The 67,986-nt window shown below is 45.2% G+C and overlaps 1 protein-coding gene across 1 annotated transcript; it reads right to left on the minus strand.

Moving 5' to 3' along the window:
• Positions 1-13,694: 13,694 nt before the first annotated feature.
• LIN7B (lin-7 homolog B, crumbs cell polarity complex component) lies at positions 13,695-53,736 on the minus strand. Its single transcript, XM_068242896.1, has 6 exons — positions 53,594-53,736; positions 38,867-38,985; positions 35,120-35,191; positions 29,470-29,679; positions 23,461-23,624; positions 13,695-14,558 (listed from the first exon to the last, which is right to left on the minus strand). Exons 1-6 carry the CDS (start codon positions 53,628-53,630, stop codon positions 14,537-14,539), a joined length of 624 nt encoding a protein of 207 aa, XP_068098997.1. The 5' UTR covers positions 53,631-53,736; the 3' UTR covers positions 13,695-14,536.
• Positions 53,737-67,986: the final 14,250 nt, after the last annotated feature.

Consider the following 67,986-nt stretch of genomic DNA (forward strand, 5'->3'; position numbering starts at 1 on the left):
TACAGGAAAGCAAAGCCGGGGAGAACTTACAGCTCCCCAGCCCTGAGAAAGCTGTCTAACTTTTATGATGCAGAAAGACAAGATGGCCACCGCTATGAAGACAGGGAAGCTTCTTCCCACACTCCTTCTCCGCAGGCTTACAGGAACAGATTTGCCCCCCTACAGACCCCATATGCCAGGGGACATCAGGCCATCTATGAGGATGACAGCGATGAGGAGGACTTCCAGCGGCAACAAGCGGCGAAAAAATCGCGGGAGCGGAGCCCTCTGAAGCCGGGACCCACAGTTCGCCCTCAGGCCGACCAGGAGAACCAGAGAGCCGGGGTAGGTGAACGCGTACATTCCCCTGCCCCACGCGTACAAAAAGACGCATCAACTGACTGGACACGCGTACATCCCCCGCCGCAACGCGTACAAACGGCCGCATCTGATGATGACTGGCAAGGCGTACAACACCCGCAACAAGGCGTACAATCGGCCGCAAGAGGAGGCGAAAATATACAACACACAGGCATACAAGGCGTACCCCAACGCGTATTTTCAGTACCACAATCCTCATATGCCACTAATGTGCCTGACCCTTTAGAGTCATTCCCTGTCACAGATCAACCCACAACTCAAGAATTCCTCAAGGAATGTATGCTCTCCTTCAGAGGAGTAATACAGAATGACATAGGGGCTGTCAGGAATGATCTGCATACACTGGCGGGACATGTGACACAATATGCGGGAGAAACCGATGCCAGGATCCAACACCTGGAGAGACGGATTGATGAGATGACCATAACTCACAACCACCTGCTCCATGCCCACAAAGAACTCTTGGACCAGAACAGGTGGATGAAGGGTAAAATCACCGATAATGAAGATAGGAACCGCAGGAACAATGTAAAAATCAGGGGGGTTCCAGAATCGGTGGGCAATGACGATCTGAAAGACTATGTCCAGGATGTGCTCAAAACCACCTACCCAGATCTGACGGAGAACGACTTGATCATTGACAGAGCCCACCGACTGCCAAAACCCACCCATCTCCCCAAACATCTGCCGAGGGATGTCATCACCCGCATCCATTTTTTCCACTCAAAGGAGATGTTACTGTCCGCCACCAGAGGAGGGAAAAAACTCCCCCAACCCTATCAAGACCTGGCTCTCTATCAAGACCTGTCACAAGAAACACTTCGGGCCAGAAGGCAATATTCTCAAGTGACCACCACCTTGAGACATAAGAAAATTCCCTACTCCTGGGGATTCCCAACAAAGCTCCTGATCACAGACAATGGAACTACATATGTTGCCAAAAGTCCAAAAGAGGCCCATGACCTCCTGGCCAAATGGAGAATCCCGATTTTCATACCAAGGGACCCAAAAAAGGACAAACCTATCTACCAGGTTACTCTTTCAAAGCAACTCTCATCACCGAGACAACAACCACCACCCAAGAAAGTTTCATCACCACCACAGATGGACACTACTCCACCTCTAACACAAGGTGATGGAAATAATTCCGCAGGAGCTACCTCTTCCTCTTAAGCTGGGTACTTGGCCACAGACTTTATACCCCCAAAGAACTTTTTTCCTTAGGGTACAAACTCTCTTTTCCCTAGGAGAACTGTTTTGATCCGGTACACTTAGTAGGAAATTTGAGGTTTCAGTGCCTCACTAACCACAACTTTCCCCTCCACTGAACACTTCTCTTCAAGAGAACTCTTGATTAAGAGATTTGTCCCCATTTAGTCCACGGCTGTGGACCACATTCTGCTCAGACCTACCCTAATCTGGTCATTGTTTGACCAGTGACACATATGTGGTGTCACCTGTGGTTATACCGTTTTATATGTTCTTAGTGTTATTGTTATTATTATTGTTTTCCACACTAATTACTTCTAATTTCAGAGCTTGGAACTTTGGACTATTTTTTCCTTTCAGGTCGGTTACAGATGCTTGCGGTATGGTAATTATCGACAGAATTGTCAAAATGTTATATGGAAATGGTTTAAGCAATTTGTTTGTTATAGATGTCACGTGAATTAAAAATTATATCTCTAAACGTGAGGGGCTTAAACTCCCATAGGAAAAGATTTTTGCTACAAAAATTTATCAAAGATAAAAATGCTGATGTAGTGTGTCTTCAGGAGACGCATCTAAACAAGGAAGGAGCGTCTAATTTCAAACTCTTCAGGTTCTCTAATATACAACATTCCACATTGAAGAAAAAGAAGAAATATGGTGTGTGTGTGGCAGTAAGGGATACTTCTGGTTTTGAAATCACTGATACATACAGCAGCAGTGATGGTAGACTGGTAATCATATCAGGGACAATTGACTCTCAAATTATTACCATAGCAAGTGTTTATGCACCAAACAAAAATCAAATCAGATTTCTAAACAAGAAACTAAAGAAAATCCACAGCTTAGCAAAAGGTCATCTCATAATTGTTGGTGATTTTAATGCTGTAGCTGACCCCACCACTGACTGCTCAACTACCAGGAGATCCCCCCCTGCCTCAATACAACCAATTTTAGTCAATAATGAGCTCTATGACTCCTGGAGATGCCTCCATCCTGGAGAGATTGATTACACCTTTTATTCCCCCCTGCACAAGTCATATACTAGAATTGATCACTGTTTAGTAAACAAATTTACTTTACCGTATTTATCTGAAGTTTCGATCAACACCAGAACATGGTCAGATCATACCCCTCTAACAATAAAATTTCTGATTAAAGATTCTCCCCGCACAACCTACCCATGGAAACTAAATAAAATAGTATTAAATTCAGAACAAACATCCCCGGTTATCAAACAAAAATTAGAAGACTATTTTATCATCAATGACACCCCTGATATTTCAAGATCAACCCTCTGGAATGCCCATAAGGCATATATCAGAGGCATTTTTATCCAACAAGGTTCTATATTACAGAAGAAAAGAAGAGAAAAAATTGATATTCTTTTAAAAGATATTAAGGCCCAAGAACAGGTAATATATAAAGATAAAAACAAACACCCAGAGTTGATCCCCAAACTAGAAGAGACCAGACAGGAACTGAAAGAAATTTTATACCACCAGTATGATAGGTGGCAGACTATCACCAAAGAGGCTTGGTACTCGGATAGAAACAAAGCTGGGAAATCAATGGCCCAAAAAATTAAGGGCAGAAGAATTGCCCAGAGAATTATAAAATTGAAACACCCAATTTTAGACATAATTACCCATCACCCCACTGAAATTGTTAATGCCCTGGCCAAATATTATGAAAATTTATATAATTTATCCCAACAGCCAAATACCCATATACCTACCCAAAATGAAATTGATAAATACCTCAAAGATGTAGACCTTCCCTCATTGACCCAGTTTGAGCAAAAACAACTAAATATCCCCTTCCAAAAACAAAAGATAGAGATAGCCATAAAAGCCCTTAAGAAGAACAAGGCCCCAGGAATAGATGGTTTTTCTAACGATTACTATGTTAAATTTATGCCCATGCTTACAAAACACCTATTAAATATGTTCAATGAGGTAGCAACAAATGGCAAATTCCCTAGAGAATCCCTCTCAGCAATAATAACTACCATCCCAAAGGAAGGGAAAGATCCAGCGGACCCAGCTAGCTACAGGCCTATCTCTCTCTTGAACACCGACTTAAAAATTTATGCTAAGATTCTTGCAACTAGATTGGCTCCACTCATTCCTCAGTTAATACATCCTGACCAGGTGGGATTTGTGAAAGGCAGATCCACCTGCGACGGCACTAGGAAGGTATTGGCTTTGCTACACAGGGTTGGCCTATGTCGGACGCCTTCTCTGTTTGTCTCTTTGGACGCGGAGAAGGCGTTCGACAGGGTCAACTGGACATATATTTCGAGCGTCCTTCATAAGTTTGGTTGTATGGGACATATCCATAGGGCAATCATGGCCCTATACTCTCATCCTTCTGCTGTTGTATCTTCTCTGGGTTCAATCTCATCCCCCTTTAACATATCAAATGGAACCCGCCAGGGATGCCCACTCTCCCCCTTAATTTTCATACTCTCATTAGAACCGTTGGCTCAAACTATTAGAAATAACCTTGACATACATGGCATCAAATTTGACAAAACAGAAGCTAAACTCGGCCTCTACGCAGATGATATACTTCTATACCTGCAAGACCCAGAGATATCACTTCCAACTTTAAAAGCTGAACTAATCAAATTTACTAATATATCATTTTATAAATTAAATGAGACAAAAACAGTAATTTTACCCTGCAACATAGATCCCAACACAATTAATTCATTAAAAAATATCTGCTCTTACTCTTGGTCAGAGAAATCTATAAAGTATCTCGGTATTAACATTACCCCTACCATTTCCCAGCTCTATAAGGCAAATTACGAACCTTGGCTCACTAAATTAAAAACCAAGCTAGATGCTCTTTCCAAGCTAGAATTTTCCTGGCTGGGAAGAGTGTCAGCATTCAAAATGATGTTACTCCCCCAATTATTATATTTATACAGAAATCTCCCCATCAGAGTTCCCATGACCTTTTTTAATTCCCTACAAAAACAAACTAATAAATTCGTGTTAATGAACAAACACGCTAGATTTTCTACAAAAATTTTGACACTTCAGTCCAGTAATTTAGGATTTGGCGTACCAGATCTTGAAGCATACTATAGATCAGCAGTCCTAGAGCAGTCAAGAGCAATATGGACAGAAGATATGAGCAAACAGTGGGTAGCATTGGAACAAACTCAAACTAAATTCAACTCATATAAAAGCTTACTAGAAACAAAACTCACTTGGCAAAAACAGAGAATAGCAAACAACCCAATATGCTCTAACACCATTAAAGTATGGACACATCTGATCAAGCTATGTTCTAAACACCCACTAGCCTCCCCCAAACAAGTTCCATTGGATTGTCTTGCTAACGTGATCAAAAATACAGACTTCAGTAGTTGGACTGCATCAGGACTGAATACTATCAATAAACTAATCACCGACACAGATAATTCATTAGTACCGTTTGAAGACTTAGTTCAACAGTACTTCATTCCACCCTCAGACAAACCTAAATATGTAAAAATACAAAAATTCTTCCAAAAGAACTACCCTACTCCAATATTATTGACACCTGCATTAAAGAAAATAATTGTCCCTGACTCTGACCAAGAAGGAGGGATATCCAAATTCTATAAAAACATCCTTTCTGTCAAAACAGACTCACCTACATGGCAACTAACAAAATGGCAGGAATATTTTCAATCTGATCTCTCGCAAGAAGATTGGGAACTAGCCATTAATTCCTTAAAAAAATCCTCCCATTGTGTCTCACATTATGAAAATGTATTAAAGATCCTATGGAGATGGTATCTCACTCCAGACAAAGTTGCCAAATTCGATGCCAATACACCCCCAGTATGTTGGAGAGAATGTGGACAAACTGGTACCTTGGAACACATTTTTTGGGACTGTCCAAAAATCCAAAAACTTTGGAAGGAAGTGGAGATCCTTCTGAAAAAATTACCAATGAATCTGGCCTTTCTCCCCCCTCAAATGGCTTTATTGCATATAGGAACAGCAGACTTGCCGACCAAAGAAAGACTGATATATAATCATATGATCCTGTCCACTAGAATGATTATCTCTGAGAATTGGAAATCCAAATTTATCCCACCCATTGAAATTTTTTTAAAAACGGTTGAATTTAATTTACAAGCAGAGAAAACATGGGCTATCAAATCAGGGAATGTAAAGTCATTCTTGGTCAGAGCAAGTCTTTGGTCCATCTTATTACCAGAAACTAAACTATTTGACTACATATAGCTTCTCACAGAGAGAGATATATACCTTGAACCATACATTGAATATTGAAGATAAAACATACGACAGGTACTGTAGTAACCATCTCTAACTCACAGCCCAGGAAAAATAATAATTGATAATTGATACATAAGTGTGGTATGTGTTAGTGTAGTTTAGTTTAGCCTAGTCTAGTTTGTTCAGTTTTGTGTTAGTCCAGTCTGGGTTAAGATATCCAGCTGACTATATAAATACATGGTTAATAAAGTTTTTTCTTTATCAAGTTAGCTCTAATATCAATATGCTCTGCAATACTGATTGTGACATCTCAAATCACAGGATGCGTCTCCTGGGAACTTTGTAGGAGGGTTAAGACCCCCAGTTACCCAGAAGTACTGCTCCAACGGATAATGACAATCCCATTTATGTCACAACACTCAGTAACAATTAGGCACGAAATTATTGTACCACCCATCAACAGCCTACTTTCACTGTATCCGGTTTATAATGTCTATATTACTCTTGTATATGTTTATCTTATTTCTGTATTAACAATGTACATTTTACTGATATCACTGTTCTATGGCCATTTAGGCCTTGTTGTAAAACTAAGAAAAACTTCTCAATAAAAAAACATTGAAACATAATTATATATATATATATATATATATATATATATATATATATATATATATATATATATATATTCCTTAAAGGACCATTATCGCCAAAACTTGTAAAATACATGAAAACACATAAATAGTACATTTCTCCCAGAGTAAAATGAGACATTTTCTCCTATGTTGCTGTCACTTACAGTAGGTAGTAGAAATCTGACAGAACTGGCAGGTTCTGGACTAGCCCACCTCCTCATGGGGGATTCTCAGGGTTTTCTTTATTTTTAAAAGCACTTAGAGAATGGCAGTTGCTCAGTCCAACTGCCAGAATAGTGTGCAAACAGGTATTGGGGTCAACTTGCATCTTTGTGTAGATCAATTCCAGGGAGTCAGGAGATTTCAGAGATCTTCAAATGACCAGCCATACTCCATTACCCACAATAATACTTTATTTTGGACAAATTGACATTATGATGATATAAATAGGACAATATGATAGTCACATCATTTAAATCATTCAGGTAGAATTTTTAGAGAGGTTATACGTTTTACTTCAACAAGTATTAGCACACAGTATAATGGTTCCAGAATGACATCACAAAGTTCAAAGTTCATTGTCATTCCAGATCTCGGAGGAACAGAATGTTGGTCTTTGGCCTGCACTTAAGAGTTGCCACCTGCCTGTTATGTACTGGTCTGGCTAGTGGACATGGAAATTGTGCAATGTTGGTTTTACTACAGGATCCATCTGAAAATGGCGCCTGCGAATAATGGTGCACGGTGTTGCCGCTTATCGCTATTTAACGTTAACACACAGAACCCTCTCTGTACCTATCCCTAAACCCCCCCTAGCGGTGCCTAACCCTAACCACCCCCCTGGTGGTGCCTAACCCTAAGACCCCCCTGGTGGTGCCTAACCCTAAGACCCCCCTGGTGGTGCCTAACCCTAACCACCCCCCTGGTGGTGCCTAATCCTAACCACCCCCCTGGTGGTGCCTAACCCTAAGACCCCCCTAAAGGTGCCTAACTCTAAGACCCCCCTGGTGGTGCCTAACTCTAAGACCCCCCTGGTCTTGCCTAACCCTAACCACCCCCCTGGTGGTGCCTAACCCTAAGACCCCCCTGGTGGTGCCTAATCCTAACCACCCCCCTGGTGGTGCCTAACCCTAACCACCCTCCTGGTGGTGCCTAACCTTAACCACCCTCCTGGTGGTGCCTAACCCTAAGACCCCCCTGATGATGCTTAACCCTAAGACCCGCCTGATGGTGCCTAACCCTAAGACCCCCCCAGTGGTGCCTAACCCTAACCTTGACAGTGTTACATTAAATCCATTCACCGTTTTGCAGTTAAATAACGTCTGCAATTTGGCTTATGTAGGGCGCTATTGATAAATAACGTTACTGTGGGCAATAACGTGTGCTGTTTGGCAAATGAACGGCACTATTGATAAATAACGTTAGTGTGTGCCACTATTGATAAATAACATTAGTATGTGCCGTTTTTCTTCTTTTTCCCTGTGCGCCATTATTATGCAGTACTAACGATAAATAGCGATAAGCGTATCTTTTTAATGCTGCGCCATTTTTATGCATAGGCGCTGTGCGCCATTTTTCACTGATCCACCCTTGACAAGGGCTTCATTGTTTAGACAGCAGGGAGAGGTGACAGCGCTTCCCAAAGCAGGCTGCATCTGAATGACTAACAGCATATGTGTGCAGAGCCTAATTCTAGGCAGGGTACACATCTTGCATTCAAAACAGATGCATCAAATTAGCATTAATGGAGGATGTTAGCTTCCAAAACAGTTTGCATGCAGAGTGTTCCGTACTGGACCCTTCCACCGCGATGATGCCATACTTATGGAAGGGGTCCTAACCTCTAACTATTTACTAAACAAGCATAGTGTGAACCAGGGAGCAGCTGGTCATAAAATGGTTCACACATTTTTATTAGACAACGGGAGAAATAGGAGTGCATCCTAAGACCAGGCCGCCTCTGAATGACTACGAACAAAGGCGTACAGAGCCCCCTAGAGGCAACATGCACACCTTACAACATACACAAGGTGGGTATGTTGCCTCTAGGGGGCTCTGCACAGCTCTGTTGGTAGTCATTCAGATACGGCCTGGTCTTAGGATGTGTTGCCATTTCTCCCCTGAAGGGCTTCATAGACAGTGTCTCCATGTGCAGTGTCTGTTTCATGTCACTTGTTTCAAGCTCAGTCCAAAGATGGCTGTAAGACACCTGCTGACCGAAGCAGATAGGTAGGATTGAGTTGTATGAATCATCTGTTATTAGGTTAGAATGGTTCCTCATCAGTTCAGGCCATATATAGCTTAGCCGAATTCTCAGTATGCTTCCCAGCTCACAGCAACCCTGAACTAAACTACTTGTGCCCATCATTTTATTATTGCAAAGCATCATCTCCCCATGCTGGCCATGGAGGCTGCCATCTTGCTTGTTAGAAATCTTGAAATGAACTTACTCGCAGAGCTGATGTTTCTGGGTAATATTTGACAGCTGCTCTAGACACTAAAGGGATACCTGTGCCTCTGATCTCTCCTGACTGGAGGATCAACTGTCAGCCCAACTCAACAATGAAAAAGTATTTTCTGGAAAATACTTTCCAATGCGTAAAAAAAAAAAGTATGTAAGTAATTATCTTCTTAAAGCGGACCCAAACCAAACATTTTTTTAATTCAAAATATTTAGTTGCACCACTCTGACACATACAAAGAAAAATAAACACTCCTTCAAACCTATGATCAATTTCAGTGCATGCTTTTCACCCTTCTCTTTTCATAGCTAGGGTTATACTGGGGGCAGCCATTAGCAATTCCTCCATTGCCGGACACCATGTACTCCACCAGTTTGCCGGAAAAATGCCGGCATTTTGAAAGAAAGGGAGGGGTTCCTCCAATAAATGTAAAATATTTTATATTTGTCATCATGCAGCTGAAAAAGGGCTGCTATTTATTATTATAATTTAGAAAATAGATTTTATTTCTGAAATCTTGTATTTTTAATTTGGGTCCACTTTAAAGGACAACTGTAGTGAGAGTTGTGTAGAGGCTGTCATATTTATTTCCTTTTAGGCAATACCATTTGCCTGACAGTGCTGCTGATCCTCTGCCTCTAATACAATTAGTCATAGGCACTGAACAAGCATGCAGCAGATCAGATGTTTCTGACATTACTGTCAGATCTGACAAGATTAGCTGCATGCTTGTTTCTGGTGTTATTCAGACACTACGGCATCCAAATATATGAGCAGGGCTGCCAGGCAACTGGTATTGTCTAAAAAGAAATAAATATGGCACCCTCCACATACCATTCGCTACAGTTGTCCTTTAACCCCCTTGCCGTTCCAATTCTGACGGCAAGGGGGCGTCGCAGCACTTTATTTTTATTTTTTTTAAATCATGTAGCGAGCCCAGGGCTTGCTACATGATAACCGCTGACAAGCGGCATCCCCTACCTAGTTCGATCGCCGCCGGCGATCTTTGCAAGCAGGAAATCCCGTTCAGAACGGGATTTCCTGCAGGGCTTCCCCCGTCGCCATGGCGTCGGGGCGGGATGACGTCATAGACGTCAGAGGGAATCCCGATCCACCCCTAAGCGTTGCCTGGCACTGATTGGCCAGGCTGCGCAAGGGGTCTGGAGGGGGGGGGGGTGGCGCGGCGGGAAGCGGCGAATCGGCGGCGATCGGGATATGCATGCAGCTAGCAAAGTGCTAGATGCATGCGGTAAAAAAAAAATTTAAAAATCGGCCCAGCGGGGCTGGAGAAATCCTTCTGCACAGGTTACCCCGAGCTGAGCTCGGGATAACTGGCAAGAAGGTTAAGTGAAAGTCACATACTCACCCATAGGTCTTGTTTGCAAAAACGGTTTTCAGTTCAGGTACACTTTTACACTAGCAGGGTAAACCTTGATTGCGTTATCATATTTTGCTGAAAGGGGCTGTAAAAGCCAAACTTGTTTTATGACCATTGTGAGATGGGCTGCAAGGCTGTGAGGGTCACCAAGGGGAGGCAAGGGAAGGGATGTGGATATTGGGAGGCCCATTAAAGTTTCACTGGAGGGACCCATGAATTGTAGTTACGCCACTGGTGGAATCTATTGAAAATCTTGGAAGGAGTAGATCCCTCTCTGATCATATCTCGATATAGGAGGGGCCATCTATCTATGTGTGGTTACATTAAAGGTGGCCATACACTCCTTAGATTAGCAGCAGATAGATCATCAGTAGATTTCTGATCTATCTGATGTGTTTAGGAACATTTTTTACTAGGAACAGATTTCCAATAGATTTCAGTTTGAAATCTATTGAAAATCGATCTGATGGCATTTTGTTGCCATCAGATTTCCATTAGGTCCAATGCAAAATGATAAGCCATCTCAAGAGATAAGCCTACATTTTCCAACGTCAGATCGATTGAAATCGATCAAAATTGATCGAAATTGGTCAATCGATTTGCGATCGATCAATTTCGATCGATCGGCCGAAAATCGGCTGAGTGTATGGGCCCCTTAAGGCTCACTCTGCTTGCCATCTGATCCTTTTGGTATAAAAAGAAATTGGGAGGATGGTCAGAGGAGGTAGCAATCAGCCCCTTGGACACCCACCAAGCCCTAGGCATTTGCCTAACGTAGCCTTGACGATAACATGTCTCTGCCATAAATGCTTATTTCTCCAACATTTGCCCTTCCTATGGACAAGCTACTGCAGACATGCATGCTTTTCCAAAGGGTTACATGGAGTGTGCAATCCACAGAGGGAATCCACAGAGGGAAGCATTATTATTTGTCATTTTATCTCTTGTGGCATTGTACAAAGCAAATAAATATAGGAAGATCAACTCACAGCAGGGTCCTGGGAGTCATGGAGACAGCAATACAAGGGCACAGACCGCAATAAAGACCTGACAGGGGTTCTAAATCCTGATACAACATTTGGTGCCCTTAAGACATGCAAAGCACTATTACAAAACATATGCATATAATCGTGCATGATCAGATATACTGCACTCTCTAGCAGGGTCAGTTGTAAAGGGGGAGATTTTGGATGTAACCAGACTACACTGATGTAGTAAGGAATGTTCACAGACCTAAAACAGCCCAGCAGGGAGATGCAGTCTATTGGCTGACGCCTGACTGCAATAGATGTGTTTTCTCCAGCACAGTTATGAGCAATGGCCACAATACTAGTGCTAATAAGACAAGTAACAACTTATCAGCACACATCAACAAGTATTTTAAGTGTTAATTCACTAAGTAGCTTGCCCTATTAACGTGTAGTGATAAGTTTTGATAGTGGAGACTAGTGTTGTCTTATCACTCCAGTCCTTTAGTTATCACCTCTGTAATTATATCCCATGCAGTATATAGGGAGGGGAGGAGCACACACAGGCAGGATGTAGCTCCACCCCTCCTGCTGCCAGGATGACATGTGATAATTCCTCACACACTTTACAGTTGTTATCACTTGCATTCATCTCTGTGAATTAACCCCATCTTTAAAGGGAAGGTTCAGGGAGTGTGGAGAAGAAATAAAAATCAATTTCCACTTACCTGGGGCTTCCTCCAGCCCGTGGTAGGCAGGAGGTGCCCTCGCCGCCGCTCCGCAGGCTCCCGGTGGTCTCCGGTGGCCGACCCGACCTGGCCAGGCCGGCTGCCAGGTCGGGCTCTTCTGCGCTCCAAGTCCTGGCCCTTCTGCGTCCCATGCCGGCACGCTGACGTCATCGGACGTCCGCCGGGCTGTACTGCGCAGGCGCAGAACTACTGCGCCTGCGCAGAACTACTGCGCCTGCGCAGTACAGCCCGGAGGACGTCCGATGACGTCAGCGCGCCCGCGTGGGACGCAGAAGTGCCAGGACTTGGAGCGCAGAAGAGCCCGACCTGGCAGTCGGCCTGGCCAGGTCGGGTCGGCCACCGGAGACCACCAGGAGCCTGCGGAGCGGCGGCGAGGGCACCTCCTGCCTGCCACGGGCTGGAGGAAGCCCCAGGTAAGTGGAAATTGATTTTTATTTTTTCTCCACCCTCCCTGAACCTTCCCTTTAACCTTAGAATTCTGTTGTTATGTTGAGGATTGAAACCTTAAATGTACAAATCACTCCTTAACTTAAGGATAGGATCCTTATTTTAAGGTTTGCCTGGGGTAAATTGCTTAGTGAATACTACATGCTTTATCACCATGGTGATAACAGTAAAAACAGCCCTGAATTGTTATTAAAGACAGGAGATGAGCTGAACTGTGGCCATCTACAAATGCCATCACAATATGCTGGCTGCTTTCTTTACATCCTTTTAGTTCTGCTTTAATAGGCCAGAAGGATACATAGGCAGCTATATCATGTGTCTGCATCCCCAGCACTAGGCATAGTACAATAAGAAAAAATATAAAAATAAATACAACAAAAAAGATATATCATTTATCTGTTTTTACCACTCTCCCACTTAAACCAGCAAACAACAAAATTCACCACTTAAAACAGGAATAGCAAAACTGACATGTTCACAGTAAAATATATAATATTATAATATATGATATACAGTATAATAAGAGAAAAGGCACAACACTCAGACTGCTGACATGGAAGACAGGCATCACTTCCTGTTACATTTGGATTTGGTTCGGTAGGATTGAATACCGACTGCCAAACTCTTCCCCTTCGGGCCAGACACGCACTTCTACAGTAGTGCAATTGCCCAATTCTTGTTGTTTGGAATGGTTTAGATGTGTCAGTGAATTATGACCGCAAATGGACAAAATAAATTAGATTGCTTTTTGAACATGACTGTGCAGTGGATTAAAGAGAACCCGAGGTGTGTTTAAAGAATGTTATCTGCATACAGAGGCTGGATCTGCCTATACAGCCCAGCCTCTGTTGCTATCCCAAACCCCACTAAGGTCCCCCTGCACTCTGCAATCCCTCATAAATCACAGCCGTGCTGTGAGGCTGTATTTACATCTGTAGTGTCAGTCTCAGCTGCTCCCCCGCCTCCTGCATAGCTCCAGTCCCTGCCCCTGTCCCTTCCCTCCAATCAGCAGGGAGGGAAGGGATGCAGGCGGGGACTGGAGTTCTGCAGGAGGCGGGGAGAGCAGCAGACTGACACTATAGAGATAAACACAGCCAGCTCTGACAAGCTGTTTGTCAGCAGCGTGGCTGTGATTTATGCGGGATTGCAGCGTGCAGGGGGACCTTAGGGGGGGTTTGGGATAGCAACAGAGGCTGGGCTGTATAGGCAGATCCAGCCTCTGTATGCAGATAATATTCTTCAAACCCACCTCGGGTTCTCTTTAAGGGTTAAAGGACAACTATGATAAAAATCTTCAAAATATAAAGTACTTGTGTACATACAAATGTAAAAATAAGCAGTAAAACTAAGCTATGTTAATAAAAGAAAAAAAAAAAGAAAAGGGCAGAAGTGATGCCACTTTTGGCCTCACAGAGAAACAATAAAAATGGAAGACAGCAGAAATATTATTTTCTTTTTCATAGAACATTGCTCTTAAATCTGACAGTGAACACAAAAAACAACAGGATAGGTAAGCTACATAAATAATTTCTTATTGGATGATTTATTTTAATTTTTTTCAGTTAACATGGAGTTTTATCCCACTTTAAACATCACTCACACCAATGAGTCCTATATTAACACTGCCGCCTATAGGTTATAAGAAGGAACTACACCCCAAAAATTATATTTAAATGTTCCTCTAGGCCTAGTCTACAAGAATCATGTGTTTGTCATAGATAGGTTGCTTCAGCTTCCATCAACTGCAGTAGGATATTACATATAATGAGCAGCAGAACTGGCTAACTGAACAATACAGTCCAATAAGAAGTTCTTGTCTGTCAGTCCTGGAATGAATCAATTATCAAGCACACTAATAGGAATGGGTTCCATGTACGCAGCAAGGCCAACATAAAGAATCCACAGGACAGACACACTCCCAGATTTCCATGCCTGTGCAGCTTTGGGAGCCATTAGTGTTCACAAACTAGCAGCACATGCCCCACGACTCTCCAATAGACACATAACTGAATAAATACTGTACAAAGATCTGAGATGAGAGTGAAAGGTCCAGGGCTTAGGAGTCAGAGTAGATGACATGCTGGTTACCCTCGCGACTCAAGAGACCTGCAAGACAAGAGCAGAAGTTAGCAGAACACTACAATGAACACTACTTTATATTTAGAGCAACGAATGCTGGGACAAAAAAAACAAATAATAATAAAAAAAAAAATAGGTAAAAGGTAGAAAACAGCTCAACTCCCAGTGAAGGACAGTGCAGGAACCTGGAGACTGGATTCCAAAAGCAAATGAAGAAAAGAAGTAGTCCGCGCTTGTCCAAACTGGTTCAAGCTTAGTTAGCTATGATTATTAAGGACCAATCTGGTCCGAAACATGTCAGCTTTTATGTGATGCTGGATACATCCTGAATAAAGCTTGAACCAGTTTGGACAAGTGCAGACTACTTCTTGTCTTCATTAAAAAATATAGTTAGATACCTATGTAGAGGGAATGCTCTGGATCCCATAGAGCCTCCTGTCCTCCCTCCATGCCCTTGGCCCACCACTGTCCCCCTCATAGAAGCTATTTGACCAACTGGTGGAATATGGGCCTTTGGGACTCCTCATGAAGGTTTCAGAAGAACTCTCATCCCCGAGTTCTTCTGAAGACGAGCGGACCCGTACTGCACATATGCCAGTCCCATCTCTACGGATGCCGCTTTCTTCAGAAGCAGTAGGGGACGTGATTGCTTCCAAAGCCTTCCGAGGTCTCCTGAAGGCGTGAAATTTCAAAGGGAGACAGCAGATGACTGAGGGCACAGAGAGAGGACCAGGAAAGGACATTGCCAGTGCTGTTTTCCCGCTTTACTGCAGAATAGCTATTGAAATCAATGGGTATGCAGAAGAGCTTGTGTCTTGCATTGTTCTTTGCCCTTGGTAGTGGTCATTTCACACTGGTTATTTGTCCCAGGTGATTGTCAACCTGTCTATCTGGGGGACTTGGCAGCTATCTTGATGTTTAGCTTACAAGCGGTATTCCTGTCAACTACCAAGATGAGACAGATTCCTAAGACAATAAGTATACTGTACATGTTTGTGATATTTTTTACTGTGTTTTTAAGCTGTGTCTATGTCGCAAAGAAATGGAGAGCACAGCTGGTGGTGTGCACCCAGGTCCAAATTCCACATCGAGGCACAGAGGTTTGTAGCCACGCTTCTGCCACAGCACAAATCTCCAGAGCTGCAGTATTTTCAGGATGAAGATTATATTTTTGGGTGTGTGCCAGGCATGCATGGAAAAATAGCACAGGGAAATTTGGGCGCAGGGTGAAGCTGACAGACAGTTCACCCTGCTCTAGTGTGAGAGATCGCAGAAAAGCCGCCGCATGTACTGGCAGTAAGGCGGCTGTTTCCGCGTCCAACGCGGCGGTTTGCACGTGGCGGCGTGCGTCTGTTGTGGCTGGGTCTGTTAGTTCACACAGAGGGATGGAGAGCTACGCGCGCGCCCGCCAGAAGTCAGGACCTTTATACCAGCAGCAGAGGTATCAGCTGATCCGGACGATCAGCTGATTCCTGCTGGACTCCTGATTGGCTGAGTGGCTCGGGCGGGGCGGCAGAGTCCTGCAACTATATATACAGCTTGCTTGTCAGTTGCTGGTTGTCTGCCATTGCGAACACTACGTGGAAGCACTCAGACCTTAGTCAGATCCAACAGTGTGTTTGAACCAGGTGGACCTGGGAATTCACACTGAGCCAGATTACTTGTACTGTTATTCTGTTTATGCTTAGACTAGTTCCAGGGTGTAGAGACCACGGACCTCACACCCAGACTAGGGAACTTGTGTTATCTATCTGTTATACTTCAGACTAGTTCCAGGGTGTAGAGACCACGGACGTCACACCCAGACTAGGGAACTTGTGTTATCTATCTGTTATACTTCAGACTAGTTCCAGGGTGTATAGACCACGGACCTCACACCCAGACTAGGGAACTTGTGTTATCTATCTGTTATACTTCAGACTAGTTCCAGGGTGTAGAGACCACGGACCTCACACCCAGACTAGGGAACTTGTGTTATCCATCTGTTATACTTCAGACTAGTTCCAGGGTGTAGAGACCACGGACCTCACACCCAGACTAGGGAACTTGCGTTATCTATCTGTTATTCATCAGACTAGTTCCAGGGTGTAGTGACCAAGGACCTCACACCCAGACTAGGCAATGTTGATTTCTGTTATGACTTACTGCTTTCCTGACTATCCCTTTGATCTCTGATTCGGTACCTCGCATATCTGATATTCCGTTGCCAGACCCTGCTTGCCTTGGATACCAAATCAGCCTTCTGTCTTTGTACTTTATCTGTCCGTGTGTTGCCGACCAGGCGTGCCCGACCTCGAGAGCTATCTCTCCTCTTAAGAGATAGGGCCTGATTCACAAAGCGGTGCAAAGTGTTTGCACGCCTGTGAAAAGCCCTTTATCACGCCTAAACTCAGTTTAGGCGTGATAAAATGAAACTCGCGCTAAATTCACGCGCACAAAGTTTTGCGCGCGCGGTGCAGTGCGTGCGATGCGCCTATTAAACCCATGGGCGCTGCGCGCGGAGTTGCGCGATTGCGCGCGCAAAGCTTTGTGCGCGGGACTTTGCGCGCGATAAAGAGCACAAAACGGTGCTAACTCAGCAGTGCAAAGGTTATCACGCCTAAAGTCTTTTAGGCGTGATAACTGAGTTATCACCGCTTTGTGAATCAGGCCCATAGTCTCCAGATCAGATAGTGACATCCACCTTCAGGTGTCACTCACTCTCTGGTCCTTCCTATCTCCAGCCTGACTCCACCCTTTGGAGAGTCTCAGGCTGCTGGAAGGTTCCTGTGCCCTCAAGAGCAGTATTCCTTTACTGCCTATGATCACCTGCTCAGCAGGTGCATTACTCAAAGTACTACTGTTACACCAAACACTCACATACCTATAGGTGTCCAGAGATTAGCAATATATCTGTATTATCATTTGTGTTATTCTCCAGACCTGCTTGTGACGCCCATCTTCCAGGGGTCACTAGCCACCGGGTCTTCTTGCTATTCAGCCTGGGACTCCGCCCCCTTGGATGTCTCAGGCTGCTGCAAGATCTCTGCACTTCCAAAGGAAGGTATTTCTCATACTGCCAAGGACCACCTGCTCCTCGGGTGGTCCTCACTCAAAGTTATTACTATTGCACAAAACACTCACACTATTTAGTCGTCCAGAGGTTAGCATTATATCTGTATTATCGGTGATTCTGCAGATCATCAATAATCAGGTATATATCTGCATTCTTGGTGATACTGCAGTTCACCAATAATCAGATTCTCTCTGCGTGCTGACACCAATGGTTACAGAATAGCAGACCCAAACCAAATGGACGCACTGTATAGGCATGTTGAAGTCCTGACTACCACGGTAAACAATCTTTCCGGGGTAACTTTGAACCAACAGACCCAGATCAGCCAGCTATTTGGGGCTATTCAGGAACTTCAATCAGCTATAAACTCAGTGCGATCTCCTCCCAGCACAGACATACGTATGCCTGTACCCGAAAGGTTTTCTGGTCACAGATCTGACTTTCAGAACTTTAGGAATAGAGTGTTATCATACTTTGAGTTGAGGCCCAATTCATCTGGAACCGTGGCACAGAGAATTACGTTTATTAAGACTCTGTTGTCAGGGGATTCCCAGACCTGGGCATATAATCTCCAGCCAGGAGATGGGGCTTTGGCCTCGGTTGAGGCATTTTTTAAAGCCATGGCTATAATTTACGATGATCCGGACATTGCCTCTACCGCTGAGCGGAAGCTCAAGACGTTGCAGCAAGGCAAGGATCCGGTTGAAAATTACGCAGCGGAGTTCAGGAAGTGGGCAGTTTCTGCGAGATGGGGCTCATTTGCACTGTTGGACTGTTTTTTGGCAGGGTTGTCGGATGCAGTTTATGATGTGATGATTGGACATCCTGAGCCCAAATCTGTAGACGAGGCAATTTCGTTGGCCGTACAGATAGATCGCCGTTTGCGCTACCAGAGACAGGTTCGTGGTAGGAATGCTAGAAGGTCTGTCTTACACGACTCTTCTCGATCTCCATCACCCGCAGATGAACCGATGCAAATCGGGTATTCAGGGTTGAGTCAGGTGAAAAAGAGTCACAGAGGGCCAAGAAAACGCAATCTATATGGTGCTAAGGGGCCAGGAGAATGCTGCTGTCTGGGGTTGGTCAACACCATAGGCGAGCAGTCGTTTCCTTTAAACAATGATCGTCTGCTCCTTCCCTGCTCTATTACATGGGAGGGTCAGACTAGTTCCGCAGAAGCCATTGTGGACTCCGGTTCTGCGGCAAAACTCATTGATTACGTTTTTGTTAAAAAATTAGGGATACCTTTGTCCCCACTTGACCGACAGATTCTGGTCACTGCAGTGGATGACTCTCCGTTGCAGAGTAGTCAATCTCTTCTTCAAACCCCTTTGTTGTCATGCTGTTTAGGGGCGTTGCATGAAGAGAGATTACAGTTCCTGGTTATGCCCATGACAACCTCCACCGTTGTTCTTGGTATGCCTTGGTTGCAACTCCACTCCCCACAGATTGACTGGGCTTCAGGTCACTTACTGGATTGGTCAGCCTATTGCCATCAGAATTGCTTGGAGAGAGTGGCAGTTTGTGCTACCAAGATACAGGTGGGAGGGGTGGCAGAGCAGGTCAAAGCAGAAACTTTAGTTAAAAGTTCCGAGCCTGAGACCGGCCTACCTCGAAAGGTGGTCAGGGCACCTGCGGAGACGGTGAAGGACTGGATGCCTAATCTGGGCCCTTGCCAGCGAGACATTCTAGAGGGTAAAACTTCTCGTCAGACCTCACCGGGTACATTGCAACATTTACCAGGGCCAGGTAAACCCCGGACTCAGAAAGGTCAAACTAGTAGGAGGAAGTCTGTAGAGTGGGAGTTTTCCCCAGGGGACATGGTGTACGTATCCTCTCGGCATGGGGTCCTGAAGCGATGGTCAACCAAACTGGGTCCTACATTCATAGGACCATTCCCAGTGACCAGGAGAGATAATTTTGTCACCTATGCTGTCGATCTCTCAGCCAGTATGAGAGGTGTAAGATCACTCCATGTGTCTCTATTGAAGCCGTCAGTACACATGGATTCCCCTCCCTCACTCCCTGTGATGGTAAAAGATCAATCGGAATGTGAGACCAAGAAGATTCTAGACCCACATTCGGGGAACCCGGTTGGGAAGTGTCCGGAGTCCACTCCTCAGGGGGGGTACTGTGAGAGATCGCGGAAAAGCCGCCGCATGTACTGGCAGTAAGGCGGCTTTTTCCGCGTCCAACGCGGCGGTTTGCACGCGGCGGTGTGCGTCTGGTGTGGCTGGGTCTGTTAGTTCACACAGAGGGGTGGAGAGCGCGCGCGCGCGCCAGAAGTCCGGACCTTTATACCAGCAGCAGAGGTATCAGCTGATCCGGACGATCAGCTGATTCCTGCTGGACTCCTGATTGGCTGAGTGGCTCGGGCGGGGCGGCAGAGTCCTGCAACTATATATACAGCTTGCTTGTCAGTTGCTGGTTGTCTGCCATTGCGAACACTACGTGGAAGCACTCAGACCTTAGTCAGATCCAACAGTGTGTTTGAACCAGGTGGACCTGGGAATTCACACTGAGCCAGATTACTTGTACTGTTATTTCGTTTATGCTTAGACTAGTTCCAGGGTGTAGAGACCACGGCCCTCACACCCAGACTAGGGAACTTGTGTTATCTATCTGTTATACTTCAGACTAGTTCCACGGTGTAGAGACCACGGACCTCACACCCAGACTAGGGAACTTGTGTTATCTATCTGTTATACTTCAGACTAGTTCCAGGGTGTAGAGACCACGGACCTCACACCCAGACTAGGGAACTTGCGTTATCTATCTGTTATTCATCAGACTAGTTCCAGGGTGTAGAGACCAAGGACCTCACACCCAGACTAGGGAACTTGCGTTATCTATCTGTTATTCATCAGACTAGTTCCAGGGTGTAGAGACCAAGGACCTCACACCCAGACTAGGCATTGTTGATTTCTGTTATGACTTACTGCTTTCCAGACTATCCCTTTGATCTCTGATTCGGTACCTCGCATATCTGATATTCCGTTGCCAGATCCTGCTTGCCTTGGATACCGAATCAGCCTTCTGTCTTTGTACTTTATCTGTCCGTGTGTTGCCGACCAGGCGTGCCCGACCTCGAGAGCTATCTCTCCTCTTAAGAGATAGTCTCCAGATCAGATAGTGACATCCACCTTCAGTTGTCACTCACTCTCTGGTCCTTCCTATCTCCAACATGACTCCACCCTTTGGAGAGTGTCAGGCTGCTGGAAGGTTCCTGTGTCCTCAAGAGCAGTATTCCTTTACTGCCTATGATCACCTGCTCAGCAGGTGCATTACTCAAAGTACTACTGTTACACCAAACACTCACATACCTATAGGTGTCCAGAGGTTAGCAATATATCTGTATTATCAGTGATTCTGCAGATCATCAATAATCAGGTATATATCTGCATTCTTGGTGACACTGCAGATCACCAATAATCAGATTCTCTCTGCGTGCTGACACCAATCGTTACATCTAGCTTATCTTTTTTTTCTAAACTATTCCCCTACTGGCTGCCTACATTTTTTGTTCCCCGCGTAATTCAGGCTCCAGCCATTTTTCTTGTAATTTAGGCTCAGGCTATTGCCGCCACCCAAATTACTTGGTGAGCGCCACTGTAGCCATAATTCTCATTAAGGCCTGTGGCAGCACCCAATTTACCTGTCTTGCTGTGCCAGACCCTCCTGTACTACAAATAGCAGCAGAAGACCTGCTCACAGTGCATCTATTGGGGTGCCGGTATGGCATATGCCATGGGCGCCTCTTACTGGGGGCAGTGCTCTGTAGCATCCTTGGTGTTCTCCGTACAGATTCTAATTTTTATCTTCCTTTGGGGGACAAGTTCTTTGTTATTTGGGTAATATGAATAGGCTGACCTATTGTGATACTCCATTCTTATAAGCCATGCTTCACTTAAACTTGAACACAACCTGTTCAACCGTGACTACACATTAAAATGTTTGGAGGGCCCCACCCTCTTCTCTGGGGGAGAATTTCAATGTTTGCCATAGGCGCTGTTTTCCCTAGATACGCCTTTGCCTTCTATAACCCTCTACAACAGGTTACTTTAGGTGACATGACAATAGCCCTAGAAGAACAAGATTTTAAGTTCTTTTTCTCTCCTCCTAAGGTATTACTATCTTTCTCACCTTAACAAAATGATTTACTGCATATACTCGTGTATAAGACGACCCGAGTATAAGCCAACCCCCCAACTTTTACCTTAAAAAACTGGAAAAAATGTTTGACCTGAGTATAAGCCGGGGGTGGCAAAAGCCACAACCAAAACACCACTCACTGCCATAGCTGGCCACAACCATATATTAGAAAAGCAGCATAAATTCAGCAGGTTGCAATAATAAGCCAGAACATAGGCCTACAATGGAGATGGACATGCAAAGAACTCCTGTTGCAAAGTTTAAGCTGGCATAAAGATAAAGCAAGGAATGCAGAGCCACATAGTCATGTATCTAAAACTTGATATAGGAATGCAAGGATTCTCACCACTCAGTAGACACTGTCCCTGTATGCCTTCCAAGGCTACAACTCGAGATGAGATTAGCTGGGACCTCCAATGATAATGTCAAGTGTGTGGTCTCCCTCAGCTGATGCACCACTGTGCTGTGCATATATAGTGGGGGCACTGTGGTGGCTACTCAAAGAGTAGAGACTCGAGTATAAGCCGAGACCCACACTTTTGGGCCACTTTTTTGGTCCAAAAATTAAGCTTATACTCGAGTATATACAGTATAGTGATTTTATTTTAATAAATAAATGAATTAATCTTTTAGCTCACTTTTGATAAATCCAATGTAACATTTTTGCAAATAGTCCTGGATCTGCCCCCAGTTCAAATATCTGTTTTGGGTAAAAATGACTCTTCCGTAAACCAAGAATGAGCTACAGAAATGTTACAGGGAAAACATATCTCTCTCTCATTCTGAATGCTTCCAAATATGCCCAGGAGTAATTGTGCAGACAGGAAGGTTAATGGTGGGGAATGGGAATATTTTTAGCAGAAGGTGCCGTATTCTTTAGCTTGACAATCTCCTAGATGGGGTGCTGCGACGGTAATAGATAATACGCAGGGAACGATGAGGAAGAGGATACAGAACTGAGCAGCTACAATGGTGGATTTCGGGATGCAACTCACAACAATAGCAGAGCTAACCGAGCAGGAAGAATCATTTCAGAGTGTGTGAACAGGGGAAGTAATGTAGCAAGGCAATTGCATTAGTGTAATGCTGGCAGATTCCCCAGCCATGGGAGATAAGTAATAATTGTGTGCTAATGATCAGGAGGGCTATGTATTCTTTAGCAATGGACATCAGATGGATGGAGCTAATGATGCGTTGACAAAGCCTCTGGCTAAGTTGTTAGAGGGAGGAGTGTGTTTTGCTGCAATGCCAGGATTTGCTAATTGATGAAGAAGACCTGCTTCTCACCTGCCAGGAGGTGGCGCTGTGATTTAATGGACTATACTTTTTATTACTTAAAGTGAACCTGAAGCAAAAAAAAACTTATAAGATAAGGAATTGTATGTGTAGTGCAGCTAAGAAATAGAACAAAGAAAAGAGTCATATTGTTTTCCAGTACAGGAAAAGTTAAAAAAAAAAAACACTTTTGGTTGAATTCAGTCCTGTTTTCTGAAGCACTTAAGAGATAAGGTTTTACTGAAAGGTTTTACATTTACTAAAGCCTGAGATAAGCCGAAAGGCGGCTCATCCTGCGCCTGCTGAAAGTCCTGCATCCCTGAACTTCATCCCTCATCCTAGTGATACATTCAGAGAGTGGAAAGTGACTGTTATGTTCTGCTGGAAGAAGCAACACACAGGCGGCAGAGAGTTCAGTCCAGCCCCCTATGCCCACCATATACTCACGTGTAGCTGTTTTGCTGCTGTCTGCGCCGGGCTGTTCTCATTTTCTCAAACCTGGCCTCCATCTCCTCCAGCACTTTTGGGGTGTAGCGCACAACCAACTTCACTGTCCCCTGCGCTGCCTTCAGAAGCTCCACCGCCTTCTCATGCTGCTCCCCTTCCACACTCTGTAGAGGAACAAGCGTCAGAATCAGGATTGGTGTTATCAGGTATGAAGGGGTGAAAGGGTAAACCCAACCGTTAATACAACATACAAGTAGCAAGAAAAAGTATGTGAACCCTTCTGGAATTATATGGATGCTGAACTGAAACAGTTCTGTACGAGGAATGGTCAAGAATTACTCCTGACCGTCATGTACGTCTGGTCTGCAACTGCAGGAAGCATTTGGTAGAAGTTATTGCTGCGAAAGGAGGTTCAACCAATTATTAACCAGCCTGGCGGTATGGACAAGCTCAGCTCGGCCATTGCCGCCGGAGGCTGCCGCTCAGGCCCTGCTGGGCCGATTTTAATCAAATAAAAAGGAGCACACGCAGCCGGCACTTTGCCAGCCGCGTGTGCTACCTGATCGCCGGCGCAGCGCGGCGATTCGCCGTGTGCAGCGGCGAAAGAGGGTCCCCCAGCCGCCCGAGCCCAGCGCAGCCGGACCAAACAGTTCCGCCCAGCGGTAAGGGCTGGATCGGAGGCGGCTGACGTCCATGACGTCACTCCACTCGTCGCCATGGCGACGAGGAAAGCATAACAAGAAGGGCCGCTCATCGCGGCCTTTCTTGTTACTTCTGATCCCCGGAGGCGATCAGAAGTACGCATTAGGAGCGCCCTCTAGTGGGCTTTCATGCAGCCAACTTTCAGTTGGCTGCATGCAATAGTTTTTTTTTTTATTAAAAAAAAAAGTCCGGTCGCCAGCCTGGCGATCTTAATAGAACGCCAAGCTGGTTAAATCCAAGGGTTCACATACCTTTTCCACCTGCACTGTGAATTTTTACATGGTGTGTTCAATAAAAAATATGGAAACATTTAATTATTTGTGTGGTATTCGTTTAAGCAGACTGTGCTTGTCTATTGTTGTGACTTAGATGAAGATCAGATTACATTTTATGACCAATTTGTGCAGAAATCCATAGAATTCCAAAGCGTTCATATACTTTTTCTTGCTACTGTGTATGACAAACTACTGCATTTTGCAATGTAAAGTTAGCTATTACCTTTGAGATAGTAGTTTTAGGTAGCCTTTGTCTCTCCCCCAGATATTAGTATTGTCTCTTCCCAGATATTAATATTAGATAGCCTTTGTCTCTCCCCAGATATTAGTATTGTCTCTCCCCAGATATTAGTATTAGGTGGCCTTTGTCTCTCCCCAGATATTAGTATTAGGTGGCCTTTGTCTCTCCCCAGATATTAGTAGTATTCGATAGCCTTTGTCTTTCCCCCAGATATTAGTATTAGCCTTTGTCTCTCCCCAGATATTAGTATTAGGTAGCCTTTGTTTCTACCCAGATATTAGTATTAGGTAGCCTTTGTTTCTACCCAGATAGTAGTATTAGATAGCCTTTGTCTCTACCCAGATATTAGTATTAGATAGCCTTTGTCTCTACCCAGATATTAGTATTAGGAAGCCTTTGTCTCTACCCAGATATTAGTATTAGGTAGCCTTTGTTTCTACTCAGATAGTAGTATTAGGTAGCCTTTGTCTCTACCCAGATATTAGTATTAGGAAGCCTTTGTCTCTACCCAGATATTAGTATTAGGTAGCCTTTGTTTCTACTCAGATAGTAGTATTAGGTAGCCTTTGTTTCTACCCAGATATTAGTATTAGATAGCCTTTGTCTCTACCCAGATATTAGTATTAGGTAACCTTTGTCTCTACCCAGATATTAGTATTAGATAGCCTTTGTCTCTACCCAGATATTAGTATTAGGTAGCCTTTGTCTCTCCCCAGATATTAGTATTGGGTAGCCTTTGTCTCTACCCAGATATTAGTATTAGGTAGCCTTTGTTTCTACTCAGATATTAGTATTAGGTAGCCTTTGTTTCTACCCAGATATTAGTATTAGGTAGCCTTTGTCTCTACCCAGATATTAGTATTAGGTAGCCTTTGTTTCTACCCAGATAGTAGTATTAGATAGATTTTGTCTCTACCCAGATATTAGTATTAGGTAGCCTTTGTTTCTACCCAGATATTAGTATTAGATAGCCTTTGTCTCTCCCAGATATTAGTATTAGGTAGCCTTTGTCTCTACCCAGATATTAGTATTAGGTAACCTTTGTCTCTACCCAGATATTAGTATTAGATAGCCTTTGTCTCTCCCAGATATTAGTATTAGGTAGCCTTTGTCTCTCCCCCAGATATTAGTATTGGGTAGCCTTTGTCTCTCCCCCAGATATTAGTATTAGATAGCCTTTGTCTCTCCCCCAGATATTAGTATTAGGTAGCCTTTGTCTCTACCCAGATATTAGTATTAGGTAAAATGTGTCTCTACCCAGATATTAGTATTAGATAGCCTTTGTCTCTACCCAGATATTAGTATCAGATAGCCTTTGTCTCTACCCAGATATTAGTATTAGATAGCCTTTGTCTCTACCCAAATATTAGTATTAGATAGCCTTTATCTCTACCCAGATATTAGTATTAGGTAACCTTTGTCTCTACCCAGATATTAGTATTAGGTAACCTTTGTCTCTACACAGATATTAGTATTAGATAGCCTTTATCTCTACCCAGATATTAGTATTAGGTAACCTTTGTCTCTACCCAGATATTAGTATTAGGTAACCTTTGTTTCTACCCAGATATTAGTATTAGGTAGCCTTTGTCTCTACCCAGATATTAGTATTAGGTAGCCTTTGTTTCTACCCAGATAGTAGTATTAGATAGATTTTGTCTCTACCCAGATATTAGTATTAGGTAGCCTTTGTTTCTACCCAGATATTAGTATTAGATAGCCTTTGTCTCTCCCAGATATTAGTATTAGGTAGCCTTTGTCTCTACCCAGATATTAGTATTAGGTAACCTTTGTCTCTACCCAGATATTAGTATTAGATAGCCTTTGTCTCTCCCAGATATTAGTATTAGGTAGCCTTTGTCTCTCCCCCATATATTAGTATTGGGTAGCCTTTGTCTCTCCCCCAGATATTAGTATTAGATAGCCTTTGTCTCTACCCAGATATTAGTATTAGGAAGCCTTTGTCTCTACCCAGATATTAGTATTAGGTAGCCTTTGTTTCTACTCAGATAGTAGTATTAGGTAGCCTTTGTCTCTACCCAGATATTAGTATTAGGAAGCCTTTGTCTCTACCCAGATATTAGTATTAGGTAGCCTTTGTTTCTACTCAGATAGTAGTATTAGGTAGCCTTTGTTTCTACCCAGATATTAGTATTAGATAGCCTTTGTCTCTACCCAGATATTAGTATTAGGTAACCTTTGTCTCTACCCAGATATTAGTATTAGATAGCCTTTGTCTCTACCCAGATATTAGTATTAGGTAGCCTTTGTCTCTCCCCAGATATTAGTATTGGGTAGCCTTTGTCTCTACCCAGATATTAGTATTAGGTAGCCTTTGTTTCTACTCAGATATTAGTATTAGGTAGCCTTTGTTTCTACCCAGATATTAGTATTAGGTAGCCTTTGTCTCTACCCAGATATTAGTATTAGGTAGCCTTTGTTTCTACCCAGATAGTAGTATTAGATAGATTTTGTCTCTACCCAGATATTAGTATTAGGTAGCCTTTGTTTCTACCCAGATATTAGTATTAGATAGCCTTTGTCTCTCCCAGATATTAGTATTAGGTAGCCTTTGTCTCTACCCAGATATTAGTATTAGGTAACCTTTGTCTCTACCCAGATATTAGTATTAGATAGCCTTTGTCTCTCCCAGATATTAGTATTAGGTAGCCTTTGTTTCTACTCAGATAGTAGTATTAGGTAGCCTTTGTTTCTACCCAGATATTAGTATTAGATAGCCTTTGTCTCTACCCAGATATTAGTATTAGGTAACCTTTGTCTCTACCCAGATATTAGTATTAGATAGCCTTTGTCTCTACCCAGATATTAGTATTAGGTAGCCTTTGTCTCTCCCCAGATATTAGTATTGGGTAGCCTTTGTCTCTACCCAGATATTAGTATTAGGTAGCCTTTGTTTCTACTCAGATATTAGTATTAGGTAGCCTTTGTTTCTACCCAGATATTAGTATTAGGTAGCCTTTGTCTCTACCCAGATATTAGTATTAGGTAGCCTTTGTTTCTACCCAGATAGTAGTATTAGATAGATTTTGTCTCTACCCAGATATTAGTATTAGGTAGCCTTTGTTTCTACCCAGATATTAGTATTAGATAGCCTTTGTCTCTCCCAGATATTAGTATTAGGTAGCCTTTGTCTCTACCCAGATATTAGTATTAGGTAACCTTTGTCTCTACCCAGATATTAGTATTAGATAGCCTTTGTCTCTCCCAGATATTAGTATTAGGTAGCCTTTGTCTCTCCCCCAGATATTAGTATTGGGTAGCCTTTGTCTCTCCCCCAGATATTAGTATTAGATAGCCTTTGTCTCTCCCCCAGATATTAGTATTAGGTAGCCTTTGTCTCTACCCAGATATTAGTATTAGGTAAAATGTGTCTCTACCCAGATATTAGTATTAGATAGCCTTTGTCTCTACCCAGATATTAGTATCAGATAGCTTTGTCTCTACCCAGATATTAGTATTAGATAGCCTTTGTCTCTACCCAAATATTAGTATTAGATAGCCTTTATCTCTACCCAGATATTAGTATTAGGTAACCTTTGTCTCTACCCAGATATTAGTATTAGGTAACCTTTGTCTCTACACAGATATTAGTATTAGATAGCCTTTATCTCTACCCAGATATTAGTATTAGGTAACCTTTGTCTCTACCCAGATATTAGTATTAGGTAACCTTTGTTTCTACCCAGATATTAGTATTAGGTAGCCTTTGTCTCTACCCAGATATTAGTATTAGGTAGCCTTTGTTTCTACCCAGATAGTAGTATTAGATAGATTTTGTCTCTACCCAGATATTAGTATTAGGTAGCCATTGTTTCTACCCAGATATTAGTATTAGATAGCCTTTGTCTCTCCCAGATATTAGTATTAGGTAGCCTTTGTCTCTACCCAGATATTAGTATTAGGTAACCTTTGTCTCTACCCAGATATTAGTATTAGATAGCCTTTGTCTCTCCCAGATATTAGTATTAGGTAGCCTTTGTCTCTCCCCCAGATATTAGTATTGGGTAGCCTTTGTCTCTACCCAGATATTAGTATTAGGTAGCCTTTGTTTCTACCCAGATATTAGTATTAGGTAGCCTTTGTCTCTACCCAGATATTAGTATTAGGTAGCCTTTGTTTCTACTCAGATATTAGTATTAGGTAGCCTTTGTCTCTACCCAGATATTAGTATTAGGTAGCCTTTGTTTCTACCCAGATATTAGTATTAGGTAGCCTTTGTCTCTACCCAAATATTAGTATTAGATAGCCTTTATCTCTACCCAGATATTAGTATTAGGTAACCTTTGTCTCTACCCAGATATTAGTATTAGATAGCCTTTGTCTCTCCCCAGAGAGGCAGCCGTTCTAGCATCAGTTTCCCCGGGTGTACAGTCTGTTGGCAGACTGATAAGGCTGGTTTTGACCGATCTGCTGAGCGGATCAGTCAAAACCAGCCTTATAAGCCTGCCGACAGACTGTACACACGGGAAAACTGTCGCTAGAACGGCCGCCCCGCGGGCAGGTCTGACGACCCGTCGTTTGCAGAGATCAGGCATGTGTATGCGCCTTTTGTCTCTACCCAGATATTAGTATTATATTGCAACTAATATATATGCAGAGGATATACAGTATGCAGTTTTGTCGCTTTCTCTTTGCAGACTTGGAAAGGAAATCTGGTGTGCAAAGTGAATATTTAAATGAACTTGAATTATCTTTCTATGTACAGTATTTATTTCTGCATGCTGGTTACTGGCAAGTCAGAACTTTGTGTAGATAGTGAGGCTGACTCACCACACCATTTACTGACAGAAGCTGATCTCCGCGCTTCAGTCCTCCATGACGGTCAGCAACTCCACCAGGAATGATGCGCGAGATGTAAATTGGGGAGTTCTGCTCTTTACCACCCATAATGTTGAACCCCAGGCCCTCATCAGTCTTTGGAAGCTCAACCACACGTGGATGGGCGTGGCCCTCACTGGCTGCAAAGGCTGCAACAGTCGCCTGGAAGGGAAAGAAAAAGTTGGTGAATGCAGCAAATATTTGTTGAGCATCTTTCATGCGTTGCTGCATTGTTTACATTCTGAAAAAATGTATTATGGGGGGGAAGAGGAGACATCTTTAGTCCCGTCAGGTGCATCGCCATGGAATGTTTGTTTCTGAGAATTCCGAAACCAGTGAAAATAATGCCTGGTCTCCCAGAATACTGTGGGAGGAGAATTGCGCATAGCTAAACAGCCTAGGCTAAGCATCACTAGGAGGGTTGGGCTACATACCAATACACAGTAAATAGATGTAGAAAGTGTTTCTGATTCTGAACTGATCCGGTGCTACTATAGAGGCAAATAGAGCCTGTAGGGGCCTCCAAGGTATCTTCCCCTCCCCAACTTAACTGTTGTTCCCCGGGGGCCCCTGCAGAGTCTTCAGCAGAGGAGCAGCAAACCTGCCCCAGTGGGTGCACTGTTCTTACAGTCTGTGGCTCCACGCACTCCAGTCTTCATCCACCTGCATCTTCTCTATGACCTGCAGCATGTGCTGGGACACAGAGGAGAAGCACAGTTGCGAGGATGAAGTCGGAGAGTGCACAGAGCCACAGACTGACAGAGGAGGGCGCCCATCTGCACGTGCCAGACGCTACTCTGCCAAAGACTCTACAGGGGCCCCAGGGAGCACAGTTAACCACTTTAGGGCGAGAGCAATTTTCACATACCATGTTTCCCCTAAAGTAAGTCATCCCCTGAGAATAAGCCCTAGCAGGAATTCCTAGCATGCTTGCAATATAAGACATCACCCAAATATAAGCCCCAGCAGCAGCCCACATGACACCAGCCAAGACAAGTGACGCTCAATACAAAGCCTGGATACAGGAGAGCAGCAGTATAATGTGAGTTCTACAGTCCTGTATATGTGTGTCAGGCAATTTGACTTTTTGTTGGGCCCAGCCCTCCTGATCTGTCGTGATAAGCAGCAGCAGCAGCACTTCACCTCTTCCCAGGACACAGAGCTTATCCTGTCATAGCTCTCGGGAACCTGACAGAGTTCTCTGCCTGCTAGAAATAGACTCTTACCCACATGATCAGCAGAATCAATTTCTTGTAAGCGAGAGCCAATATCTGCAGACCACAAGCTCTGTGCTTGTGTTTCAGCATGGCATGCAGTATATACATTTTGTATAGGAAAACTACCAGTGTTTCCCCCAAAATAAGACATCCTCTGAAAATAAGCCCTAGCACATCTTTTAGAGCAAAAATTTATATAAGTCTTATTTTCGGGGAAACACGGTATCAGCACTGCGCCCATTCATTCGCCAATAACTTTATTACTACTAATCACACCTAAATTATCTATATATTGTTTTTTCAGGACAAATTAGGCTATTTGTGTGTGAAAATTTTGTTTAGTAATTACCTTATTCTCTATGCATTTTAAAAGGGAAATTAAGGTAAAAAATAGAAAAACACACTAGTTCTCCATTAACATCCAATATAGCTTTACAATAAACAGTGCTAAGAATAAGTTAAGCCCACACATTTGATTTGCTCATCCATACTGGTTATTACAACATTTAGGTTATGTTCCTAGCACAATGTATGATGACAATATTGTATTTGGAAATAAAGGTGTGCTTTTTGCTTGCTCATTGTACACTATCGATGATAATGAGACCTTATTTGCAAAATAATAGTAATATACCCTCATGGCATACGTATATAAAAAGCAAAGTTCCTGAGGTAATATTACTTTTTTTTCTCTCTTATATTCTGTCACTTTGTTTTCATTTTACAAGTCTTTTATTTTGGTACCGAATATCCAAAATGTTATTGCTTTTGATTCAGTTTTTGACTAAAACTAATACACAACACACAAGGCCTCAACTATAACACTCTCTAAACTCCATTCTACAACTTATCAGGGTTAAAATGTTACCACATATGTCTCTTGTAGTTTTGCTAAAACTTTCCAAAGTTTGATCATAGTTTTGAAAATTACTTTTTTATGTTGGACTGAGTTTGTCCCTTCCCATTTTTTATGTGACGTGCGCCTAAGCTCTAAGACACATTAAAATGTATTCTACAAGTCTTCACAGTTGAAATGATACCACATATGCCTCATTTAGTAACAAACTGGTGGTGCAGTTTCCACAACTACACTGGACAAATATATTCATGTAGTTAGGCTTAAGTGGTTAAGTTAGGGGGTGATTTGGATGTCAGCACCCGGCTCAAGGGCCCTGAAATTTGGATGTAACAAAGGGCCCTACTGCTGCCTTTTGGCTGGGGGGTGTCTGTTGGGGGCCCCCAGGTTGATTTTGCCCAGGAGCCCTATGTTTACTAGAACCAACCCTGAAACCAGGATAATGAACTGTAAAAGTTGGTATCCTGAATAATGTACTGCATTCTACTACTGTATATGTCACTACAGTGCCTCTTTCAAATAAAGTACATCGTGACGCTGTAAAATTCATGTACTTTATTTGTATACATAGAAAAAACTGTGAGGCTAGTGGCACACTAGGCAGAATCGCTAGCGTTGCGGAAAAACGCTAGCATTTTGCCTATAATGAAAGTCTATGGGCCGCATGTAAAAATGCATATACCCGTTTGTGTATTTTGCAAGTGAGTTTTTCAAAATGCATAACTTGCTGCATGATTCTCAAAAACGCATCTAAAACGCCCATAATGTATCTCAATGGAGACACAGAGGACTGCATTTTTAATTGCTTCTATTGATACTTTATTTTACTCCATTGATAAAGGGAAAACTTTAAAAAATGCAAATACATCAAAAGGCATAAAAAATTAAAAAACGTACTATGGAGAAAACCGCTTGGTTTTCCCCACTGCCTTGTGTTCTTAGCCTAAATGATCCAGATCAGTAAATTATGACATAAATCACCCTACTGGAGCCCTTCTGACAGTGGCAGCTCTAAGTACATGCCTACTGTGCCTAATAGTTTTTCTGGCCGTGGTTGGGGGCTACAAGGATTAGGTTTACCAGTGGCACAGAGTGCAGTGTAAGAGAGGACAGAGATTTAAAATCCACAGCTTAGCAGAGAAGGACTTTGGAAGGGGACCTGCCTCTTCATAAGTACATCATTTACTAAGGCCAGCCTTAGTAAGGCTCTCTGAGGATCATTGAAGACCATGGAAGGTATTTGCGATAATTCACTTTTAAGTGAGCGATGCTTTTTAGTAGTATTTTTTACTTTCCTAGTGGTTTTGGGTCATCCCAAGCTGCTTGGGTAATTCTGTTGAAGAACATTGATGGCACCTTACCCTGTAAATTTCACAAAGTTGCAATACAATCACAATCCACAAGGTGGCAAGAGTTTGCATCCATCACTTGAGTATATTTTGCCTAAAGGTACCGGTATTTGTGATAATTCAGCTTCAAGTGAGCATCTACTAGTTTTGCAAGATGCATCACTCCTGAATATGCAAATGATCTTTATGCCCCTGAAGCCAGGCTTACCTTCAGAATGGCTGATGTACAGCAAACCTATAGCTTATACATTTTACAGAGCCACATCAACCCAACACGCAGGCAGCCTGTTTTGGACCTTCTGAGGAGCTGTTAAAAAAGTCGCGGACAAAAAATGGGCGCAGTTGTTATTTATCGTAATATAGGTAGCCGTTACGCTATTTAGCCGGCGGCTGCAATTAAGTTGTTATTCACAGTATTATTGTTAGCTGTTACGCTATTTAGCGGGTGGCTGTGGTTAAATTGAAATTTATCATATTATTGTTGGTGGGGATCTGGAGGTGTTAAGGTTAGGCACCCCTAGTGGAGTCTTAGGGTTAGGCACAACTAGGCGGGGTGTTAGGGTTAGGCACAACTAGGGGGGTGTTAGGGTTAGGCACAACTAGGGGGGTGTTAGGGTTAGGCACAACTAGGGGTTCGTATGGTTAGGAACCACCAGGGAGGTCTTAGGGTTAGGCACCACCAGGAGAGGGTTCTGTGCGAGAGTAGGGAGAGGTTAGGTTATAGTTAGGTTGTAGATCATTGGTTAATTTACTGCATGATACCGTAATTAAATTGTTATTTACCATTATTGTTATTGCTATTTAACCACTTCCACACCATGAAATTTTATGCTGATCTGTGCAGCGTGGGCTCTCCAGCCCACAGCACAGATCAGCTAGCAGCTAGGGCGATCAGACTTCCCCCCTTTTTCCCCACTAGGGGGATGTCCTGCTGGGGGGGTCTGATCGCCGCCGGCTGCTTGCGCTTGCGGGGGGGGCTCTTCAAAGCCCCCCTCCGCAGCGCTTCCTGGCCTCCTTCCCCTTCCCTCCCTCTCCCTCCCCCTGTGAGCGGCGCAGGACGGAAATCCGTCCTGCGCCTGATGGGATAGGCTTTAGCCTATCAGATGCCGGTGATCCCCGGCCAATCAGAGGCCGGGGATCGCCGATCTCCTCTACGGCGCTGCTGCGCAGCAGCGCCGTATACATGTAAACACCGGGGAAGATCTTCCCCGTGTGTTTACATTTACCCTGCGAGCCGCCGATCGGCTCGCAGGGTGTTCACGGAGACACCCTCCGGGAACTGACATGGAATCATACGAGCGGCCGTTTCCATGGTATACACTTCTGGATTCAGGGGCGTGTATATACGCTCCGAGAATCCGGAAGTGGTTAATGTTGCACTTAAATTGTTATTTACCGTTATTGTAGTCAGTATTGTTATTTAACGTCGTGCCTAAATTAGCTCGCAACTTCTTCAAATGTACGCACTTTCTGGTCCTTATCAGTGCAGAGTTTGAATTGATGAGGCTCTAGGGGTTAGGGCTGTGGCTCTAGACTAGAGACAATTAGTTGGAGGGCTTTTAGGTATTCTGTTGAACCGTTAAAGATTAAGCATTTGTGTGGCTGCAGTCTTTTTTTGGTTGGCCCTAGAAGACTTGGAGGAATACAAACCTAATATACAGTCTGTAACAGATCAACACATCAGGCCGAGTTGTGGTTTCCAGATATGGAATTGTACAGGGCTGACCAACTTCAATCAGCTGTATACAAGTTCATTTTAACCCATTAGCAGCTTCAATTGAGTTATTTTGTTTAAGATATGTGCGCTGCTTTTTTCTTTAGTCGGCAGAACTCGTGCTGTAAATTCTTGGAATGCTTTGATCTCTCTCTATTAGAAGAATATACAGAAACTGAAAGCAGAAGTCCTTTGTTATTGTCTCACACTGCCCTCTAGGGATGAATGGCCATAAATACATAAATACATATTACAGCAGTACTAATTAGAAGCAAAGAAATGTAACAAAGAAGAAATAAAAAAAGTGCTAAAATAAATTGGCCTCTAAATAAATTGGCTGCTAAAGGGTTAAATCCTATGCAATGATATGCGTTGTTCCACCCATTACCGCACAACTGGGGGTGATGAGATGCAAATAAAACAAGAAAGACAGAGCGTCACCGCAGCATTCCGCATGAAGACTTACCCTGGCAGTGGCGTGTGCCCGTATTTCTGCATTGCCTGTGATATCCAGTGTGTCATACAACTGTTCATATACCTGTGTGCAGAGAATACCATCAGCAGAATTATTCCATTCACTCTTTTCCAATCTATTCACAATACATGGAGAGAGCTAATGTTTCCCAAAGCAGCAGTTTCCATTCCTTCTTTGCTGCGGTGGAAATAAAACTTAGAATACAATTGGTTGCCGAGAGGGCAATGCAAACTGTCTGCCTCTTAAAGGGAAGGTTCATGCAGGAGCTAAAAAAAAATAAAAATCCAAATCCACTTACCTGGGGCTTCCTCCAGCCCGTGGCAGGCAGGACGTGCCCTCGTAACGGCTCCGCAGGCTCCCGATCTTCTCCGGTGGCACACCCGACCTGGTCAGGCCCGGCTGCCAGGTCGGGCTCTTATGCACTCCAAAATGCGCCTCGAGGGGGCACGCTGACATTATCGGACATCCTCTGGGCTGTACTGCGCAGACACAGAACTACTGCGCCTGCGCAGTACAGCCCGGAGGACGTCCGATGACGTCAGCGCGCACCAGTGACACGCACGTTGGAGCGCAGAAGAGCCCGACCTGGCAGCCGGGCCTGGCCAGGTCGGGTGCGCCACCGGAGAAGATCGGGAGCCTGTGGAGCCGTTACGAGGGCACGTCCTGCCTGCCACGAGTGTGTAAGGGGCTACAAAGGACCAAACAAGCCCTCTTACTCCCTTAGACACACTGCGGGGCGAGGACAGTTGCTGCCAAAACTCTTTTTCTCTTCTATGTCCTACATATATATATTTATAAATTTCAACGCTTGCAGTTTCATTGTGTCGCTCAGAAATCGCAGCAAATGCTGGGTGCTTTGCATTCATTCGTTGGATTCAAGTGTAAAGCCTGGTACACACATTCATTTTTAATTGGCGTATGAGTGGCGAAAACGATGAACAGATTGTGTAGGTAAGTGTATACCACGTTTAAAGACAAGACACGACAAGACAAGACAAATAACATTTATATTGCGCTTTTCTCCTTGCGGACTCAAAGCGCCAGAGCAGAGCAGCAGCCACTAGGGCGCGCTCTATTGGCAGTAGCAGTGTAAGGGAGACTTGCCAAAGGTCTCCTACTGAATTAGTGCTGGCTTACTGAACAGGCAGAGCCGAGATTCGAACCCTGGTCTCCTGTGTCAGAGGAACTGTTGTCAAAATAACATAATGAATAAAATTGCTTTATTTTTTTATTTATTTATTTTTTATACAGTATTTATTTATAGATTATTTAGTCAGTGTTTGCGCATTCTAAAATCTTTCCTCTCCCTGATTTACATTCTGAAATGAATCACTGGTGGCTACATCTTTAGTCATGCCAGGTGATCTCTGTGGAATGCTTGTTTACTGAGAGTTCTATGCACAGAGGGAGATATGGCTTGCTTAGCAGCAGCAAAAAGCTGTTATTTCCCACAATGCAACGAGGTTCACCGACAGCAAACTGTCACTACCATGGTCATGACATCACACTGTGGGAGGGGTTATACCACAATATCAGCCACACAGACCCCCCTGATGATCTATTTGAGAAAAGGTAAAGATTCCTTGTGGGAAACTGGGTATCAGCTACTGTTTGGAATGAAGTTCAAAACTTGGTTAAAGTTCCTATTTAACCACTAGGCGACTGCGTCACGCCGATGGGTGTGGACATGGTGGCAGCCCCAGGAGTGCCTAACGCTGATTGCCATAAAGTCCTGGGGCGGGAGTTTGCAGGAGATTGTGCCCACCGATGCGCCCGCATCTCCGCTTGGATGATGGAGCTCCACTCCGTCATCAGTCTCCGAGCGGCAATTTACTCTGTACTCTATTTACTCTGTACAGCGCTGTAATCTACGGCAGCGCTGTACTGGGGACAGCTGTGTGACACGGCTGTCCCCCTGGGCGGCAGGGAAGCGATCCACTGTCATAGGCTGAAGCCTATGACAGCCGATCGCACTGATTGACTGGCAGGGGGAGGAAGGGGGGTTCGGGAAATAATTAAAGTTAAAAAAAAACATTTCTTTATTACAAAAACATAAAAATATTTATAAAAAAATAAACAAACATCCTGGGAGCAATCACAGCCCACCAACAGAAAGCTTTGTTGGTGGGCAGAAAAGGGGGGAGAGTAACTTTTGTTAGTTGTACCACCCTGCAGCGAGGCCTTAAAGCTGCAGTGGCCTATTTTGTAAAAAATGGCCTGGTAACTGGGGGGGGGGGGGGGGGGGGGGGGTTAAGCCCAGGGTCCTCAAATAGTTAAGGTCTGGTTGCAACACAAGAGCTTTTCTAAGCGCTTTGTGATTTGAAAAGCTTTTGCTAATGTTATCCTATGTGTGTGTTCTCACTGGAGCGATGTGATTTTGTAAAACTCCCCCCATATCATTGCATCAGCAAGAGCTTTTCAAAATCACAGGCGCTTAAAAAGTTCTGGTAGTGTGAACCAGTCCTAGGGCCTTAGGATTTTTTTTGTGAACTGCAAGTATACAAGCTTAGTGTCAATTGTGGTATTCCATTCCCACTGCTGCAATGTGATTCTTGCTGAATCGCAAGCATGCTGCATTCTTAGGGCATTCGCACTAGTGTTAAAATCAATGGAAGCACAACAAATTGAATATGAACAATATACTCTCTGATTTTTCAGTGCAATATCATCGGATTAGAAATCATACAGTAGTGTTGGTCTTTGAAATTGGCACGTTGAATTTGGAACGCCGGAATGGTCCCGAACAGATTACACTTCAGGGTCAGCATCGGAGTCCTGTGAAACGCGCCATGAATCATAAGTAGTGACCGCCGCCCCCTGACCCTGTCCGCTGGTTCAGTGCTGAAATGGTGCTGAAGTGTGGTGTTCGGGAGTATTCAGGTGTTCTGTATTTGACACGCTGAATTTGAACACCAACAGTATCAAACAATAAGACTGACATCCAGAAGCCTATCATTCCATAAAATTGCTTTCGATAAAACCCTACTACAACTTCCTGCTTTTTTTTTGTTGGTAAGAGTGAATAGGGGGCAATGCCATTACTCACTCAATGTTCATATTTGATGCAGCCAAACTAGAGAAATTACCTTTGGAAAAGTCAGTCATGTGACCCAGATATCGATGCACAAAGTACAGAGCAGCCAGCTGTGGGAATGTTTTTCCTCTGCACAAAGCTATCACCTGACCATTGCCCACCTCCTCTCTCTACTCTGTCCTTTGCAGCACAGGGAGGAAGTAGGAGGGGTCAGCTCTGTGTTCACAGGAAAAGACTGTATGGTCTTCCCTCCTGTAGTTCCTAATGCTGGATACACACCATGTGTTTTCGCGTTCGATGCGGCCGTCGATTCGCGTCGATTCGATTATTTCCGACCTGTCCGATTCAAGCTTCGATGGATCGTTAGGTCGATTTGCCATACTTTACATGGCATTCGACCTAAAAATCATCGAAATTCGTTCGGAAATGTTCGGAAATAATCGAATCGACGCGAATCGACGGCCGCATCGAACGCGAAAACGCATGGTGTGTATCCAGCATCAATCTCTACCTTCTTTGGGCGATAATTGGTTAGGGGGAGGAGTTTGGACAGCTTACAGACTGCTATTTAATCCAGCTAATCAGTATCTGACATTAGCCCCATAGGAGCACTTGTGCGCTTCAGTGCATTTGTCAGCAATGTGTATCAGTCTGTAACACTGATGCATTTCTGGAAGATGCACACAAGCTTTGGACTGACTTACCTCTCTTATGGCGGAGCAGAATTTGCTCTGCAGGACTCTCTGCAGGGCTTGCAGCTTTTGGGGTGGCACCTCCCCACTCCGTTGCAGCCTTTCCAGCAGCTCGATTGCACGGGACACATCTAGAAGGCATCACATGTAGTCAATACAGGTTTTAAGAAGGGGAACAAGTGGGATGATTAAACGTTAAAAGCAGGTGCAAGCGAGTTGTTAAATCCCCCAGATCCCCCTGACCCTGGCAGCATTAAGACAAAGCCTTCCATGACAGACTCTGAGTTCTACACTGGAAGTGTTCTTTAAAGTGGACCTGAATTCTTGCACAGGACAGAAGGAAAACAGAGAGAAATGCACCCTGTATGTATTTAGAGAGTTTAGCCTGTCTAATTTCTCCTCATCTGTGACTTATCACAACTGTAATTTGATCTCTCAGCTGTGTCAGCTCAGGAATTTCCTCTGCCACAGCAGAGCTGCTAATTTGTAAGCGCAGCATGTTAACCCTATGTCTGCTTCCATGAAAGCAGGAAGTAGACACTGCAGATTTATTGCAGGATTTGTGTCCTCTGTAACACAGAAATAATTTCCTTTAAAGGTTATTATGCTGTTGTTCATCTTTTAGAGCAGAGAGGCAATTCTAAGTCCAGGTCTGTTTTAGAAGAAAACAAATATGGCTGCATCCATATCCCCCTCACTACACGGTCACTTTCATGTCCTTATCAGTCTTATAAATACTCAGTCTATGTTTAATTCAGGCAGAAGTAATACAAATATCAGTATGTTTGTGATAGGAATGCTGCTGCTGCAGTGCAGCCTTTTTAACCAATATAGAGCAGATACAACTTCTGTGCAATGTCCCTGGTCAGCAAAGAGCCCAGAAAATCCTATTTGCAATGCCACAATGCCAGCTACTGCCAACACTGTCCTTACACTTCGCACTGGCAGCTGTACTGTGCATCTGATGCAATAACTCTGCAGTGGCGACAACTGTATGAAGAAAATGATGTCCCCTCTTAGGGAACAAATGAGGCGTTAATCATTTGTGTTCCCTGGAGGTTATAAATTGTGTAGCAAAGAAAGCTGTAGGGAATCAGCTACAACACAAGGAGACGGTCCAGCGCTCACAGGAAAACCAGCATCTGAATCTCACAGCATCTCTGCAAAGCAAAACAAAGGGAGGATGGGCAGCAGCTAGTACAGGCAACACATTTACAGGACGTAGACATTTTTCCATATTTGTTTATTTAAGAAGGTTTAGACATTTGTTAAAAAATGCTATAAAATCATCAGTGCCATACTAGCAACTTTGTAATTTGTTCTTAAAGGATCTTTGCTGTAAAAAAGGAGGGGGACCACTAGACAACCAGGGAGGCGCCCTACCAGGTATGCTATTGGGGGATATTTAGGGACCACTAGACAACCAGGGAGGCGCCCTACCGGGTATGCTATTGGGGGATATTTAGGGACACACTAGACAACCAGGGAGGCGACCCACCGGGTATGCTATTGGGGGATATTTAGGGACACACTAGACAACCAGGGAGGCGACCCACCGGGTATGCTATTGGGGGATATTTAGGGACACATTAGACGACAAGGGAATACTTTGGGGGGGACCCACTCAATGACCAAGAAATATTATGGGGGGTCACTAAATTACCAGGTAATATAATGGGGGGGGGGGGCAGTAAATGACCAGGGAACACTGTAGACTACCAATAAGCATTGGGGGGAGGGGGTAATTGGGGCATGGTGTGGGATGGGGGGCATCAGGCTACCAGGGAATAGTGGGGGGGGATGGGGAAGCCACTAGGCTACCATGGAATTTGTTGTTGTGTGGTTGGCAGGGGCACCAGGGAATACTGTAGGCGGGTTGGAGGGACTGCCATCCAACCTGGCATCAGGCCACCCAGCACAGCACGCAGGCCAAGTAACTTTGCCTAGTTATATTTAGGGATCACTGCCTATTTATGTAATATGCTGCCTATTTTTTTTTTGCTTTAATTTAGTGGCCATTATTTTTTGTATTAAAGGATAGAGGGCTTTATCCAACATTTTTCTGGGCCGGCCTATTTACACCGCTAAGTTCATGTACATTTGACTACACTCATGCCCACGCCCTGTTGCATCACCGCGGCCTCTGGATGGTCTAGAGGCTTCCTGGATCCTTGTTGAGACCACAATACCAGCATCAGGATCCTTCTGCATCTTTTGGCTGCTCTCCCTGCTGAGAATGAGCATGTCTGGACTGGGCATGCATGAGTGAGTCAGTACTGCGCAGGCACAGAACACTCCCGGCGACAGATCCCCATAGGTAAGTAGATGCCTGCTGCCCCCCCAAAAGCCCACACAAGGAACCTCCATTAGGTCAGGTGTCAGGTTCGTTTGAAAAGTTTACTGAACTGAGCAAGCCCAAAATGCTCCCAGCAACGGGAACACAACAACATTTATATTGCGCTTTTCTCCTGGCAGACTCAAATGCCAGAGCTGCAGCCACATGCTCTATAGGCAGTAGCAGTGTTAGGAAGACTTGCCCAAGGTCTCCTACTGAATAGGTGCTGGCTTACCAAACAGGAAGAGCCCTGGTCTCCTGTGTCAGAGGCAGAGCCAACCATTACACTATCCAGCCACGTGAATTGCTATTTGCATTTTAACTCTGAGGGGCAGTGGGGGTGCATTATAAAGATATCACATAACACCTCATGGTGCTACTGTGGTGCAGCATTGTTGTTTGATACACGCTTTCCTTCCCTGCTTCTTCTAGAACAAAAAGCCTTTCTTGTTTGGCACCTGAAAACAAGGAAAGAACATGTGAGAATGGAATGTTTGTGCTTCTGTGGGGAATAGCAGCACACTTAGAGGTAATCTGCCTGCACTGGATCACACAAAGTCACCGTCACTCTCTGCCTCTCACTGATTTATTCCCAGGAGCAAAAATCAGCGGAATAAAGATTCTATCAGCGCAGCCGCATAACCGCTGCATATACAGATTAACCCGTACGGTACAGCAATGCACTGCAAAATGCAATACAGTAGAATCCCTTTATTGTAAACTCCAATAGACCGGGCAACGTGGTGTACTATATCAGGAGTTTACTATATCAGAATTTGTCTTACTGAAGCACATAATGGGCTTGATGCATAAAGCCGTGCTAATTCATAGCACGGTCGCGCTAGCGCTTTGTGCGTAACGGTTTTCGTGCGCAATTGCAAATTTTCATGCGAAATTGTGAATTTTCATGCGGAAACACGTGCATTTGCGCGCAAAAAATTTCGGTTGTGCGTGAAAACCGTTACACGTTAACCGTTACGTTATAATGCACACAAAACGCTGGCGCGATTGTGCTATGAATTAACACGGCTTTGTGAATCAAGCCCAATGTATACTATAGTTCTGGATCTTAATTCAGTCAATAATTGGGAGTCAAGCAAGCGCACATGATGTTTAAGGCAACCCGGGCTGAAGCTCGGGTTCAAAATAAGATAGTAACCCGAAGAAAGGGAAGTTTCAGGATCCTATTGAGGCTTCCCTCATTGGTCCGATGTCTCCCGTCGCTGAGCGCGGCCGCTCTTCACATCAGGGCTGCGCTCCTCCTCTGTTACGAACGCTGCCAAGCAGAAGCCACGCAAGCACAGCTGCGCATGCTCAGTAGCACGGAACCTGCAACTCCAGGTTACTGCGCAGGCGGGCTCGTGCGGTGTCGTGTTGCTAATCTTCTGGGGAGCCGCACTTAACAACGGGGGACATCAGAGCACCAAGGGAAGCCTCAATAAGATCCTAAAACTTCCCTCTTTATAGGTAGTGATTTGTAGTTACGCCCCTGAGATCATAGTTACATTTACAGCGTCCCATGTGACCATCCCTCTTCCCTCAAACTTGCTTGCTCTTCTAACTGTCCCCTTCTGCAGAGCCTGTATCTCCACCTGCAGAATGGTACATGGTAGTACTCAAGGTGTAAGGAAGTAGATTTGGGGGCCTCTTGTGGTCTTTTTGTTAAGATGAAATGAAGAGAAATCGGAGTAGGTGGCTAGTGGGCCCCTTGACACCCACTAGGCCCATAGGCACCTGCCTAGGTTGCCTGGTGGATGATCCTGCTGTCATGGACGCTCGGCGTCCTCTCCGGAGGTGTGCATGCCGGCTCTGCTGTTCCTCTCCCGTCGGGTAACGCCGTATGGCATCACATCCGGTGATTATTTCCGCATTGGCGCGTGCGTGAACATGGACTATTGTAAGCGTTTACGCGTAATTACGTTTGCATCTGCGCATGCACGAGATTTGAGTTTGGTGCCCAAACACAGGGGCTGGCCTATAAAAGCCAGTCTCACCTTGCAATAGGTGCTGTTAGTTTGTGCAGCTTTGCTAGCTCAGTACCTGTACTTAGCCCGCAGTTCCTGATTGACTTCCCATGTTTTAACTTCAGGCTTGTTCCTGACCATTGCTTGTTTTCCGCCTGCACCGACCATTGGCTTATCCTCCGATTACGCTTGTCTGCTGCCTGTCCTGACCTCTGGCCTGTCTCACAATTACGCTTCTCTGCTGCCTGTCCTGACTTTGGCTTGTTCCTACGATTATGCTTGTTCTGCAACAGTTCCACAACATGGTGTTAATTGTTCTCCGAACCCCTGTTAGGGTCTCTCTGAGTGCAACCTGGTGGGCACTAAGCAGCGAAGTCCAGCGTTCCTTGCGAGGCGTCTGGTGAAGACCTGTGGTCACTTAGACTCGGGGAGACTCTCACCTCAGTGGGAAGGTCAATAACACACCTGAAGATGCTTAACACCTGCTCTGCTTTGCAATAGGTGGTCAGTCTGGAACACAACATGGGTATAGCTTGTTGAAATGCTTGTAGATATTTACAACTGATCTGGTTGGGGTCGTTTCTTTTTAGTAAAAAGATGAGTTACACTTTAACCTTATCTCAGCTTCGAGAGACATCTCAGGTGCAAAGGAGTCAAAACAGTACAAGCAAGTGACTGCCAAAACAGAACAGAATGAAACATCAAAACCAGAATGGTTTAACTGGTGGAGACCAGAGACATTATTCCCTCATTATCTCGTCTGCTTTTCACTAGTTTTGTATTTGGCTGTGGCCAGTGTAACTAGCATAGGGGATACCTGGGCCCTACAGAGGCTACACAGAGTCTATAACGGGCCCTGTATGTCTTCCATAGGCTATCCGTCTAGAAAGAATAGCACCTCTGGGGGTAAGGAGGCACAATGCCTGCCATTTGTAAAAACCATCAGATCAAGAAAATTGCCTTATTACAGATATAACTCAGCCATCCAGCTGTTGTTGCATTAGTGGCAGCAGGTGGTCGTCACTACCCATTGGCTTTATCTGGGATCTATATCCAGCCACCATATATTCTATTGTCCCACAAATGACATGTGCAGCTGAGGTGCTGAGTGTGTTTATTAGGTTTAGCCACTGCTGTGTAGGAGCAAATCTATCACACTAGGCTGCGCGCAGTTAATGGAAAGTGATGAGCATCCTGTTTCCCCCTCATAAAAGCAGCTACAGGAAGTGAAGGTTATAAACTGCCTGAGATGAGCGAGCTTCGAGAGTACTGGTCACAAATATTTATATGCAATCATCACTTTTACTCTTTGCTGTAAAATCAAAGTATTTCCAGCCTGAAACTGTTATAACATATATAATTGCATTGCTTATCCTAATCTTCAGCTGACACGCTGGTAGGACCCCGATAAGGCTGTCTACTGCACTGCCTTAGCTTCTGACTTCTCTCTGGGTATCAGGCAAATTGAGTGCATGCGCTTCTGGACAAATCGGACGCCACCATAGACTTTCATTGGAAATATCTGCAAGCCAGCGCCAAAAGGGAAATTCGGGCTCCAGGCAACGTCTGTTAATTATCGTTTTTGCAGGGTTTTTTCTCTGTTTTTAAAGGGGCACTATGGCGAAGAATTGTAAAATTTCAAATATGGGCAAACATAAACAAATAAGATGTATGTTTTTTCCAGAGTAAAATGAGCCATAAATTGCTTTTCTCCTATGTTGCTGTCACTTACAGTAGGTAGTAGAAATCTGACAGAAGTGACAGGTTTTGGACTAGTCCATCTCTTCGTAGGGGATTCTCAACAAGGCTTTTATTCATTATGGGCTGGTGCACACCGAGCGGGTTTTCTTGCGTTTTTACAGCCACTTGCGGCTGTGGATATGCTAGGGTAATGTATTTCAATGGGGTGGTTCACACCAGAGCGGGAGGCATTTTGCTGAAACGCATACTCCCGGGCTGAGGCATTTTTTGGATTGCGGAGGCGTTTCTGCCTCCAATGTTAAGTATAGGAAAAACGCAAACCGCTCTGAAAAACGCCAGTTCAGAGCGGTTTTGCAGGCGTTTTTGTTACAGAAGCTGTTCAGTAACAGCTTTACTGTAACAATATATGAAATCTACTACACAAAAAACGCTACCCAAAAACGCAAAACGCTAGGTGAAACGCTTCATAAAAATAAGAAAACCGCCAGCGTTTTGCGGATCTGCTAGCGGTTTTTGGTGTGCACCAGGCCTATAAAGATATTCCCTAAAAAGGATTTAAACAATGATGCTGCCCAGCTTCCCTGCTCCCGACACAGTTTTTTGGCAGTTGGACAGAGCAACTGCCATTCACTAAGGGCTTTTGAAAATAAAAAAATCCCTGAGAATCCCCTATAAAGAGATGGACTAGTCCAAAGCCTGTCACTTCTGTCAGATTTCTACTACCTACTGTAAGTGACAGCAACATGGGAGAAAAGTAATTTATGGCTCCTTTTACTGTACTTCAGGCGCCACCCGGTAAATATCATTTTTTGCTTTTTTTCATTTTTTGTGTGCAGGGGGGATGGTTAGGTTTAGGCACTACCAGGGGGGTTAGTGTTAGGCGTCGGTAGTGGAGGGTTCTGTGTGAGGGTAGGGTTAGGTTAATTATAGTAAAATATCAGTAACAATTACCAATATTTTACTAATGCAAATTAACACATTAAATAGTAGAGCATCAGTATATTTACAGATATACTACTATCTGCACTGTTCCTGCGTCCGATTTTCGATGGCGCCTTAAATTCGCATACACCTACCCCATTCTCATAAGTGCCTTTTAAGGTGCATCTCCTTAAACTTTTCTCTTGATGCACCGTTTTTGTCGCACAGTGAGGGAACGAAAACGGCGTATGCGGTACAATTTTTTTTTTTTAAAGAACATTACTGAGCATGTGCAACAAATAACGCAGCAGATTCATTGCTAAACACACAGCATGCAGCACTTTCTAATAACGCTACACGTTACACACAAACGCAGCGTGTGCACTGTGAATGTCGCACAGACTTAGTATGGCAGTGCGTTAGTCTGCGTTGGAACATTTTCTAAAGTGCGACTTTAACATCATACTGTGAAAGAGGCCTCAAGGATGATTTTAAAGTAGGAAGAGAGGGAGAGAGAACTGGGTGAATACAGTGACCCTAGCGCTAGTGGCAGTGCAGTTTCTAGGCTAAAATGCACCCAGGGCGAGGGTGTAAAAATTGCGCCCCCCCCCCCCCCCCCCCGGTATAGTTAACCAGCTATAGGTCTCCCCCGAGTATAGGTGGCCAGGCATAGGTGAGCCAGTAAAGTTGCCCCCAGTATAGGTTAGCCAGGTAGTTGCCTCCAGTATAGGTAGCCAGTATAGTTGCCCCCAGATTATGTTAGATAGGCAGGCACCCCCCCGGTATAAGTTAGATAAGTAGGTGCCCCCAGTACAGGTTAGCTAGGTGGGTGCCTCCAATATAGGTAGCCAGTATAGTTGCCCCCAGCATAGGTTAGATAGGTAGGTCCCCCCAGTATAGGTTAGTTAGGTAGGTGCCCCCAGTATAGGTAGCCAGTATAGTTGCCACCTGTATAGGCTAGCTAGGTAGGTAGGTGCCCCCAATACAGGTTAGATAAGTGCCCCCAGTATAGGTTAGATAGGTAGCTGCCCCCCAGTATAGGTTAGATTAGGTAGCTGCCCCTCAGTATAGGTTAGATTAGGTAGGTGCCCCCAGTATAGGTTAGATTAGGTAGGTGCCCCCAGTATAGGTTAGATTAGGTAGGTGCCCCCAGTATAGGTTAGATTAGGTAGGTGCCTCCAGTATAGATTAGATAGGTAGCTGCCCCCCAGCATAGGTTAGATAGGTAGCTGCCCCCCAGCATAAGTTAGATAGGTAGCTGCCCCCCAGTATAGGTTAGATAGGTAGCTGCCCCCCAGTACAGGTTAGATTAGGTAGGTGCTCCCCAGTATAGGATAGATAGGTAGCGGCCCCCAGTACAGGTTAGATTAGGTAGGTGCCCCCCAGTATAGGATAGATAGGTAGCTGCCCCCAGTATAGGATAGATCGGTAGCTGCCCCCAGTATAGGATAGATAGGTAGCTGCCCCCCAGTATAGGTTAGATAGGTAGCTGCCCCCCAGTACAGGTTAGATTAGGTAGGTGCCCCCCAGTATAGGATAGATGGGTAGCTGCCCCCCAGTATAGGATAGATAGGTAGCTGCCCCCCAGTATAGGTTAGATAGGTAGCTGCCCCCCAGTATAGGTTAGATAGGTAGCTGCCCCCCAGTATAGGTTAGATAGGTAGTGGCCCCCAGTACAGGTTAGATTAGGTAGGTGCCCCCCAGTATAGGATAGATAGGTAGCTGCCCCCAGTATAGGATAGATAGGTAGCTGCCCCCAGTATAGGATAGATAGGTAGGTAGCTGACCCCCAGTATAGGTTAGATAGGTAGCTGCCCCCCAGTACAGGTTAGATTAGGTAGGTGCCCCCCAGTATAGGATAGATAGGTAGCTGCCCCCAGTATAGGTTAGATAGGTAGCTGTCCCCCAGTATAGGTTATATAGGTAGCTGCCCCCCAGTACAGGTTAGATAGGTAGCTGCCCCCAGTATAGGTTAGATAGGTAGCTGTCCCCCAGTATAGGTTATATAGGTAGCTGCCCCCCCAGTACAGGTTAGATTAGGTAGGTGCCCCCCAGTATAGGATAGATAGGTAGTGGCCCCCAGTATAGGTTAGATTAGGTAGGTGCCCCCCAGTATAGGTTAGATTAGGTAGGTGCCCCCCAGTATAGGTTAGATTAGGTAGGTGCCCCCCAGTATAGGTTATATAGGTAGCTGCCCCCCAGTACAGGTTAGATTAGGTAGGTGCCCCCCAGTATAGGATAGATAGGTAGTGGCCCCCAGTACAGGTTAGATTAGGTAGGTGCCCCCCAGTATAGGATAGATAGGTAGTGGTCCCCAGTATAGGTTAAGTAGGTAGGTGCCCACTCATAATGGCGGGGGGCAATAGCCGCTGATACACACGCGGCTGCTTCCTATGTAAACAGGAAGCAGCGTGTGTATCAGCAGCTACATTGCAGAGAGAGGAGACCAGCAGGGCGGGAGCAGCGAGCGGATCCAGGGAGGTGAGTAACAACTGTGTACAGCAGCGCTTCCCTGCGCGCTAACTCTGCTGCCTGCAGTCCGACGGGGGGAACACGGAGGGCGGCCCGGGGAGAGGGAGGGAGAGGTCGGGCTGTCCTCACCGCGGCTCCGGCTCCCCCCGCTATCACAGCACCCCCCTTCCTCTGCGCCCAGGGCAGCGGCACGGGCCGCACGGCCCTAGAAACGGCCGTGGCTAGTGGTGATATGTACCCTAATATAGAGTATTAAAAAAGTTGTTTTAACCTCTTAGGGACTACGGGCTTAAACCCCCCTAAAGACCAGGCCAATTTTCACATAATAGGCCACTGCAGCTTTAAGGCCAAGCTGCAGGGCTGCACAACTCAGCACACAAGTGATCCCCCCCCTTTTCTCCCCACAAACAGAGCTCTCTGTTGGTGGGGTCTGCTCGCCCCCTAGTGTTTATTTTTTTATATAAAATTTTTTATTTATTTTTTAATAAATATAGCTATTTATTTCTTTTTTTTCCCTTCCCTCCCTCCCTCCCTCCCTCTCTCCCCGCAGCCAGCCAATTCTGTAGATCGGCTGTCATAGGCGTTAGGCGGTCCTGGAGCTGCTGCCGCGGTCACACCCATCGTGACGTGGTCACGGCAAGCAGTTAATTGATAGTGTTCCTTTAAAGTGGTCTGAAAGTCAGCCTTTCTACTTTGCTCTAAAAGATTCCTCCCAGAATTTTTTTTTAGCAGAACATCACTGAAATGGTTAAACAAAGCTCTTTGTCCTGCTATTCAGCTTCAAATCCGCATCCAAACTGGAGATAACAGTATCTTTGTTTGCATTCCAATGTTGATACATGTGTGTAAACGCAGCGTAACAAGTGAAAAGGAGCTCTCTGTGAAGCTCTTCTTGCTTCAAGCACAGAAACAGCTCAGAACAGCTAATTAAAAGATGTTAATATATAATAAAAAGCAGTTTGAATAAAATGCAATGGCGGGTTTCAGGGTATGATAAACTACACTTTGGAAACTTGTAATTTGTAAACAGACAATATTACTTATGCATAAATGAAAATATGATAACTGTATGAGTAATAAAAAGTAGGAAAACACATTTTTATTGAATGTTATGTCGGAGTTTCAGACCACTTTAAGAAAAGATTAAAATTGTGGAAACCAAAAATGTGGAACTGAAGAAACCTTTTTAATGTTTTGTCATATGTATTAATAAAGTTTTTCTACAAAGTTTTGATACCATAAAATTGCACTTTGATTCCTCGTCTTTTGAATCTAAGTCCTTTTTTATAAAGCAATTATAGCCAGTATAGTGCCCCAGGATAGCCAGTATAGTGCCCCGGTATAGCCAGTATGGGTAGGTGGTGCCCCCCGCTTGTCCTCGCCGCTGTTATTACCTTAACAGCGGCCGCTCTCCCCTCTCGCGTGTATTTATTCAAGCAACGTATCTCCCGGCTGCTCTGTGTGATGCGGCAGGAAGCAGAGCAGCGGCTTCCTGTAACAGCGATATGTATCGCCGTTACTATGGTAACCGAGCCCTGCTTCCTGCGCATCACATACAGAGCAGCCGGGAGATACGCTGCTTGAATAAATACACGCGCCGGAGAGGGGAGAGCGGACGCTGCTAAGGTAATAAAAGCGGCGGCCGCGGGGACGGGCGGGAGGGGGGAGGAAGAGGACAGTCCCGCGGACCACAGGTTGGGGATCCCCGCACGGCACACCAGGCAACATCCCGCGGCACACTAGTTTGCCGCGGAACACCGGTTGGGAAACACTGGACTAGAAGATGAAACACCGGACTAACATGTGGGTACCATTAGACCAGCATCCATTATTCTTTCTATTTTCAAGAAAAAAAGCAGTGTTGATTGCCCTTTCAGTGCTCCTTATCTCTAACTTCCCTAAAAATACCCATACATGTAAGATCAGGGCTGTGGAGTCAGTAAAAAAATCATCCAACTTTTACTCCTCAGTTTATGAAGCCATGACTCCAGACACCCAAACTTTTCTCCGACTCCGACTCTACAGCCCTGCGTAAGATGGCAGTCAGATCTTTGGAACGATCATCATACCATAGACACGCTGACTGAAAATATTTGTACAATGTGCCCATTAATTCAGTGGCTCCAGTAGCAATCAACCGGGAAAATCCACCCCAAACAGTCGTTGGGGTGGAGTCAGTCTCCCCACCCAGTACGATCAGGCAACCCAACATGCTAATCCTGCCGTTTAGGTGCTGACACTTGGCTATGCCTATGACATAGCTGATACTGGCACTGAGGACTGGCTAATGCATGGGTGAAGCTCTGGCTACCAAGATATTTGCCCCTGGTGACCAGATTCGGCACTGGGGGTTGCAGACCACAGAAGGTTAAATAGGATTATTGGCTAGGGTTAGGTGTTTAAAGTGGATCCGAGGTGAACTTTTACTCATTGCATAATTGTGTTCCTTTCCTATTGTTTATAGGGCATTCCTCAAGCCAAATACTTTTTTGTTTTAATACGCTAATTACCTATAAACTAAATAAACCACGCCCACAGGTTTTCAGAGAGCCTTGGCAGTAGCAAGGGCTCATTGGAGCTCAGTCTGGGCAGGAGGAGGAGGAGGAGGTGTTACTAGCCATTGATTTCAGAGGCAGATGGGAGGAGGAAGGAGGGGGATTAGTTTTTTTTTCACAGGCTTAGTGATCAAGATACAGATAAGCCTGCCTCTGTGTAATGTTCAGAAACAACATGGCTGCTGTCATTGTATCACAGGAAGAAATAATAATTTTCTATTAAAGCTGTTTGCAGCTAGATTTGCTGTGTAAACTATCTAAACTTTAGATAAGATATATAGACAAGTTACTTGTTATAGTTAGTTTTTCATCTTGGATCCGCTTTAAAGGGAAGGTTCAGGGAAACGTTTAAAAAAATAAAAATCCATATCCACTTACCTGGGGCTTCCTCCAGCCCGTGGCAGGCAGGAGGTGCCCTCGCCGCCGCTCCAGAGGCTTCCGGTCGTCTTCGGTGGCCGACCCGACCTGGCCAGGCCGGCTGCCAGGTCGGGCTCTTCTGCGCTCCAAGGACGGGCTCTTCTGCGTCCCACGCGGGCGCGCTGACGTCATCGGACGTCCTCCGGGCTTTACTGCGCAGGCGCAGAACTACTGCGCCTGCGCAGTACAGCCCGGAGGACGTCCGATGACGTCAGCGCGCCCGCGTGGGACGCAGAAGAGCCCGTCCTTGGAGCGCAGAAGAGCCCGACCTGGCAGCCGGCCTGGCCAGGTCGGGTCGGCCACCGAAGACGACCGGAAGCCTCTGGAGCGGCGGCGAGGGCACCTCCTGCCTGCCACGGGCTGGAGGAAGCCCCAGGTAAGTGGATATGGATTTTTATTTTTTTAAACGTTTCCCTGAACCTTCCCTTTAAGGACCACTATCATGAAAAATTAAAAGATTTAAAATACATACATATAAAATGCCAAATGCACTATAAATTACTTGTTTCCTATGTTGCTGCTGACTGCTGTAGGTAGTAAAAAGCTGACAGACCTGACAGGTTTTGAACTAGTTCATCTCCTCAAGGGAGATTGACAGTGTTACCTTAATGTTTTTACAAAAGCACTCCCCAGGAAGGGATATGTAGAAAGATGCCAGTCAGGCTTCCTATTCATTCATTTGCACACTATTTTGGCAGTTGGGCTGAGCCACTTCCATTCAGTAAGTTATTTTGTAAATGAAGAAGTACAGTACCTAAGAATCCCCCTTGAGGAGATGGATTAATCTAAAACCTGTGAGATCAGTTAGATTTTCAGTACCTACTGTAAGTGAAAGCGACAGAGGAAAAAAAAGTCATTTACAGTGAAAAGTGCATTTTACTCTGGGAGAAATCTACATTGCCCTTTAACTAGTTATTAGATTGGGTGTTGGAAAAGTGTACCAGTCATCTGTGCGTGGGGTGTGAAAGTGGACCTGAACTCTTGCACAGGATAGAAGGAAAACATAGAGAAATGAACCCTGTATGCATCTATAGAGTTTAGCCTGCCTATCACCCCCCCTCACCTGTGACTAATCACAAATGTAATTTGATCTCTCAGCTGTGTCAGCTCTGGAATCTCCTCTGCCATGGCAGAGCAGCTAATTGGTAAACACAGGATGTTAACAACATGTCGGTTTCAAAGAAAGCAGGAAGTAGACACACTGCAAATTTATTGCAGGATTTGTTTTGATTTGTATCAGCTGATTTGTATCAGCTCACTGGTTGAACTCGATGGACGTATGTCTTTTTTCAACCAAAATAACTAAAAATAACTATGTAACAAAGAAATGATTTTCTTTAAAGGTTATTATGCTGTTGCTTATCTTTTAGAGTGGAGTGGAAGTTCTGAGTCCATGTCCGCTTTAAGCATTCGAAAGGAATTGTTAGGGGAAGTATAGGGTTCAGTGCCAGAAAGTGGTTACCTTACCATTAGGTGTCAGGTAAGGGGAAGAGGTGAAGGTAAGTACTGGGGGGAGGGGGGGGTTCCTGGAAGCAGGTAAATTTGGAGCTCGGCACTGCTGCTCGCCCCGCGCAACAGTAATTCGGGGATGCAGCAATCGTCAGACCCCGAATTACACCTCCCTCCGAGTTGCTACAAATCGGAGGGGGAATAGTATTGAATATTGCCAAGGAGTTTAGCGGCAGTAGGGAGAGCCGTCATTCGGCTTGCCCTGCACCCAGCTCACCGGCAGCGAGGGTATACATATGTGATTTCCTTTCCAGGATCCGGTACGGATAGCCAAACAAGAGGGAAGAAATGACAAAAGCACCACCGAGCATACCGCTGCAGAGGCGGACCACCGCACTAGCGCCCCAAACAAATGGCGCTGTAATCAGTCGAACCTCAGGCGACAGCCGTCAACCTACAATCACTTCCTGACCCGACTGCATTGACTGATAATCATTTTAACTCTACAGGTACGGTACCCATGGAATACAATTTACTGCCCAGATGCCACTCTAACAAGTGATGCTAGAAATGAGATGTCATCTCTGTGGAGAGAGTACAACAAATGCACAGAAGTGGCTAACGAGATGTCTCACGATAAGGGGAAGAGACGTGAGGTGACAGAGTGGAGTGTCACAGTCGCTTAGCTGCAAGGCTCTGCGGAACAGCACAAGAAGCACAGGAGGCAAGTACAAGGTTATGCTGCAATCCCCTCTCACTTCCCCGATTAGCAGGTGGATGCCAGAGAAAATGCAAAGGAGGGGGAAATAAAAGGCATGAGGGAACAGCCAACTCATTCATCTCTTCCCTCCTCCCTCTGGCTACGGACAACTGCTACAGGCAAAAATCCCAGCCCCTGCAATGCAACATGCGTTCTATCTCCTACCTCTCTCCAGACCTAAGGGTTCAGTCAGAGCTGCCATCTTAACTCCAGCAGTCACATGCCCAGGAGTTCCCACTGTGGTGGAGGAGGAGGCGGGCCTGGCTGCTCACTTTGCAAGCCTTGGAGATGCTGCTGATGCTGCTGTGAGCATCCTTCCTCCTGACAGCTCCTGTATCTTCCTCCTCCTCCACAGGCTGCCAGGCAGTGTCACAGTGATGAGGCGCCCAGCCATCATACTGCGCTGCTTGCTAATGCAGACTGATGTGCACATCACAACCCTTCACAATGCAGTCGTGGGGGATGTGTCAAAAGTGATGCTGTTATCTCAAGCAAGCGTACACATGTACAAAGTGGGAACAGTGAAGCAACGAAAACCAAGTGCAGCCGCCACCTACACTAATCAACTCTTTCTTTCTCTGAGGGAAATAGAAAGATGTGACACCTGCATCTTCTCAAACGTAATGAAATTAAAGGACAACTGAACTGAGAGATATATGGAGGCTGCCATATTTATTTTCTTTTAAACAATACCAGTCGCCTGGCTGTCCTGCTGATTAATTTGCTGCAGTAGTGTCTGAATAACACCAGAAACAAGCATGCAGCTAATCTAGTCAGAACTGACAATAATGTCAGAAACACCTGATCTGCTGCAAGCTTGTTCAGGGTCTATGGTTAAAGGTATTAGAGGCAGAGGATCAGCAGAACAGCCAGGCAATGTGCATGATTTAAAACAAAATAAAATATGGCAGCCTCCATATCCCTCTTGTTTCAGGTGTCCTTTAAAGGGATACTGTAGGGGGGTCAGGGGAAATGAGTTGAACTTACCCAGGGCTTCTAACGGTCCCCCGCAGACATCCTGTGTTGGCACAGCCACTCACTGATGCTCCGGCCCTGACTCAGGTTCACTTCTGGAATTTCAGACTTTAACCACTTGCCGACCGCACGCTTATACCGTGCGTCGGCAAAGTGGCAGCTGCAGGACCAGCGATGCAGTACTGCGTCGCCAGCTGCAGGCTGATTAATCAGGAAGCAGCCGCTCGCGCGAGCGGCTGCTTCCTGTCAATTCACGGCGGGGGGCTCCGTGAATAGCCTGCGGGCCGCCGATGGCGGCTCGCAGGCTAAATGTAAACACGAGCGGAAATAATCCGCTTTGTTTACATTGTACGGCGCTGCTGCGCAGCAGCGCCGTAAGGCAGATCGGCGATCCCCGGCCAATCAGCGGCCGGGGATCGCCGCCATGTGACAGAGGACGTCCTGTCACTGGCTGCACAGGACGGATAGCGTCCTGTGCAGCCCGGATCACTGGGGGGACAGGTAGGAGAGGGAGGGGGAGGGAATGCCCCCCCGCAACATGCCACCAGCAGGAGCGATCAGACCCCCCCTGCACATCATCCCCATAGGGGGGAAAAAAGGGGGGCGATCTGATCGCTCTGCGTGCCCGCTGATCTGTGCTGGGGGCTGCAGAGCCCACCCAGCACAGATCCCATCAAACAGCGCTGGTCCTTAAGGGGGGGTAAAGGGTGGGTCCTCAAGTGGTTAAAGTCTGAGAACCACTGCGCCTGCGTTGCCGTGTCCTCGATCCCGCTGATGTCACCAAGAGCACACAGCGCATGCCCAGTATGGTCTGTGTCTGCGCGGTACACTCATGCAGCAGCGTTTGATTCAGTTTCCTAGGAATGGAGGGAGGGATCTGCGCACAGACTTGTGGAACAATGCAATTTTATTGTTCCAGCACACAGATATGGCATCTGACCGTCTCAGCTAACAATCGTTTCGGGGTCTATCCTGTCCCCTTTATCAAGGCATAGGCAAAATATAGTAATACAGTACTACTGCAGGTGCAGAACACTCAAGGGCACGCGAAGGGTCAAGCCGTGCATGTGCAGAAGAGCGTGGCCAGCGAGGTCTGCGGGGGACCCCTAGCACCTCATGGGGCTGAAGGAAGCCCCAGGTAAGTATAAATAAGCCCACACACTGTCTCAGGTTCTCTTAAACATATATGATTCAAAGCATCAGCCCTTAGGCGTCTTGCAGCATCTCAGCTAAATGCTTTTCTGCATGCATACAGAAAAGCGTTCAGCAGCACGCTGCGTATTTCTTCCCCCATAGGGGGGACACAGAGGAGCAATCCTGGAAGCTACATGCTGCTTCCAGGATCACATACGTGCCGGGCATAAGACTTGAAACTGAGTGATAAAAATGCTGCATTTGCCCTAACGGCGGTAAACAATGGTACCGGCGCAGTGTGAACCGGCCGTTATTGTAGTAGTCTTATCAACCTGCCAATTATATGGACAACCATTTTTTTCTGTTCATTAAAGCTTTATACACACTTTGAGTTTGCTTAAAACAACGGCACAAATCTAATGTGAGCACCAGGGTCCCCTGACATCATTGGCTTTCCCTTCAGTGGACTGGATTGCTCATCAGACTGCGATTACAAGGCCGCTTGCACTTGCCATTCCCCCCTCTCCAACGCAGAACAGAAACAAGCTTTTTTGGGAGATAGCTGAGCAGTATCCCAGAACAGTGATACTTCTGAAACCGTCAACTGAAACAATCACTGAACAAAATTTTAAGTTGCAGCATGTATTAGCCTTAGGCTATATTGAGATGGACTTAAAGAGACACTGAAGCGAAAAAAAAATGATGATATTATGATTTGTATGTGTAGCACAGCTAAGAAATAAAACATTAAGATCAGATACATCAGTGTAATTGTTTCCAGTACAGGAAGAGTTGAGAAACTCCAGTTGTTATCTCTATGGAAACAAGCCATTAAGCTCTCTCCGACTAATGCTGCGTACACACTGACGACTACGGTCGTTTGAAACAGCTAATCAACGATCGTTCCGCCGACAATCGGGGAAAGAACTTTACCAAACGATCATTAACACGAACGAAAAAAAGAACGACATCGGGAAGATGGGAATATCCAGCTCTTTGTGTAGTGACGGCCATGCTGGACTACTGCGCAACATGGCGAGATTGCTCTTCCTCACTCAGTGATGTCAGGTAATGTGTGACTTCCTTCTCAACTTTCCATGGCATTGTTAAAAAGCTTACGTTTTGTTTTTAAATTACATTTTCTACTTGCTGTGTACTTGTTCAGTACCGCTACAATGAGAATCCTGTGGAGGCGGGCAAGTCTGCCATTGTGACCCCGGGTAATGGCCGGGGAATGAGAAGTTTGAATCCGGTGTGGAGCCTGAGCAACGGCTACCACTACACATCCAAGGAGGGCAGCGGGCAGGCATGCACGCCCGCCCGCCCCGAGGTAGTGACCAAAAATAACAATACAGGAGGCGGACTTTCGAGGCCCTGCTGTGTATTTGAAATGAATGTACTTTAAATCCTTGAACGAGAACCAGTTATGGCGGGCAAAGATGACACCACATTCCTTTCACGAGAATCATATGGAGGCGGGCAAGTCTGCCATTTGTGACCCCGGGTAATGGCCGGGGAATGAGGGATGGAATCCGGTGTGGAGCCTGAGAAACGGCTACCACTACACATCCAAGGAGGGCAGCAGGCAGGCATGCACGCCCGCCCCGAGGTAGTGACCAAAAATAACAATACAGGAGGCGGACTTTCGAGGCCCTGCTGTGTATTTGAAATGAATTAACTTTAAATCCTTTAACGGGAATCCGTTATGGAGGGCAAGTCTGCCATTGTCACCGCGGGGAATGAAGGTTAGATTCCGGCCCGAAGTGGGAGCCTGCTTAGACCCATGCTGTACTAGCTGCCCTGACCGTGCTTTGCAGACCAGGCATCTGTGGTCAGATGGACCCTTGAGCCAGCGGAAGACAAACCAAGTCGAAAGCATTTGCCAAGAATGTTTTACGGAGGGCAAGTTTTGTTGGCATTTTTGTAAATTGTTTGAAAATGTAGATGGTTGTATTTTTAAATAGTTTGAAAGTTTAGATGGTTATATTTTTAAATTGTTTGAAAGTTTAGATGGTTGTATTTTTAACCACTTGAGGACCCACCCTTTACCCCCCCTTAAGGACCAGCGCTGTTTGATGGGATCTGTGCTGGGTGGGCTCTGCAGCCCCCAGCACAGATCAGAGGGCATGCAGAGCGATCAGATCGCCCCCCTTTTTTCCCCCCTATGGGGATGATGTGCAGGGGGGGTCTGATCGCTCCTGCTGGTGGCATGTTGCGGGGGGGGCACCTCAAAGCCCCCCTCCGCGGCGACATTCCCTCCCCCTCCCTCTCCTACCTGTCCCCCCAGTGATCCGGGCTGCACAGGACGCTATCCGTCCTGTGCAGCCAGTGACAGGACGTCCTCTGTCACATGGCGGCGATCCCCGGCCGCTGATTGGCCGGGGATCGCCGATCTGCCTTACGGCGCTGCTGCGCAGCAGCGCCGTACAATGTAAACAAAGCGGATTATTTCCGCTTGTTTACATTTAGCCTGCGAGCCGCCATCGCCGGCCCGCAGGCTATTCACGGAGCCCCCCGCCGTGATTTGACAGGAAGCAGCCGCTCGCGCGAGCGGCTGCTTCCTAATTAATCAGCCTGCAGCTGGCGACGCAGTACTGCGTCGCTGGTCCTGCAGCTGCCACTTTGCCGACGCACGGTATAAGCGTGCGGTCGGCAAGTGGTTAAATTGGTTGAAAGTTTAGATGGTTGTATTTTTAAATTGTTTAAGTGTAGCCATTCTTCCTCCCCCCAGCCACGAACAATACCATGGGAACGTGGAGCAGCAGAAGCCCCCTGTGACGGCTGCCGCGGTTGTTCTCCGCGTCTTGTCTTTTGAGGGGTGCTGCTTTTCCTCAGGTGTTCTTGCCATAGCTGTTTGTGCCTTTTCTCCCAGGTGCCTTCGTAAGGCACTTGTCCCTACGTGAGAGTTGGCCTTTCCACGGCTCAATTTTTGCTGGCAGAGACAACCGATGGCTTTGCTCCGATCTGAGACACACACGTTAAAAAATTTCCAAACCGCTGAGCCCCCTTGGGGTGATGGCGCTACGGTGGCATTAGCAGCTGACGTTGAAGGGCATGTTGGCTGTCTGGCCATAGCTGGCGATACATGGCGCCGGAAACTGCCCCCAGCTGTTTCTGAGGACGAGCTCCCTCTGCTTCTATCATGGAGTCGTCTCCTCCTAGTCCTCTCTGACTCCTCCTCTGAACTGTCCCCCTGGTCATCTCCTCTACCGGGAACATATGTGGTATCCGTATAATCGTCATCATAATCCTCCTGGCCAGCTGCACTTTCCTCAGACACCTCCTCAACTGCACCAACTTCAGGTGTTTCATCAGCCCCCTCCACACACGTTACGTCCATACTATCGCCACCTAACTCAGACGTAGGAGGTGGTGTACCTGCGCCTTCTTCTTGTTGTTGCAGTAGTGGCTGTGAATCGGTGATTTCACCACCACCACCAAATAACTCCTGCGAAGTGTCAAATCCAGCGGATGTGGTGCTTGTTGTAGCGCCGGTGGCTGCGGGAGATGAGGTGTTCTGTGTTAAATACTCAATCACCTCCTCACGATTTTGGGAAGTGATGGCACGTGCCTTCTTCTGAGCACTGTATTTTGGGGCAGGTCCGCACGAAATCACAGCAACACCACCTCGCACAGACCTGCCGATGCCTGGTGGCCTTCCTCTGGGTCTGCCTCTACCTCTTCCTCTACCTGGTTTGTCCATTTTGTCCATCTCGGGGGGATGCTAGGTATATGCAGTGAGCTGGGTTCACTGAACAGTAAAGGTACTAGGATGCGGTGAGGTGGGTTCACTCAACACAACAGGTAGTAGGTATATGCAGTGAGCTGGGTTCACTCAACACTACAGGTAGTTATGTGCAGTGATGAGGTGGGTTAAGTAAACACAACAGGTAGTAGGTATATGTAGTGAGCTGGGTTCACTCAACACTACAGGTAGTTATGTGCAGTGATGAGGTGGGTTAAGTAAACACAACAGGTAGTAGTAGGATGCAGTGAGCTGGGTTCACTCAACACAACAGGTAGTAGGTATATGCAGTGAGCTGGTTTCACTCAACACTACAGGTATTTATGTGCAGTGATGAGGTGGGTTAAGTAAACACAACAGGTAGTAGTAGGATGCAGTGAGCTGGGTTCACTCAACACAACAGGTAGTAGGTATATGCAGTGAGCTGGGTTCACTCAACACTACAGGTAGTTATGTGCAGTGATGAGGTGGGTTAAGTAAACACAACAGGTAGTAGTAGGATGCAGTGAGCTGGGTTCACTCAACACAACAGGTAGTAGTAGGTATATGCAGTGAGCTGGGTTCACTCAACACTACAGGTAGTTATGTGCAGTGATGAGGTGGGTTAAGTAAACACAACAGGTAGTAGTAGGATGCAGTGAGCTGGGTTCACTCAACACAACAGGTATTAGGTGTATGCAGTGATCTGGGTTCACTCAACACTACAGGTAGTTATGTGCAGTGATGAGGTGGGTTAAGTAAACACAACAGGTAGTAGGTATATGTAGTGAGCTGGGTTCACTCAACACTACAGGTAGTTATGTGCAGTGATGAGGTGGGTTAAGTAAACACAACAGGTAGTAGTAGGATGCAGTGAGCTGGGTTCACTCAACACAACAGGTAGTAGTAGGTATATGCAGTGAGCTGGGTTCACTCAACACTACAGGTAGTTATGTGCAGTGATGAGGTGGGTTCAGTAAACACAACAGGTAGTAGTAGGATGCAGTGAGCTGGGTTCACTCAACACAACAGGTAGTAGTAGGTATATGCAGTGAGCTGGGTTCACTCAACACTACAGGTAGTTATGTGCAGTGATGAGGTGGGTTAAGTAAACACAACAGGTAGTAGTAGGATGCAGTGAGCTGGGTTCACTCAACCCAACAGGTAGTAGTAGGTATATGCAGTGAGCTGGGTTCACTCAACACTACAGGTAGTTATGTGCAGTGATGAGGTGGGTTAAGTAAACACAACAGGTAGTAGTAGGATGCAGTGAGCTGGGTTCACTCAACCCAACAGGTAGTAGTAGGTATATGCAGTGAGCTGGGTTCACTCAACACTACAGGTAGTTATGTGCAGTGATGAGGTGGGTTCAGTAAACACAACAGGTAGTAGTAGGATGCAGTGAGCTGGGTTCACTCAACACAACAGGTAGTAGTAGGTATATGCAGTGAGCTGGGTTCACTCAACACTACAGGTAGTTATGTGCAGTGATGAGGTGGGTTAAGTAAACACAACAGGTAGTAGTAGGATGCAGTGAGCTGGGTTCACTCAACACAACAGGTAGTAGTAGGTATATGCAGTGAGCTGGGTTCACTCAACACTACAGGTAGTTATGTGCAGTGATGAGGTGGGTTAAGTAAACACAACAGGTAGTAGTAGGATGCAGTGAGCTGGGTTCACTCAACCCAACAGGTAGTAGTAGGTATATGCAGTGAGCTGGGTTCACTCAACACTACAGGTAGTTATGTGCAGTGATGAGGTGGGTTAAGTAAACACAACAGGTAGTAGTAGGATGCAGTGAGCTGGGTTCACTCAACCCAACAGGTAGTAGTAGGTATATGCAGTGAGCTGGGTTCACTCAACACTACAGGTAGTTATGTGCAGTGATGAGGTGGGTTCAGTAAACACAACAGGTAGTAGTAGGATGCAGTGAGCTGGGTTCACTCAACACAACAGGTAGTAGTAGGTATATGCAGTGAGCTGGGTTCACTCAACACAACAGGTAGTAGTAGGTATATGCAGTGAGCTGGGTTCACTCAACACTACAGGTAGTTATGTGCAGTGAAGAGGTGGGTTAAGTAAACACAACAGGTAGTAGTAGGATGCAGTGAGCTGGGTTCACTCAACACTACAGGTAGTTATGTGCAGTGATGAGGTGGGTTAAGTAAACACAACAGGTAGTAGTAGGATGCAGTGAGCTGGGTTCACTCAACACTACAAGTAGTTATGTGCAGTGATGAGGTGGGTTAAGTAAACACAACAGGTAAACATATGCAGTACTGGGTAGTACAATGTGCAGCTCCCTGTCACACACACATGCAGTCAGTCACTGAATGTGCTGGGCTGCTGGCAGTGGCACACACACACTATCAATTAGCAAGGCTGTGCATGCAACAAAAGTGTCAGTTTGACACACAGTAAAAAAAAAAAAGTACAGGATGAGCTCTGACAAAAGCTAGGGTGCTATAAAGCAATAACAATCAGCCAAGGAGCAAACTAAGCAGCCAAGAACCTAACTAATCTGTCACTAGAAGAACAAGTCTGCAGCAGCTGTCCCTTTCATCTTAGTAACAGGCACACGAGTGAGTGTAATGGCCGCCGGAGCCTGCCTTATATAAGGGGGGGTGGGGCTCCAGGGCTTAGTGTAGCCTGAATGGCTACAATGTGCCTGCTGACTGTGATGCAGAGGGTCAAAGTTGACCCTCATAGTGCATTATGGGGCGAATCGAACTTCCGTAAAAGTTCGCCTGCCGCAGGCTAACGCGAACCACCAATGTTCGCCTGGAACCGTTCGCCGGCGAACCGTTCACTACACCTCTAGTTACAAGGGCCAATGCGCCTGCGTTGAATTCTGCCCAGCTTCAGTACTTTCTTTGTAGCGCGGCCGTAAAGATTGTTACATTGCTCATTTCAATTAAACTTTGTTTTCAAGATAACAATCATATATTTGTATCTATTGTAACTCCAAGTCAGTGTTTTTTTTTTAATTTTATATAAATATGTACGCAACATATCCTTCTGATCGTTCATTTCTGCGAGAACGATCGTTAAAATGTGTATGATGATCGCTGCATCCCATCGTTGCATTCCAATCTTTCCAATATCGTTCGTCTGGTAACTATCGTTCCTTGCAAACGATAGTTATCGCAAGTGTGTACGTAGCATTAGTTAGTCCTGGAGAGGGCTGTTATCTGACTTTTATTATCTCAACTGTTCCTGGACTATTTACTTTTTCTCTGCTAAAGGAGAGGTCATTACTTCATAGACTGCTCTGAAAGAATCATTTTGAATGCTGAGTGTTGTGTAATCTGCACATATTATAGAATGATGCAATGTTAGAAAAAACACTATATACCTGAAAATAAAAGTATGAGAATATTTTCTTTGCTGCTAATCTTCTAGTAATTATTCCTAGTACACAACCAATTCACTATATCATATATATTTTTTCGCTTCAGTGTCTCTTTAACAATGTAATGGAAGACAAGACAAATAATATTTATATTGCGCAGGCCTGCCCTGCACGAGAACATGTTGACGTCACCAGAGGTAAGTGCCCGACGTTCAGGCGCTTGCATGCGCCCGTGCAGCAGACATCGACCCATCAGGAGCGATCCTTAGAGGCTGTCAGCGGGACCACAGAGAAAGCCTGGAGCTGCGGTGAGGGACCCAAATGACTTCTAGTGGCTGGAAGAATGGCTGGAAGAATCCCAAGGTGAGTAAATTTACGTCCTTAGCTGTGCTGCTGCAGGAAAACTAGGGGTCCAAGGAGTGGATCTAGTAAATGATATTCAGCCACTCCCAAATAGGTGCACTACATACCTCATTTTATGTGATTAAAATGTTTCTTTCTTTTTAGCTTAAATTGTCCTATAATTATCTGAATTTTACTAGAGAAATCAAACTGATTTTTTTTTTACCCGGTAAGAAAATCCACACTTTTGTGCACCCTCTAAAGTAAAAAAAAAAAACCTGTGAAGCCATTTTTATGCAACACAATGGTGACTACACACATTTCCTTGAAAGTAACCATGGTTATCAGAGGAAGAACAATAGTTTCAAGCATCACACTCCTTTTCAAGCGGGGTATCCAAACTTTTTAAGGCCAAGGGCCATATTACTGTTCTTGAGTGCTAAGGGACCGAACTAGTGAAATCAAACAATTTTTGCTGATTGCTATACCTACACTCTGCCTGTAACATTTTGTCAAATAAAACATTTCAACAGGAAATAACCCATAGACCATGTGCAATCACAGGGTCAGCCGTTAATCGGTGCCTGTTACTGCCGGCCTCTGCATGCGGCACCAAAGCTATGAGCCTGTGGGCCACTTGGAATTAACAACTGTAGAGAGCTTTGGGGGCCACCAGAAATGGCTCAGTGGGCCGCATTTGGCCCCTGGGACAGACCTTGGCTATGCCTGTTTTAAAACATCCATGCCTATATGCAATTCACTTTTTCACCTAAGTTTTCTCCTAGGAGATCATTTTAAATCTTCTGTTTACAATAACTTTTCAGCGCTCCGCAATTAAAAAAAATATCAAAAGTATGTGAAAAAGTACAGTCAAAAGTACTCAGTGCATTTTCATGCTTCCTGTTGAACAAACGTTTTATTGACAGGTGTAAAAATGTCAACTTGGAGAAAACTAAGGAGTCAGTGTTTGCCCATTGTACAATTTGTTGCAGTGTGGGAAATAGCTGCTTTTTCCAACTGCCAGACAAGCAGTTTCTCCCTTTGTACATAGAACACTCTGTAACGAACATTCTGGCAGAACTAAAGATGTAACCACCAGTGATAAATTTCAGAACATAAACCAGACAACCAGACTCTCTGTTAACACTCTCGCTGGTTTATGTTCTGAAATGTATCACTGGTGGTGAAATCTTTAGTTCTGCCAGAATGTTCGTTACTGAGAGTTCTATGTACAAAGGGAGAAACTGCTTGTTTGGCAGTTGGAAAAAGCAGCTATTTCCCACAATGCAACAAAGTTCACAGACCACAAACGGTCAGAACCATGGTCATGGCATCACACTGGGAACGGTTTCACCACAATATCGGTCATACAGACCCCCCCTGATGGTCTATTAAGGGCCCATTTCCATTGGCATTTAGGATGCAAGGCAATCGCCGCATCACCTCGCATCCCTCCGCAAGTACTTCCGGTTGTCTTCCGTACAACCGGATGCGGCGTCATGCAGTTTCCCGCCGGCGGCTATGGGGAATTGGATATGTGCTGCGGAAAACTGCAGCATGCTTTCCATAATTTCCCCCGCGTCGCATTGTGTAGGTAAATTCGCGTCAATGGATACTACTCCATTGACGTGAATTTGTTGCAGTTTCCTTGCGTTGCGAAGCGGTTTCCGCATAGCAATGCGTCTAGTGGAAACAGGCCCTAAAGGAAAGGTAAAGATTTTCCATGGGAAAGGGGATATCAGCTACTGATTAGAGTTGGGGCGAACGGTTCCATGCGAACTTCAGTGGTTCGCGTCCCGCAGGCGAACTTTTGCGGAAGTTCGGTTCGCCCCATAATGCACCATGAGGGTCAACTTTGACCCTCTACATCACAGTCAGCAGGCCCGGTGTAGCCAATTAGGCTACACTAGCCCCTGGAGCCACTCCCCCCCTAATAAAAGGCAGGCAGCGGCGGCCATTACGCTCACTCGTGTGCCTGCGTGAGAGTAGGGCGAGCTGCTGCAGACTGTCTCTCATAGGGAAAGATTAGTTAGGCTTAGCTTGTTCCTGGCTGCATACCTGTTCTGTTCAGTGAGCCCACTGGATACCTGCATACCTGTTCTGTGAACCCACCACTGCATACCTGTACTGTGAACCCACCACTGCATACCTGTTCAGTGAACCCACCACTGCATACCTGTTCAGTGAACCCACCACTGCATACCTGTTCTGTGAAGCCACCACTGCATACCTGTTCTGTTCTGTGAAGCCACCACTGCATACCTGTTCTGTTCAGTGAAGCCGCCACTGCATACCTGTTCTGTTCAGTGAACCCGCCACTGCATACCTGTTCTGTTCAGTGAACCCGCCACTGCATACCTGTTCTGTTCAGTGAACCCGCCACTGTATACCTGTTCTGTTCAGTGAACCCGCCACTGTATACCTGTTCAGTGAACCTGCCACTGCATACCTGTTCTGTGAACCCACCACTGCATACCTGTTCTGTTCAGTGAACCCGCCACTGCATACCTGTTCTGTTCATCAGCCAGGCGACCATATGGGCTGTAAAGCCACCAAAACCTGCACTCTCGCCATGGTGCGCACCAGTCCAGCACGGCCGTCACTACACAAAAAGCTGTTTGCGGTGCGTTACACGGTGAGTTTGGTGTGTCACTGTGAAGCAGTACCTTAATTACACTACCTGATTGATGTATACACATGCAAGATGTTTTAAAGCACTTTAGGCCTGTCATTTAGCATTCAATGTGATTTCTGCCCTTAAAACGCTGCTTTGCGTCAAATCCAAATTTTTCCCGGGGACTTTTGGCATGTATCCCACTCCTCCACCTGGGGGTCCAGGTGTTAGACCCCTTGAAACATCTTTTCCATCACTTTTGTGGCCAGCATAATTTTTTTTTTTTCAAAGTTCACATCCCCATTGAAGTCTATTGCGGTTCGCGAACTTTTACGCGAACCGAACCTTACGCGGAAGTTCGCGAACCCGGTTCGCGAACCTAAAATCGGAGGTTCGGCCCCACTCTACTACTGATTGGGATGAAGGTCAATCCTTGGTTAAAATTTCTCTTTACGTTCATTTTTACGGCAAAAAAAAAAAAAAAAATCTTGCAATTCATCTGATTACTATCCATAACATTCTGGAGCATAGTATATGAAAACTGCCTTTTTTTCCAAAACCGCATTCATCACAAAACATTGGAGTAGCAACACAGCATAGGATCTGTTTACACTTGGCAATTCCAATGGAGTGGGAGCGGAATGCATGTTCCCAACAGACACGATCTTTCCAGAGCCTGCATATACTGTGGATGCTCACGGAATCCATGCATGCATTTGGGAAGAGATCACACCTGTTTTCCCCCCTTCCTTCCGGACCTAAATACTTGTCTTCTGGGTCTTCGGATGCCATTCGGGTCCTCCAGCCACACAGGACAGTGCTGAGCTCAGGAACAAGCACAGTAAAGTCACAGCAGAACCATAGGGTTGTTCCAGGAAAATGAGTGCTGACAGCAGAGCTGCAGCAAGGGACACAGTCTTCTAAGGGCCGGAGGAAGCCCCAGATATGCAAATCTAATTTTACTTTATTTGGCTCATGTATATGTTAATTTTTTTCAGGTGAAAAGGTGTCTAATATGCACTTCCTCCTGATTTTCAAAAAAAAAAAAACATTGTGCCTCTACTCCAAACCCTGATACAGATGCAACTTTTCCAGAGTAAATGGGCAGAACATTTTGTTCCTTAGCAAAGCCAGAGTTGGGTGGCTTGAAGAGATCCATTCTACTAATTGCTGTTTCATTGCATCCAACTATCATACTAACCACTAAGGCATTCTATAGCAGTGGCTGTTGACTTTTATTCTATTGCTTCATTATATGGTGTATCGTTTACCAACTGCTGGTCAACATGTATGGAACTAGATAGACTGCAATTTCTGTTCGAGATAGAATCTTGGTTGCTACAAGAACTCATTAGGGCCCTGATTGAAACCACCCCTTTTTGGGGGGAACTGTCTTGATGACTGGCAATTTTCCAACAAACCTGATTTCCCCTAACCTTATTTGAAAGTACCAGGAGTCTGTATTATTGAGGGTGGTGTGTGAATGTAGTCAGTGGCCTGATCAACCACCATTGGTTCCTATCTTTTTTTTATATATTTCATGTATGTATGTTTTTTTTGATAAATAAAAATATGATATTTTAGATACGTTTATTGTCTGTTATAGTTCTTTGTTGCTTGGGGTAAATGCCTTGCTTCTTTGTCTTCTGCAAGTTCAATTCTTTAAAAAAAAAAAAAATAATAACACCGCAAGTCATTGCCAGAGCCAATAGACAGCCTTTGGGCTCTGTCAGCAGCCAGCTGTTTTCCTTGTTTGAAATTTATATTTGATGTAATTTTTGCACTGAGCACTGGCACTTTTCTCCTGCTGAAGCCCCAATTTTAGGGGGCCAAACATGTTGGGTTAGTGGTGAGGGTTTTATATGTAACCAAATTAGTACTATTAGCAAGCAGTGAGGGGCTGATCCCAGGAGCTTGAATTGCTATATATCAGTGATGGCTAACATTGGCACTCCAGCTGTGGTGGAACTACAAGTCCCATGGAGGCATTGCAATACTTCTCTCAGCATCTCTAAGCATAACTCAGGGAGGCAGAGGGTGTTTGGATTTGTAGTTGTGTCACAACTGGCGTGCCAAGGTTAGCCATCACTGCCATATATACTAGTGGAACAACAATACGTACCTGTGCCCCTACTCCTTGAAAGTATTTCAACTTTATAGTAATATCAGTAGCCAAGCATTAGAATTGATAATTTATTAAAAGTTATATTTTAACTTATTAGCAACAATTTCAGATTTTGTGTATTTGCATCAAAGTAAAACAGACATAACATGCCATCTGTTCAGCTGGTCTCTTATCTGCTGGAACAAGGGAGGCTAATTGAAGTTATATAGTTGGGTGGGGTCACATGGACTATTTATATCCAGATATTTAATGCCCCCACTAGCCTGACCCCAATGCCTGCCAATCCCTAGTG

This window comes from Hyperolius riggenbachi, chromosome 6 (genome assembly GCF_040937935.1).
Source record: "Hyperolius riggenbachi isolate aHypRig1 chromosome 6, aHypRig1.pri, whole genome shotgun sequence".
Taxonomy (NCBI): domain Eukaryota; kingdom Metazoa; phylum Chordata; class Amphibia; order Anura; family Hyperoliidae; genus Hyperolius; species Hyperolius riggenbachi.

What these genes read in the sequence shown, in the direction of transcription:
- LIN7B (XM_068242896.1), bottom strand. Translation starts at nt 53,630, where the DNA reads ATGGCAGCTCTGACTGAACCCTTAGGTCTGGAGAGAG. An exon ending in GGGCACACGCCACTGCCAGG is followed by an intron (nt 29,680 to 35,119) that starts GTAAGTCTTCAT and finishes TTTCCCTTCCAG; the next exon opens with GCGACTGTTGCAGCCTTTGC. An exon ending in CAGCAGCAAAACAGCTACAC is followed by an intron (nt 14,559 to 23,460) that starts GTGAGTATATGG and finishes CTTGTCTTGCAG; the next exon opens with GTCTCTTGAGTCGCGAGGGT.